Raw genomic sequence first — 67369 nt, forward strand, 5'->3', positions numbered from 1 at the left:
GTAATGTGTAGAATCAACTCCATTTGCCTCTTCATATCTATGTTCACCTAAATCTATTATGAATTGACTCAGTGCCACAAGACTTTGCAAAAAAACCAAAAAAAAAAAAACCTGTACCTTGTTTATAATAGTTAATTGAGCTCAATGTTGAAGAAAATATTTTGATTGTGATGTAACATATACCTTTGGTGTGACATTCACTTTCTCTTCTACTCTAAACTCCTCTTTTCATTTGGCAGATGTGTTTTGATTGTGTAGAATCTGAGTCAGTTAATGTCTTTTCTATTATCATTTTTGTTGAATATATTACTGAAATTAAAGCTAATATGTGTTTTTACCAAGTTTATTAACTAAATTGGAATACTTGAAGAGAGTGAGAATTACACAACATATGTGATAGAGGACCAAAGTAGTTGACTCAGGTAGGTTCAAAACATTGTCGCTTCAATTCTATTCCATCCATGTTTGTTTGAGAATGATTTTGTTTTTAGTTTTTGAAATTTATGTTTGTTTTCTTACAATTTCTTGACTATGATTTTGTCTTTCTCAAGAAACATTTGAATTCTTAGTCAAATTTTTTTAAAAAAATATGAACGTCTAAGATCTTGTTTGATAACCATTTGATTTTTGGTTTTTGAAAATTAAACTGTGGTTTCTCTATTTTATTGTCTACGTTTTAGAGTATTTTTAAAATCCAACCTAAATTTTGAAAACTGTATATATATAACTTTGGAAGTTAGATATGAAGTGATAAAATGTTTTCTTGGAAAAGATGGAAACCATACTAAAGAAATTGTGAGCAGATAGGTATAACTTTAAAAAACTAGATAGTTATCAAATGGAGTTTAAAAATTATCGTGTTCAATTCTCAAAGTTTTTCTTGCATTTTGAAAATAGTTTAAGTAGATAAGAAAACAAAGATATAAGGAGAAATAGTATTGATTATAAGCTTAATTTTAAAAAATGAAAACAAAAAAAAAAAAAAATGAAGCCCCATTTGAAAACCATTTGATTTTGAGTAAATTATAATAGGTAACAATTTTAAGCCTAATAATTAAGCATATAGCAATATTTTAAAAGAACTGCAAATAATCTAGACTCTATCGCTTATAGACTTTTATTAGTGATAAACTCTATCGTTGATCCTATTAGCAACATGGTTTATCACGGATAGATTATGAGAGTTTGATCTAAATTTTTGTTATATTTGCAAATTTTTTTACATAATGTTATATCTGTTAATACTTTGAGTCAAATTATTTGCAATTATCCATTTGATTTTTGGTTTTTGGTTTTTGAAAATTAAGCATATTTCTTCCTAATTTCTTAGCTTGATTTTCATTTTCTTAAGTAAAATGTTAGATAGTTGAATTTTTAGCCAAATTCTAAAAGAAAAAATAGGGTTTTAAAAACTAAGACCCGTTTGATAACCATTTAGTTTTTTTTAAAAAAATTAAGCCTATAGACACTACTTCCACTTCCAAATTTCTTCCTTTATCTACTTCTTACCAATGATTTAAAAAAAGAAGCCAAATTTTGAAAACTAAAAAAATAGCTTTTAAAAACTTGTTTTTTGTTTTTGGAATTTGGCTAAAAATTCAATTATTGTACTTAGATGCAAACTATTGTAAGAAACGAGGATGATAGGCTTAATATTAAAAAACTAAAAACTAAAAACAAAATGGTTACCAATGAGGATCTTAGTTAATTACATCCTAAGCCTAGCTAGGAAAGCTAGAGACCCAACATTTTCTCTCAATTTCCAAATTAGAAGAGACAAAAGAATCAAAAGAGAAAACCAGCAAATCGAGCTATGTAGCGAGCAATAAGATTTCTAAGACGAGAAAGAGACTAAACCGAAACTCTTTACCAAGAAGACAATCTCTTCAACTGCACTCTTCATCTCAGTAAAGTTAGAAGGGTAATTGTTATCCAAATTAATCACCTTCCAAGAATCATATATCCAACTATAAAGACATTAGAGAGGGGAACGAAAAGAAGAGGTAATGGTCAAACCCTCAATAATGGATTGAGCTTTCAATAGAATGACCAATCATTCTTGGGTGTTCATCTGATATCTATCATAGATAGGAGATCCAAAGGAACCACGAATCACCTACCCCACATGCCACACTTCTTCACAGACAAATTTATCCAACACCAAAAATTTACATAGTGACATGAACCGTCCAAGGCATCAAATAATTATTTATATTTTATTTAATAATTTTGATGTAATTTAAGTATTTTTTTAGTTTAATCATTTTTTTATGAACTTCTAAGGGCATTTTTGTAATTTTGTCATAAACTATGATGTATCATTAGAGTTTTCTTTAGGAGGTTATTAACATCTTGCCTTTAGGTTGTTTTAAACATTTTTTTAGTTTTTTATTTTTAGGAACGATGATTTCTCTTTTGTGTTGATGAAAAATCATCACCAACCTTTTGCAATTCTTGATCTAAGATCGCATATTTTGAACATTCAAGTAAGATTGATCAACTTGCTAGTGAAGTGTTCAAACCTTGAGTAGATGACTAGTTCTCCTTATCTCTTGGTTTTTAATCAGAAGACAATCAAAATCTAATCATTCCTTTTGGATTGACGTCTGATTTGAGGGTTTTAGAATTTGATATTAGGGATTCAACTAAAGAGTTCCTAAATTTTAAATTGCTAGGATTTTCGTATCACATGAACTCTACACATGGGAGTATGTTGATATTGTTGATTAAATAAATACTCGTATTGTGGAGTCCTATGGATTGACAAAAAAAAAAAAGTACAATATATCTTTATGCATCTCACACTAATCACACAAATGAATAGACTAGTGTTGTCTCAAGGAAGATTCTCCCTTATTTTTGCAAATGAATAGAATTTTCCAATCAATCTACCAATCTTCTACACTATGATTTTCATCTATTATGGACCCCTCAAAATTGCAATACAAAAAGCCTCTTGACTTTTATTTCTTTGTTACCATGAAAAACGCGTGCGTCAATATATATATATACACATTTTCAGACAGTTTTTTATTTCCTAACAAACAAAAATAAAAAATAAAAAATAATAAGAGGAAATAACAAGTCTGTGTGATAATTATTTGGTATTTTTTTTATTTTTAAAAATTAATTCTATAATAATCACATTTCTTATGTTCTTTCTTAAATACAATGGTTGAATTCTTAGTCAAATTTAAAAAACAAAAATAATTTAAGTTACTTTTTTTAGTTCTCAAATTTTGGTTTGATTTTTTAAACCATCGATGAAAAGTAGATAACAAAGAAAGAAATTTAGAGGTGGAATACTCCAAGAAATTCAAACTTTTCCAACGAAAATTTTCCCAATGCTAAAAAAGTATCGGAAAAAAACATTTTCAGGAAAAAGAGGCTCTCTCGACGACGTTTTCAATATCGTCGGGAGAAATAAGTATTGCCAACATCGTTTCCTTGACCGTTGGCCCTAAAAAAAGTTTTTAAGGAAAAGAACTGTAGATCTCTCCCGATGCTATTGTTGGGTCGTTGCGAAAAAGCGCTTATCTTGACGCTATGAGTGGAGGCTGCCTCTGTCCGATCTGTTGTGCCGCTGCTGCTCGACCTCAACCGGAGCCGACGCCGCCAACTCCTGTAGAAGCTTCCTGCTGCGCGAAACCACCCCCAACCACCTGCTGCACTAAACCCACCCCCAGCCATTGTCAGCGATTTTTCTAAGTTAACAGTGCTTTTGGCTGGGGAGGTATTTCACTTTCACTTTCTATTTTCTAGGGATTTTTGTAAGTAATCAGTGTTTTTTGTTTATGCCCAGCTTGTTTTATTTTTCTAAGTAATCAGTGTTTTGGGTGTAACCACCTGTTGCGCTAGTTTTAGCTTTGGTTTGTGATCAGCTAGTTTTTGGTTTGTGCTCATCTATAGTATATTTAGTATTTTGAATAGATGACCATGGAGTAGTTGATTTGTGGCTTACAAAATATTTGTATTTGATAATTTGATGCTTTGTCTTGGGTGAGTGTGAGTAACTTTAAGTTTCATACACCCAAATAAATGTAGTTTACTCCAACCGGAGCCGACGTCGACAACCACCATTGTCATCCAATCTTCTCTCTTTCTCGAATCGGTTTGAGGTATATCTTGTTCTATGATTTTTTGTTTGTTTTTTATTTTGTGTTTCTCAACTTAGTTCCAACTATGGATACGATTTTGTGTTGCGTTGAACCGTGCTCTACTTGTTTAGATTGTTTATTTTAGAAATGTAAAATGATTTGGATGGGTTTAAATGTTATTATTTTGAATTTGAAGTGGTTTGCTTAGTAATTTTAGGGATTTGTTTTTGGTTGATGAATGAAGAACAAAGTAGCTTGAGATTAGTTCAAGTTTCATCTTCTTTAGTTCTTAGTATCAAGTTGAAATTTGAGACAAGTATTAAAATTAAATTTCACATTTATAAGCTTGAAACCAATTATAGATAAATGTTAGATTTAAATGTTATTATTTTGAATTTCATATTTAGATTAAATTGGTTTATTATGTATGTTGATTGAGTCGGTTTAATTTATTTTGTATGTTGAGTTAATTAGTTTGTTTTGGATGTTGAGTTAAATTGTAATGCTATTTGGATGTTAATTATGGAAGAAAATTAATTGAATGTTCAAGATTTTAATTTATTTGACTACATTTTTAAGATTTAAATAGGTTTGATATAAAGTAAATTATAAAAATTTAATTTGAAAAAAAAAAACCTCTACTGACACCAAATTTTAAGTCGTCGGGAAAAACAATATCAACATTTTTTTTGAGACTTTTCCCGACGCTATGCCCATAGATCGTCGGGAAAGATAACCACTCCTGATGACCAAATATGTTAGTGTCGGGGAATGTAGCATCTCCCGACGAAAATGTAAAGATTTTAGCATCAGGATGAATATTATCTACAAAATTCTGGTTTCTCTCGATGCCCATCATTTGACGTTGGAAGAGGCCATTTCTCCCGACCCCAAAAACCAAATTTTTGGCGTTGGGAGAAGACATTTCTCCCGACGTTGCCATATGCGCATCGGGAGAAGTCACTTTTCCTGATGCTAGAAATTCTCACCCGACACCAAATGATGGGCATTAGGAGAAAGCCTCTCCAATTTTTTTGTCGCGAAATATTTTCTACCCGACAAACTAGCTTTTTTTTTGTCGGGATAAGGCTTTTCTGACGACCTTGTCGATGGTGAAAAAGGCGTCGAGAAAGTCTTTCTCAATGTTTTTTTTTTTTTTTTGACAATTTTTGCCATCGGGAAAGGGCATATTTCGTGTAGTGGAAGTAGTGTCTATAGACTTGATTTTTCTAAAAAAAAAAAAAAAAAACAAAAACAAAAAATAGAATGGTTACCAAATGGGACTTAAGTATTTTGAGTTCGTAGATAGGTTAAATCGCATGGTTAGTTCCTAGAATTTTAAGTTTATGTCTAACATTGTCCCTAAACTTTAACAATTGTATAATAGTCCCTTGTTAGATAATATATAATTAAATCTATCATCACTAATTAACTTTAAATTTTTGGGGCAAGTTATTTAAAATCCTTAATATATTAAAAAAATAATAATAATAAATGATCTAATACATTAAATCTAAAATTTAGTTTTATGTTTCTTATAAATCTAAAATTTCAATATAGAGTCAAGTAGGTTAATGAAATTTTAAAAATATATTAAATAAGTCTAGGATCTATTAGAGATAAAACTGAAAATTTAGGCACCTATTGGATTAAAAACTGAAAGTATAAGAATTTAAACACATGTTTAAAATATCAAATGTCAATGGATACGTCGAGATTTCAATTCAATAAAAATGTCAATGGATATTTTTAAAACAAAAAATTAAAAAAAATTAAATTGATAAATAAATATTTTAAGCTTCTTTTCTTTAGAATACATGTTATGCATTTTTAAACATGTTGACATGTTTATTATTTATATTTACATTAGTGACCTTTCGATGTTTATTTTTAGGTTAAAATTAACTTTTAGTTCCCAAACTTTCGTAAGAGTAACAATTTAATCCTTGAACTTTGGTTTGTAAAAATTTAATCCCTGAACTTTCAATTTTGTAACAATTTAGTTCCTAAACTTCACTATGTAACAATTTAGTCTTTATACTTTTAAATTTGTAATAATTTAGTTCCTATTATAGAAACTAATGTTAAAATTTAATGAGACTTCATGCGTAAATAAACTGATAAACTAATTAGAGATTCAATATTTTTTTATTAAAAAAAAATGTTTACATCAGAAAATAATAAAATTTGACATCAAATTTTGATAAATTTTTTTACATTATGGACTAAATTATTACAAATTCAAAAGTACGAGGATTAAATTATTAATACTAAAGTTCAGGGACTAAATTGTTACATAATTGAAAGTATAGAGACTAAATCGTTACCAGTTAAAGTTTAGGGACTAAATTATTACTTTCATGAAAGTTTATGAACTAAAAGAATTTTTTAACCTTACTTTTAATATTTCATGGATTTTTTAATGATATAATAAAAATATCAATGTATCTCTCATGTCGACATGAAATCTAAAAAATGTGCAAATATCACTATGACGTCAGAAATTTAATTTCACATTTATTTTAATTTAGTAACACTAAGATTAGGAATAATACGGGTAATTCAATGAGATCCAATAAAGAATAATCAGGTATATAGCCATAATTATACTATCATTTAGAAAAATAGCAAAAAGCGAAGTACTTTTGAATTATAACAAAACGCATAGGACCATACGAGTCCAACTTTTTGAAATTCTAAAATGTCCTTATTGTCTCTTTTAATTGTAGTGTAATTAATTCAACATTAATTACCCAACTATATATCCAATATACTTTCAAGGCCAACTAACATTATTTTTTCAAATGGATAATTTTTCATAAATATCGCGGTTTAATTATTGTTTTGATTTTTTGTATCAAATTTAATAGTTAGTTTAAATATTTGAATCTTCTACCATAACTCATTTTCAAATCTTGGTTTGAAATTTAAAACATCATATCATCTTATTTTTAAATGGTTTCTATTATTATCTTGTTTTGGATTTAGTGATAATTAAATCATGCATTTTTAAATTGTTTTTATGATTATCTTTATTATGAATTTGTTTAAAACGTAGAATATAAAAAAATATCTTATTTTTATTAATTAGTCTTTTTTTATATATAATCTTGAATCATATTATTTTTTGTTTTAAAGATTCCATTAGGAAGAAAAGCAAAACAGAAATTTCATCAAATTTATAGCAAATACACTCTCACACATGTTCCCATTTTCTTTAGTCCTAAGATACCGTTACATTAACCAATTCTGCCATTTGCAAATTTTTTAGCATGAATCTTAATTTTCTCCAAAATTATCTCCCTACACTTTCGAATTTAAAAAATGAAATGCAAATCTTTTTTTTAAAAAAAATCAAATATATATATTTTTTTCAATTATCATATTTGATCTTATCTTCAATTTCAAATTTTATTTTATCTAATTTTTCAATTTTCATATTTTTCTTGTTGATTTTATTTTTTTGTTCTCAATCGACGACAAGTCTACTTTGAAGACTTAATCGATCACAACTAATAGTTCAAGTCACAGAGTCTCTTCTTTTGAAAGGGATTCATTGTGGAAAGGTAGGCTAAGCATGTAGACAATGTTGGTATTAACCCATTTGCCTTGGGTCTTATACTCCACCCTGGCTCGATCAAGAAAGGTTGAAGGAATTGCCAAATATTGTTTGTTTCTCTTCTCTTAAAAAAATCTCTACGGTTGACATCAACACCACATCACATAATTGATTAACAATTTCAATTGATGATTTTTAATTGAGATTTTCATGCTTCAATCTAAATCGGTCTCTTTCTTCATGACTGCAATCATTTAGATAAAGTTAAATCGGTCTCTTTCTTCATGACTGCAATCATTTAGATAAAGTTTTTATCAGTCCAACTCTCACTTTCTAAACTAATATTTTGGTCTAGAACTGAGAAAAATTATTGTTACAGAATTTTGTGTAAGTTCAAAATCGATCTAGATGATTTTATTAAGTGGTTTTCAATTGTAGTATACTTGTTTTTAAGTTTAGTTTATTTGTTGGGCGTGGATTTGTAGGTCACATAAAAATTCCATTAGAAGTATCTAAAAAACTTTCAAAAGATCTTTGATGACTACAAAACCCTCATCTAAATTAGAGTATAATTAATTTTTCTTTAACCCTAAAATGCCCCCACGTGGATTTTTAGTTACGTTGCAACCAATTCAAATCAGTAATCTTTTTAAAAACTCAAATATAATTTTTTTTTTCAAATATTATATTTGATCTTATCTTCAATTTCAAGATTTTATTTTTTGTTCTCAATCAACGACAACTTACTTTTGAGGTTTGACTTAATCAATCAAATCCATTGGTGCATAGATGAAATGCTCGACTTAATCAACATTGACCAAGAGTTCAAATCGCAAAGTCTCCTTCTTTTCAAAGTGATTCCTATCAAGCCATTGTGAAAAGGTAGACCAAGCATATGGAAAGTGTTGACATTAACCAATTTGTTGCACCATTGTTGGTGGAGGAGCCCATTTTGGAGAGGAAAACGACGGCAACTTGGTTAGAGAAGAGGTCGGTGCAGTGTTTAGTGTCTGGCCAATCAATAGTCTCTAAATATTTGTTTTAATTACAATGTAATTACGAATATTTCTTAATAAATTAATTGCAATCCCATTTGTATAGTTGGGGTAGTTTAGACTTTTATAAATTCGTTTATTTTTATTTTTAATTTGTTTTGTCATTTTTAAGAATGAAATTTATGATTTGCTATTTTTAAAAATGAAAAAAAAGTTAAAATCCACTATTTTTCTGGTTAGCCCATCAAATAATAGAAATGGACCCAATAACCCGGCCCAAATCTTAGGCCCATGTAAATATACCACCAGAAAGAATCCCACGTCTGTGAAATCGCAACCACACGCCTTTTAAAAGAAATTAAAAGAAAAAGGAAAAATAGGAACCGCATATTTATGTGCTTACATGGCATTATCAGCCCCAACAAGTAATCAGACAGACCAATAATTACAAGCCACGTGTCAAATCATTCAACAAAATCTTCAATTTCATTGGATGGATTATATTACATCACCATCCTCATATTTATATATCAGAGCTTATATTTCACTCTCTACTGAACTTCCTCTGTGTTTATCCCATCCGCCATTGCAGCACCTCCAAAGAAGCTCCCTCCATCCATGGCCGCCGCCGCCGAGATGGCTCTCGTGAAGCCTATGTCGAAGTTCTGCAGCAGAACTCCTGAATTCGGAAGCCCTAGAACGAGAGCAATTCCATTCTCTTACTCCAAATTCACCGCCATTAAAATGTCTGCGACTTCCTCTCAATCACCTCCTAAGTCTTCGAAGAACGCTAGCAAGGCTGCGATTAAGGAGACGCTTCTGACTCCGAGGTTCTACACGACTGATTTTGATGAGATGGAGACGCTTTTCAACACCGAAATCAACAAGAATTTGAACCAAGCTGAGTTTGAGGCTTTGCTCCAGGAGTTCAAGACTGATTATAATCAGACGCATTTTGTGAGGAATAAGGAGTTTAAGGAAGCTGCTGACAAAATGGAAGGAGCTCTCAGACAGATTTTTGTGGAGTTTCTGGAGAGGTCTTGTACTGCTGAGTTCTCTGGGTTTCTTCTCTACAAGGAGCTGGGAAGGAGGCTTAAGGTATTGCTTATGAATTTCAGAATGAATTGTTTCTGTGGAGAATTGTTTGGAAATCCTGTTTATAGCTGTATTGTTTGTTTTGACAGGATGGTCTGTGATTCTGAATTGTTTTTTTTTCCATAGTACTTTATACTTGAAATCTCACCAAAATGTCTTTGAAAAGAGTTTTGAGAACAAATGCAGAGATTAGAGAACTATTGATTACACAATTGTTTAAGAAGTGATGACTAAATATAGTTTGTGGATTTTGTAAGGATAATTTTAGGAAGTAAGAAACCATAAATCTAGAGACAGAAATGAAGTCTGACTTCAAGTTACACCAACATTGTTCTGTAGTAACCAAATTTAGTTTTCATTCAAGAGAATTGATGGTATTGTCCTCTGTTCTATTGTTCTATTATACTGCAGAATTGCTTCTGAGGTTCCAAATCATGATCTGATTTGTCACTTTGAAATCGCATTTTATCCCTTATATGTAATTTCAGCAATATGGATGGTATTTTTCTATCTCACTTTGCCAATTGTTTTGATGTGTTTCAGAAAACAAATCCAGTGGTGGCTGAGATTTTCTCTCTGATGTCCAGGGATGAAGCCAGGCATGCTGGGTATGTACTGATTTTATAACCTCAAAAGCATCACATAAGCTTCCTTTATTGTTATTAAATTTAATATGATACTTGAACTTTCATATTTATTTTCAACTTTGCATAAATATTTATTTTAGCCTTTTAATACTAATATTTCAAGTATCTAGCGTAAAGATTTGAATGCATTTGAAACCCAAATATTTACATCCAGCTAGTTTTTGATAATTGTGCTTGTTTCCACCATTCTTTATCATGATTTTCATCTTTAAGGATTATTTTTTATTATTTTTAACTTTTTTTATAAGAAGAAAACATTTGAATTCATAGCCAAATTCCTAAAATAAAAACAAGTTTTTTAAAACTACATCTTTTGAGGTTACAAAACTTGGCTTGAAGTTTGAAAGCAGTCCTAAAAAGTAAATATCATAACAAAGAAACCAATATGGAGAGGTAGTGTTTATTTATTAGCTTAATTTTCATAAACAAAATAACCAAATGGTTATTTAGCGTAGCTTTAGTTAGTATAGTACATGTACCAGCATTTCTCAGGAACAAAGTATTTTGATGATGTACCAAAATGTAACAAACGTCCAAGTTTACGAACTGAAATAAATTCAAAATATTATATGAAGTGAATGTACAAATCCAAATGATTTGAAAGTTTAATCATAGATTAAGAATAAGTAACAAAAATGTCTTTAAATTTGTTACCGTCTTATATCTTTTGATACTAACGTACCATTCATTGCAGGTTTTTGAACAAGGGTCTATCCGATTTCAACTTGGCATTGGACTTGGGATTCTTGACAAAGGCTAGAAAATACACATTTTTCAAGCCCAAGTTCATCTTCTATGCAACATACTTGTCTGAGAAAATTGGTTACTGGAGATACATAACCATTTACAGACATCTCAAAGCCAACCCTGAGTTCCAATGCTATCCCATTTTCAAGTACTTTGAGAACTGGTGCCAGGATGAGAACAGGCACGGTGATTTCTTCTCTGCATTGCTCAAGGCACAGCCTCAGTTCCTCAATGACTGGAAGGCTAAGTTGTGGTCTCGATTCTTCTGCTTATCGGTAATTCACGGATACTCGTTCTTACTGAAATTCGAGTAGAGTTCTACATTTAACAACAAACAACGGAAAGAAGAATGTTTCTGTTTTTGGTAATCTGTTTTTGAATACCATGCTTATTTACTAACATTTTTCTTTGTTTTTAGTCTAACTTTGAAAATGTTTTTGTCTTCATAGTCAAAGTTTTTTCAGAAAAAACCTATTTTAATAAAACACGAAACGAAAAACAAAATTGTTATCAAATATGGATCTGGTGTACTGAAGTTGACTTAAATGTTTGCCTTTTTTGTCTTGATGAAATATTTTGCAGGTGTATGTGACAATGTATCTCAATGATTGCCAAAGAACAGCATTCTATGAAGGAATTGGACTTAACACTAAAGAATTTGACATGCATGTAATCATTGAGGTAAGTTTGTTATCTACACATTTCATTCATTAGCCATGTGCATCTTCTAAGGGATAATTTGGGATTGTTTCAAACAGAAAATTCAAAGAAACTGTTCCTTCAAATTTAGGTCTATTTTAAACCATGTTCTAGCGGTCAACAATATATATCTGCCTAGTTAGAAGAACAAAAAAACTGAACTGTTTCATGACTAAACGTTCAACCAATTCATTTTACTTCTATTAATGCAGACTAACCGAACAACGGCAAGAATTTTCCCGGCTGTACCAGATGTCGAGAATCCCGAATTCAAGAGGAAACTGGACAGGATGGTGGAGATCAACGAGAAGCTGATTGCTGTAGGAGAAAGCAATGAACTTCCATTGGTGAAGAACTTGAAGAGGATCCCACTTGCTGCAGCATTAGTATCTGAGGTTTTGGCTGCGTATTTGATGCCTCCAATTGAATCTGGATCTGTTGATTTTGCAGAATTTGAGCCTCAACTTGTGTACTAAATTTTTGTACTTAGCTTATCTCCACTCATCTTTTTAGTATGTCAAGTTTGAATGAGTGTAATCTGTTATGTAATGTTTGTAAAAAAATCTCATCACAAACATTGAGTAATGAATTGGTCTTAGTTAATGAGCCTCCTTTTCTGCTGCAGCTTATTTTGATCTTTCAACTTCTAAATGTCCTATGTAATCAGGCTTTCAATTCTATTATTCTATTGAGAAATCGACTAAATATAACAAAATATTTCTAATATAAAAGACTCTTTTTAAATAAAGAAAAATGAGCAAACTTATTTATAAATATAACAAAATGTCACTATCTATTAGTGATAAATCGCGATAGACTTATAGAAGTTTATCGTGATCTATCAATCTATCAAATTTTCCTATAATTGAAAATATTTTTAGTAGTTTTACCATTTAAAACAATTATCCTAATATAAACGTAATATTAGCAATAGTGAATTTAAACTTATTTGAAAATCTATCAATATTGATATTTTATTGATATTTGTATTGATTGTATTTCCTTAAAATTAAGATGTCAACCTTTTCTTTTCCCTTGTAATTGAAAACCTTGATTGTAGTCCTAAATTTTGCATATATAAACAATTCCAATCTTTATCCATCTCTAGAGCTAATTTTAGAGTGAGGATGTAAGCATTTTTTTTAAGGATCGATAAATTTATAGTTAGAATTTAAGTATATTTTTTCCGTTGAGTTGGGTTGATTAATAAGTTCTTTTAAAATTTTCTTGAATTTAACTGCCGTTTCGAGTGATTAAAAAAAATATATTTTTCAAGACTTCATTTTCATTTAAATTGATAAAAACTCCTTAAAATAAATGCACACCTATATTTGCCGACTTTTTCTAAAAAAATATTTTTATATATAAGTTTGTTTTGTTTGTTATGTAATAGAAATGTTTTGGCAACGGTGGTGGTTGGAGATGGTGGCTGGAGGCGGTCACTGGAGATGGTGGGCAGAGGTGGTCATTGGAGGTGTGGTTGGAGTTTTTCATACAAATTAGAGAGAGATTAATCATTAAATACTCAAACTTTATTTTCCTAAAAGTTGGTTTCGATTGTCTATCCTAAACCAACTTATTTTGTAAAACTCATTTTTTTTCAAAATCCATTTTGAATGGTTGCCAAACACATAAACTTTTTTTTCGAAATAGTCTTTTTTTTTAAAAAAAAAATTAATCACTTGAGAAAGCATTCCAAACACCCTCTAAATCAATTTATAAACAGTATTTTAACCTAAGTTTTATTTTTTTTAGAGTATAAATTTTATCATTTTTTTTAGAGTATTAAGTTTTATCATTTTTTTTATTTGAGTTGAAAATAAATTTTCAATTCCAATAGGTAGTTGGATGAGGTTGCTCCGTCCATTGGGCTTGAATTTGAGGACGTTGGCAAATCCAAATGGGCTAGGGCATTTTGTTGGAGGAAAAGATATTCCTTGATGACAACCAATATATCTGAATGCATGAATTCAACTTTAAAGGAAGCACGCAAATTACTCGTTATTAGCCTCCTTAAATCTATCCGCAGTTTGGTTCAAAAATGGTTTTACAAACATCGTAGTCATTGGAGTTTCCAGCATTTTGAATTGTCATCGTATGCAGAGAACATTATTTGATCAGCCTTAAGTGACAGTTGGTCAATGGATGTAAGTGTTCTTTTATTTACACAATATTTGTATTCAATTGAGCCTATTGTTAATAGTAAACATTGTAAGTTTATCGACTTTTTTTTTTTTTTTTTTTTTTTGCAGTTATATCCCATTAACCAGTATGAAGTTGAAGTGCATGATCGCTCAAACTAATTTGTTGTTAACATTCTGAATTGTACTTGCTCACGTCGGCGTTGGGACCTAGACATGATCCCGTGCTCTCATGCATGCATTGCATTGTCTCGTAGGAACCTTCAACTGTAGTCATCCGCACATGATTTCTATCGTGTTTCCAATCCACGTTTGTTTTACAGAAAGGAAACGCGGCCTATTGGCAATGTTCAATAACTCACTGCAATTCATGCAGTTGGCAATGATCCAGTTCTTCCTCCTAATGTGAATCATCCAGTTGGGAGGCCTAAGAAAAAAAGAATCACGTCTTGTTTAGAAGACAAAGCTACAGTCCTCTGTAGTCCGTGCGGTAAGAGGGGTCTTAATCGTAGGTCTTGCAAGGATCCATACATCATTGAATGCACTTATAGTGTTATATTTTTTAGTATTGTTTTTCTTTACTTCGCAGTTTGTTTCCCTCTTCAAACAGTTCTTTAATGTTCAAACTTAATGGCATTTATGAAAGGAATTTGTTATTTGCATTGATATTGCGGTTTGTTATCTTACTTTTATGTTGGCAGTTCAGTCATTTATAAAACCTAAACCTAATTTATGTTGGTAGTTTAGTCATTTGTATTATTCAGAATGAGCATAATTGAGCTGGACGTTTTAGAATTACAGTATGTTTATGAAATAAATCCAAAATATTCACATTGTATACCAAAATGGTAATGATATAATCTTTTTTTCAAAATCTATTTTGAATGATTGCCAAACACTTAAACTTTTTTTTCGAAATAATCTTTTTTTAAATTAATCACTTGAGAGAGCATTCCAAACACACTCTAAATCAATTCATAAATAGTATTTTAACCTAAGTTTTATCTATTTTGTTTTTAGAGTATAAGTTTTATCATTTTTCATTTGAGTTGAAAATAAATTTACAATGGCAATAATTAAATTAGATTTCATAAAAAGAACTCTCTTTTTAACTTAATTCAATCCACGCACTTAAACACCTGTGCCATGTTGACAGCCAAGTCCCACATTGAAAACTTGGGGTAGAAAACTACGGTATTTAAATAGAAAGAGGAAGTTAATGGAGCACGACCTTACTTGAACAGGATCTGTTCTATAGGTTGTACAACTGTGTCCTTGAGTTCTAAGGAGACAAGAACCAAAGTCTGGTGGATGAATTGCTCCCTTGTGACTAGAGCGTGATTAATAACCTATGGGCCTCGGTCCGGTGGCTGTAGAGGATCGTTCTCAGCAGGCTCCAACCTGCTGGGATGGTTGCAAGGTTGTCTGACAGACTTCCTAACTTTTTTGCTCCTCATATAAGTTTTTTTCTTTTTTTTTCTCTAAAACAAATTTGGGTGCTTCCGTTTTCTGTGTTGCTTGGATGGGGGATTTGAATTTATGCTACTGTTATGTGGTTTGGTGTGAAAAGATTAGAAAGATGGGGGAGTTTTACTTGGATGGTGGACATTTGGTTTATGCTTGTAAGGTGTTTGATGAAATGTCTCCAATATCAGAGGCTAATTCATAAGGTGTTTCTGTTCTAATTTTATGTGTTCCTTGAATGGGGGCTCGATTTTCTGCTACTGCTATATGGTGTTGTGTGAAGAGAAGAAGGATGGGGGGTGTTTACTTATTTGGTTTATGCTCGTAAGGTGTTTGTTGAAATGTTTTTTCTTCTTTTCCATTCTTCCGTCGTCTTTGCATTTGTCTGGTGTTGTGAGTTATGTAGTCAGTTACTTCATTTATCTAAATTTGGTTGTACTTATATCAGAGTTTGTTTTATGGTTATGTAGATTTTGTTAATTAGTTGTGAGTTATTTCATCTTTGCACTTGTCTGTTCCTTTATCACTATGATGTGAAGAAGCTTGTTGTGGTTATCACATTCCATGTTGGTCAAGTGATGCGTTTATGGTGTTTCTAGTACCCATAATGTAGAAGGCAGTAGTTTTCAATGAGGGTTGGTATGTAGAATTACACCAAAGCTCAACCCTAGAGTAGCCATGACACCATTGCTTAGGTTTTTCGCACTTGAAACACCCTAGATTATCTATGATTGACACGTTTCATACTTTTATTGATATCTCAAATTGATTGTTGGTTTTTGGATGGTATGTAAATTATTTTTTTCATTCATTAACTATAGATCACTCCATTATAGATTCAGAGTTAGACTCTTATGCATTATAAGGGAAAAGTTGTATCGTGGATATAATCACGAAATGCAATTTAATCTTTCACGAGTTGTCCATAATTATGTTAGATCAAGTGCAAGTAAATCCTTCACGAGTTTTCCATAATCATCTATATTTGAATATTTCATTATGATTCCATATGAAAGAAAATAGCACCAATGAGTTTCTAATCACAATTGCGCTTGTTTGTAGTAAACCCTATGAAGGAAATCTCCTTGTTTTTGTGATTTATTGAATTATGATTGGACCAAAATTTCAATATGGGTGCGTAAACACGGCTGTATTTCAAATATCTTTCACTTCTTAATTTCTTTAAAATTTTTATTCAATAAAATAAAACATTTAGGGTCTATATTGCTTGATAAACAAAGTAAAAACAAAAATTTGAAAACAAAGAATTCAATGAAAACAAGGTTGTATCAAGTGATTCAATGAAAATAAAGTTGTATTTTTTGTTTTAGATATGTGTTTAGAAGCAGATTCAAAAATTGAATTTTAATTTAAATCGTTGTTTTAAATGAGTTTGATACTATATTTTATAAACCATAAAACTAATTGTGCCATGGACTAAATTTTAAATTGACTATAAATTAATTTATGAAAATGTTTTATGTTTAAAAAAATTATGTTGTTATTTTGTAAAATTATATAATTTATAATACATTACACCATAGGAGTTTTTTAAAAAAATAGAAAAATAAGAAAAACTAATAGAAATCATAATTGTGATATCTTATGTAATATTCACATAGGATATCACAATTTTAATCTTCTTTGATACAGGCTAGTAGAAATCTATCATGGTCGATCAATGATAGAAACTAATAGAAATATACCATTGATCAATGCTATAGATGTTTATCTGTATCTATTAGTGTTTTTTTTGCTATTTCTATAACTAGTTTGACATTTTTTTTTATCAATAAAAAATTTCCTCACACAATACTTATTTTAATTTTGATACTACACTTATAAATTATATATGTTTAATTTATAATAACATTATTAATAAATATAATTATGTATTTTAAAATTTAAAATTCAAAATCTAGTTATATTATAAATATAAAAATGTTATTTTTGGAATTTACACTATTTGAGTTACAGAATCTGTAAATAATTTTCTGAAATAGAATTGAGATTATTTTAAATATATATTTGTTGAATTTAATGAATCTGAAAACATAAAATAGAATTTGATTTGTCAACCATATAAACCCTTGTTAGGGTGTAATTATTCATAAACGTATAAATTAGGATTTGATCCACAATCCATGTTTAGAAATTAGTACAAAGATGCTTAAATAACCTTTTCTCTGGGTACTAATTTTAAACTAATATAGAGTATCTTCAACCACCAAACTCAAATATTTCATAAGTTATATATTAGTTAATTGTTGTACTAAAAGTATTAGGGGGCATTTGGGCCCCCTATTTATGGTTGGGTGGGTAGTCTATAATAGCCCACCCAATGTTTGGGGCTCAACTAAAATAGTTGGAGCCCAAACGCTCCTTTAAGTGCTTGATTATTTTGGTCTGTTTCCTTACTTTCCCTCGTTTTCCTTACTCCTATACGCTCGATTATTTTACTCCGATTACTCTATCCTCAATGGCTCATCACATGTTCCTCGATGCACGATCACTCAATACCTAGTTTCATGGTCACTCGATACAGCTGCAATTGGCACGTGTATACTCGATCATATCGACGTCATACTCGATGCTCAATTACTTTATACTCAATTATTTTGAATTCAAAACATGGTTAAAGGTCACTCAATACCCAACTTCATGGTCACTCGATACGCTTGCTGTAACGACCAGATTCTTACATAATAAGGTCTGACCATTACGACATGCATACTTAGATTTTCTATTATGGGATGCATTTTGGTAAAAATTTCAAAAAAAACACATCTAAAATTTTATGAATTAAGTATCAAAACTATATAAAAGTTTATTTTAAAAAAACACCAGGATCCTTAAACATTAGCGTAGTGGAACAAAATGCCTATATGAAGAAAATAGTGAGTTTGATGGTTGGCCACTTGAGCGACGTCTAGTCATGCCACCTACGTTGTGTCCTTACCTACAAAGTCTGTAAAATAGGATGAGTATATAATATACCCAGTAAGTAGTTCTCACTTAAGGTAGTGACCAAATTCACAGTTACATGCAACATATCATGAAAACACATGATTGGGACCCAAAATAAACTTATAACAGCATGAGGTGGTCGGTTATGCTTCCAACGTAAGTTCCTCCGCCCTGGTTGGAAGATATGAGGACTTAAACGAAAACTAACTCATCTTATGATTAGTGGGTTATGCAATCAGTAGGGTTAGAGTCGCATCTAACATTAACCAATAGCATAAACGTAAGGTTGGACTAGAGGGGTGCAACCATACATACATTGCTAGTCCCTAGCATAAACATAACGTAAGATTGGGCCTAGAGGGGTGCAACCATACATGCTCTGTCAGCTCTGGAAGCATAACCTATACCTAATTAAAACTTGATCTTAACATAATCGTAAACAAACATAATGCATGTGGTCCCTTGTAGAGAAACGTGTTTTAAACATGTAATGCAACATAACAATAAGAACATAATAAAGCAACATATCAAAGGTACACTACTATAAAACACTTAAAGAGAAGGTGAGATAAACTACTTACCTTGATTTGGTATGGTTTAATATATTTGATAAAAATGCAAACAAAATTTTTTATTGATAAATTATTAGTAAAGTGAATGAACTTAACGATATTCTAAAACTGCAAACTTGATAGAAGGCCGAAAGAGTAGCGTGCAATAGGGGTTAAGCTACGTGCCAAGGTTGTGAATGAACTTAACGATATTCCGGAATTGCAAATCCGACAGAAAGTGAAGCTTATGAATATCATATTCCGCAGTGTGTATAATACAAAGTGTTTTTTGTCTGTTCCAGTGGATATGAAATTGGAGTATTGCGAGCTGCTTCTTCTAGACAACGCCTGGCCAACTATTTTCATCACCTGCTTTTCCATGTTTAATTTGGACATATCTATGACCTGTACTTTATAATATTTTTTTATGTTTGACTCCGTACTATTTGATGAACATGAATGTGATTTGGTTTTCTTTTTTTGTTGTTTGTGAAATTTCTCTATCTCTACATACATTTATGTGTTGGGTAATGATTAATATCCTTTGAAGATAATGGAATTGTATTTGTTGCATGCTCACGAAATTTGATACGTCAAACAAGGTTAAAATTGGTGGAATGGACAATACAACATTCAACACATTTTATACAAATTGGTGGAACAAACAAGTTTATTTAGGTTCGTGAAAATATGATATTTTTTCATTTAACATTTTTTCCTTTGATATATAGAAAAGTAGAATCAATTGTGATATATGCTAAGATAACATGCATTTAGTTTATATATTGTTATAACCAGCTATTATAATAATCTGCATCTCAAACACAAATTATTATAACCCAGACTATAATAACCTGCACAACAAACATAGACTATTATACTACAGACTATAATAACCTGTATACCAAATCAGACTACTATAACACAGACTATAATAACCTGCACTCCAAACACAGACTATTATAACACAGACTAAAATAATCTGCATCCCAAACACAGACTATTATATCTCACAGACTATTATAACTCATAGACTATAATAGCCACGGACTATTATAACCCACTCAGTACCCCAAACGCCCTCATAGAGTTAAATCAATTTATAACTCAAATAATTTAATTAGATTTCCTAAATTGAAAATTTGGTCTATATTATTGAAATGGAAGAGTTTTTTTTTTCTTCTTCTTTTTTTTTTTTTTTAAAGTTCAATTGGGGTGGGGAATTTGAATACACTCATATGCCAATTGAGCTATGCTCAATTTGACGTAAAAAATTAGAATTTAGTCCTTATAATTTATATTATATTTAAAATTTAATCTCTAGCGACTACTATGACGATTTTATTAAATCATAAAAACTATTTATGAAGTTTTATCAAACCATAAATACCAAATTCTAACTTTTAAATAATGTGGACTAAATTCTAATATTTTCCAAAATTATAGGGATTAAATTTGAAATTTAACTTAAAAGAATTATCTTTTGACCTATTTCAATCCAACCCATATCCAATTAAATATAAATACCTATACCAGTAATATTGATATTAATAACATGAATCTAATATTAATGATTGTGAATTTAAACTTATTCGAAAATTTATCAACATCAACATTTTTTCGGTATTTTCATATAATTAAGATGTCAACATTCTTTCACATTGTAATTGAAAGCTTTGATTGTAGCCAGTGGTGGAGTAAAAAATTTTATATAGGGGACGTTATATGTACAAGTCTAATAAAAAAAAAAAAAAATCTATAAATGAATGTAAAAAAAAAAATATTCATACTTCAAATATTAATTAATTTATTACATTACAATTACCCTCTACAAGTTTTCTTGTTTTGAAATTGATTTAACTCTTCACTTACTTCTGGTTTGAATAGATAGTAACATAAACATCATTTGAAATACTATATTCTAACTAATTAGAATATTCACTTAACCAAGCTATATTACATTGTCTTGACTTCTTACCAAAAATTTTAAGTGAAAAAGTATGATTTCGAAGTTGACAAGGACCATTTAGTAAATATGCTACGAACTTGATCTCGAATATTATAATTATAATAATAAATTTTGGTTCTTAGACCAGGATATGCAACTAGTTTTTCTAGATTGATTTTTGTATAAGATCAATCAGAATAAAAAACATTTTTCTTCTTTGAAGATGATACCTCTATCGTCTTTATTGTTGTTTTTCTTTTATAATATCTCTCCATAATTTTAAATTAAATCTATAAAAGTATTAATAATAAGAATATTACATTCCATTATATAGATTTAAAGGCATAAATACTTAAAATCTAAGAAGATTTTAAAACTTACTTGTCAAGTTTGTATATCTATACGAATGACAGTAAATAATCCTTTGCTTGAACTCTGAAATTAATTTTAAAAACCTATAAGAGTAGATGTGAATGTAAAAATAATATGTAAACAAACAAAAATATATAAAGTGTAATGTGAATATAAAAATTATGTGCAGAAAATGAACGATATCTTTTTAATCGAATATTCTGAGATGAAAAGTGAATTTTGAAAAGAATGTAAAAAGTGTATAAACTGTCCAATCTTGTTACTTATAAAAAAAAAAATATTGTTTGATTATTTATTAAAAAAAATGGTAAGTTATTATAGTCTAAAGAGGAATTGGAGCGTATGATAGAATTTAAGGTTGCATTCTGAAAAATGGCAAAATTGCGCAGGAATAAGAATTATAACTTACGTGACATGCACATCCACAAATTTCTAAATCCCTAATTTGCCCTTGCCTTGTTCGTAGGTGTTGTTATTGATGAAACTACAAATACTAGATAATTCTAGAATAGAATATAGGGTTAAGGTATATATATAGGGTAATTGTTGATATTTGTCAAGGACAACTGCCCTCCTAATTTTGCGTTAACATAATCTCTATATTTTATTATTATTTTAGATTCTGTTTAACCAATTTTCGAATTAATATCACCTTAATTAAATATCCAGATTTTTCTACCAAATTTATATTTGAAATATCCATATGTTATTATAATTTATTTTATCCATATATTTTATTCAAATCTTTTGAATGGTTTATACGTATTCAATTTTATTTAGATCTTTATATTGTTTCTCATAATTTTATATATATATTCTTAATAAATTAGTTGTATATTTTTCACATTCTTAATAAATTAGTTGTATATACTATTTTTGCTATTATTTTAACGATTTGGGAAAAAGAAATATCACTTCCTAAAAAATAGTTGATTGCACAAGAATCGGTTGAATTGTTACTCCGTATATTGCCATAACTTTTATTGCTCACACAAAGTGTTCATCGATTTAGGTTTTCTTTTGGTTTCTTTAACAAGCTGGCTTTACAATGGATTGATGAAAAGGCACCAGCACGCAGCGGAAGTGACGAGGATCGATAAGCATTCTAATTCATTAATTTTGGCAAAAATGAAAACATGCTTAAACCGAGTTTAATGGGTTTCAAGAATATATCTTTGAAGAACCGTTGAAATCTCTATTTCCAGCTGCTAAATCATCAAAATCTTTGTGCAGACCACCACAAGATCTTCCCTACTATTCTCTTGGTGCTCTAGATTGAGTTGTGGGACTCAAAATAAGCTGGAATCAATGGGAATTTGGAGAAAGCTCACTACAACAACCCATATGAAGAACATTTTCTTCTACCTGAAAAAAATTCAATCAGTTACCTCACTTCAACTTCACTCCAATCTCTTCAATATATTACAGACTATCATGCAAAGAATTTGTTGCATGAGATGCAGCTCATGTTTAGAGTAAATGAAGGTTGAAGAAGTGGGTTCTTTGTGAGCTAGTTTGGAGATGAAGTTGAAAAATCTAATTTTTCATTTTCTTGTGTTTTTCTATTTTCAAAATCCAAAATTGATTTTAAAACCATATTTTATTTCTAAAACCAAAATTATTAATTTTACAAATTAATTTTATAATAAAATTAATAAATAATTATTTAAATAATTTAAATAATTCTAATTAATTTAATATCCAATATTAAATTAATTTTTACATAAATCCATCTTCATATATTTAATATACATTCTCCAATTCCATTTGATTCTAATTTGAATATTTCAAATTAACTTATCACGCTACTCTAGAGCTAATTAATTTCTGAGCTAGTAGGGGACCTCGTGGACCTACAGATCATGGGCTCCAATGATCCGACTAAACACATTAGACTAATCTAACCCCCATTCGTTAACTAATGGGTCACTCCACTAAAGCCCATAGTTGAACTCCCCTGTAGATATTTTATGTCCACTCGATATAACCATGATTAGTAAGTCAACCCTTCACAGGTTATTCGTAATAATGGCTGGGTCAAATCTCTGTTTTACCTGAAATTACCTCTTGTTCCTTAAGTCTCCACTGATCCCTAATGAACAATTGTTTTGTGATCCAATCAACAAAACTGAGTCCCTCTCAGGCCAGTGAGAGGGCGGGGCCCCTTGTTCAAGATCCAAAATTAGCACTTAAGGGAACAACCTCTCTACTATACCTAAAGTAGGTAGGAGTGAATTACGTCTTGCACCCTATGTCCCTAGCTATCTATCCAGTCTTAACCCTAAAATGGGAGGTTTATTGAGCCGGTGCTGTTGAGCCAACCATCACCTATGCAAATCTAAGGATAATTCCAAATAAACAGGAGTTCATAGTTAGCTCAAGATTAAGGTCAAGTTACCTAGTCATCGCTTTGAAATAGTCAGTCTTAAACAATAAACAGTGTTATAAAGTAAGAGTGACTAATTTTGTGGTCCGATCTTGTACAAACTCTTTTGCACATGGACACCCTCATTCCTCATGTCAAACGTGAACGAATTAGGATCACTTCCTTTGTAGCACTTTATAACTTCTTGTAACAACTACAGAGCAGGCCACATCCAATAGTGTTACCAGAATAAGGTACCTAACCTTACCCAACCTTATTCATATACTATAGTTCATTTTGACTATTTACTCGAACATGATCCACCGTTATGTCTCCAAATAAAGTTCAAGTACTCACCCAATAGTCAAGGGATTTTTAGGTTTATTAGATTTCTATCAAGCAATACATCTGTTCAATAACACCTTTATTGAATTTTTAGAATTAGTTCCATTGTTTACAAACCACGAGTTTTAGGACATAAAACCCAACATGGATTAGACTCCTCGTTAATGGTCGATGGGATGAGAATTCTCAATACCATCATTTTCAAAATTTTGAGGCACATATTTCATCAAATTCATCGTTCCAACAATTTGTGGAATATATCCAAGGTAAACTTTTTCCCTCTGGTGAGTTAAGTATATCTCGTTTGATAATATACCGGATTGGTTCTGCCAATTCGAATCTTGTTAGCATTATCGAAGATAAAGATATTTTGTGGTTGATATCAGTGTTATCAAATTCCCCAAAATTAATTTATGTGTAGTGGTTGACCATGTGTCATCTGTTGCCCCAAACACTTGAAATACATTGTATTTGAATAATAAATTAGCAAACATTGATCATTCTTCCCAACCAAACGAGGGCAACATTGAAATCGTTGATTTTCAAGACTTCGATTCCTTTCAATCTGGTATTTCCATTAGAGTAGGTTTACTTTTTAGCAACAAGTCTGTATTGAAGAAAGCAATTTATTTGTTTGCTCTTAAAAACAGTTTTGAACTTACTATTACTAGCTAAAAAAACTTCATTTGAAATTTGTTGCAAGGATATGTCTTGTGGGTGGTATCTACGTGAATCTGTATATAGAGGGGGTGGTGTGTGGATGGTTTGGAAATACATCGATATCCATCAATGTTCTATTGACATTGATAAAGATGGTCATCGACAAGCAACATCTTAGATTGTTGCTGAGTGTACAAAGTCATTTTTTAAAATGAATGACAAAGTCCCATGCCGACCTCGTGATGTTGTAAGCTATATGAGATTACAACATGGTGTAAATATAAGTTATGATACAGCTTGGAGAGGTCGTGAGATTGCCCTTAATTCCCTCAGGGGGACTCCTGAGTCCTCACATGCCATTTTGTCACCATTTTAGCTACATTGGTTGAAAACAATCATAGTATTTTTCTTGTCTATATTTAGTTTAAGCAATTACATACAGTCTATTTTGTCTTGTATAATCAATCTAAACGTTTATTCCTTATAGGAACATATACAACACAAGAATTTGATGATAAAGGTAGGTTTAAGTATTACTTTATGGCCCTTGCTGCTTCCATAGATGCATGAAAATTTTGTTTTCCTATTATGTCAGTTGATAGTGCTAGTCTAAAGAACAAATTTTTGAGACATTATTGTCTGCTTACACACTTGATGGCAATTCATAGATTGTACCTCTTGCATTTGCCATTGTCGATTCTGAGAGTGATGCATCATGGTCTTAGTTTTTTCGTAATCTTAAAGCTGTTTTTGGGGATTCTAACGACCATGTTATTGTGTCGGATGGTCATAAAAGTATAGTCAATGGTGTTAGCTCTGTTTATGATTTTTCTGAACACGGGTTGTGTGCATTTCATTTGTATAAGAACCTTGTTAAGAACCATAAGTCATGTCCAATTGAAGACACTTTCCATATGTGTGCAAGAGCATATACAATTGGTGAATTTGAGTATTACATGAGGCAGTTGGATCAGGTTGCTCCGTCCATTAGGCTTGAATTTGAGGATGTTGGCAAATCCAAATGGGCTAGGGCATTTGTTGGAGGAAAAGATATTCCTTGATGACAACCAATATATCTGAATGCATGAATTTAGCTTTAAAGGAAGCACGCAAATTACTCGTTATTAGCCTCCTTGAATCTATCCGCAGTTTGGTTCAAAAATGGTTTTACAAACATCGTAGTCATTGGAGTTTCCAGCATTTTGAATTGTCATCGTATGCAGAGAACATTATTTGATCAGCCTTAAGTGACAGTTGGTCAATGGATGTAAGTGTTCTTTTATTTACACAATATTTGTATTCAATTGAGCCTATTGTTAATAGTAAACATTGTAAGTTTATCGACTTTTTTTTTTTTTTTTTTTTTTGCAGTTATATCCCATTAACCAGTATGAAGTTGAAGTGCATGATCGCTCAAACTAATTTGTTGTTAACATTCTGAATTGTACTTGCTCACGTCGGCGTTGGGACCTAGACATGATCCCGTGCTCTCATGCATGCATTGCATTGTCTCGTAGGAACCTTCAACTGTAGTCATCCGCACATGATTTCTATCGTGTTTCCAATCCACGTTTGTTTTACAGAAAGGAAACGCGGCCTATTGGCAATGTTCAATAACTCACTGCAATTCATGCAGTTGGCAATGATCCAGTTCTTCCTCCTAATGTGAATCATCCAGTTGGGAGGCCTAAGAAAAAAAGAATCACGTCTTGTTTAGAAGACAAAGCTACAGTCCTCTGTAGTCCGTGCGGTAAGAGGGGTCTTAATCGTAGGTCTTGCAAGGATCCATACATCATTGAATGCACTTATAGTGTTATATTTTTTAGTATTGTTTTTCTTTACTTCGCAGTTTGTTTCCCTCTTCAAACAGTTCTTTAATGTTCAAACTTAATGGCATTTATGAAAGGAATTTGTTATTTGCATTGATATTGCGGTTTGTTATCTTACTTTTATGTTGGCAGTTCAGTCATTTATAAAACCTAAACCTAATTTATGTTGGTAGTTTAGTCATTTGTATTATTCAGAATGAGCATAATTGAGCTGGACGTTTTAGAATTACAGTATGTTTATGAAATAAATCCAAAATATTCACATTGTATACCAAAATGGTAATGATATAATCTTTTTTTCAAAATCTATTTTGAATGATTGCCAAACACTTAAACTTTTTTTTCGAAATAATCTTTTTTTAAATTAATCACTTGAGAGAGCATTCCAAACACACTCTAAATCAATTCATAAATAGTATTTTAACCTAAGTTTTATCTATTTTGTTTTTAGAGTATAAGTTTTATCATTTTTCATTTGAGTTGAAAATAAATTTACAATGGCAATAATTAAATTAGATTTCATAAAAAGAACTCTCTTTTTAACTTAATTCAATCCACGCACTTAAACACCTGTGCCATGTTGACAGCCAAGTCCCACATTGAAAACTTGGGGTAGAAAACTACGGTATTTAAATAGAAAGAGGAAGTTAATGGAGCACGACCTTACTTGAACAGGATCTGTTCTATAGGTTGTACAACTGTGTCCTTGAGTTCTAAGGAGACAAGAACCAAAGTCTGGTGGATGAATTGCTCCCTTGTGACTAGAGCGTGATTAATAACCTATGGGCCTCGGTCCGGTGGCTGTAGAGGATCGTTCTCAGCAGGCTCCAACCTGCTGGGATGGTTGCAAGGTTGTCTGACAGACTTCCTAACTTTTTTGCTCCTCATATAAGTTTTTTTCTTTTTTTTTCTCTAAAACAAATTTGGGTGCTTCCGTTTTCTGTGTTGCTTGGATGGGGGATTTGAATTTATGCTACTGTTATGTGGTTTGGTGTGAAAAGATTAGAAAGATGGGGGAGTTTTACTTGGATGGTGGACATTTGGTTTATGCTTGTAAGGTGTTTGATGAAATGTCTCCAATATCAGAGGCTAATTCATAAGGTGTTTCTGTTCTAATTTTATGTGTTCCTTGAATGGGGGCTCGATTTTCTGCTACTGCTATATGGTGTTGTGTGAAGAGAAGAAGGATGGGGGGTGTTTACTTATTTGGTTTATGCTCGTAAGGTGTTTGTTGAAATGTTTTTTCTTCTTTTCCATTCTTCCGTCGTCTTTGCATTTGTCTGGTGTTGTGAGTTATGTAGTCAGTTACTTCATTTATCTAAATTTGGTTGTACTTATATCAGAGTTTGTTTTATGGTTATGTAGATTTTGTTAATTAGTTGTGAGTTATTTCATCTTTGCACTTGTCTGTTCCTTTATCACTATGATGTGAAGAAGCTTGTTGTGGTTATCACATTCCATGTTGGTCAAGTGATGCGTTTATGGTGTTTCTAGTACCCATAATGTAGAAGGCAGTAGTTTTCAATGAGGGTTGGTATGTAGAATTACACCAAAGCTCAACCCTAGAGTAGCCATGACACCATTGCTTAGGTTTTTCGCACTTGAAACACCCTAGATTATCTATGATTGACACGTTTCATACTTTTATTGATATCTCAAATTGATTGTTGGTTTTTGGATGGTATGTAAATTATTTTTTTCATTCATTAACTATAGATCACTCCATTATAGATTCAGAGTTAGACTCTTATGCATTATAAGGGAAAAGTTGTATCGTGGATATAATCACGAAATGCAATTTAATCTTTCACGAGTTGTCCATAATTATGTTAGATCAAGTGCAAGTAAATCCTTCACGAGTTTTCCATAATCATCTATATTTGAATATTTCATTATGATTCCATATGAAAGAAAATAGCACCAATGAGTTTCTAATCACAATTGCGCTTGTTTGTAGTAAACCCTATGAAGGAAATCTCCTTGTTTTTGTGATTTATTGAATTATGATTGGACCAAAATTTCAATATGGGTGCGTAAACACGGCTGTATTTCAAATATCTTTCACTTCTTAATTTCTTTAAAATTTTTATTCAATAAAATAAAACATTTAGGGTCTATATTGCTTGATAAACAAAGTAAAAACAAAAATTTGAAAACAAAGAATTCAATGAAAACAAGGTTGTATCAAGTGATTCAATGAAAATAAAGTTGTATTTTTTGTTTTAGATATGTGTTTAGAAGCAGATTCAAAAATTGAATTTTAATTTAAATCGTTGTTTTAAATGAGTTTGATACTATATTTTATAAACCATAAAACTAATTGTGCCATGGACTAAATTTTAAATTGACTATAAATTAATTTATGAAAATGTTTTATGTTTAAAAAAATTATGTTGTTATTTTGTAAAATTATATAATTTATAATACATTACACCATAGGAGTTTTTTAAAAAAATAGAAAAATAAGAAAAACTAATAGAAATCATAATTGTGATATCTTATGTAATATTCACATAGGATATCACAATTTTAATCTTCTTTGATACAGGCTAGTAGAAATCTATCATGGTCGATCAATGATAGAAACTAATAGAAATATACCATTGATCAATGCTATAGATGTTTATCTGTATCTATTAGTGTTTTTTTTGCTATTTCTATAACTAGTTTGACATTTTTTTTTATCAATAAAAAATTTCCTCACACAATACTTATTTTAATTTTGATACTACACTTATAAATTATATATGTTTAATTTATAATAACATTATTAATAAATATAATTATGTATTTTAAAATTTAAAATTCAAAATCTAGTTATATTATAAATATAAAAATGTTATTTTTGGAATTTACACTATTTGAGTTACAGAATCTGTAAATAATTTTCTGAAATAGAATTGAGATTATTTTAAATATATATTTGTTGAATTTAATGAATCTGAAAACATAAAATAGAATTTGATTTGTCAACCATATAAACCCTTGTTAGGGTGTAATTATTCATAAACGTATAAATTAGGATTTGATCCACAATCCATGTTTAGAAATTAGTACAAAGATGCTTAAATAACCTTTTCTCTGGGTACTAATTTTAAACTAATATAGAGTATCTTCAACCACCAAACTCAAATATTTCATAAGTTATATATTAGTTAATTGTTGTACTAAAAGTATTAGGGGGCATTTGGGCCCCCTATTTATGGTTGGGTGGGTAGTCTATAATAGCCCACCCAATGTTTGGGGCTCAACTAAAATAGTTGGAGCCCAAACGCTCCTTTAAGTGCTTGATTATTTTGGTCTGTTTCCTTACTTTCCCTCGTTTTCCTTACTCCTATACGCTCGATTATTTTACTCCGATTACTCTATCCTCAATGGCTCATCACATGTTCCTCGATGCACGATCACTCAATACCTAGTTTCATGGTCACTCGATACAGCTGCAATTGGCACGTGTATACTCGATCATATCGACGTCATACTCGATGCTCAATTACTTTATACTCAATTATTTTGAATTCAAAACATGGTTAAAGGTCACTCAATACCCAACTTCATGGTCACTCGATACGCTTGCTGTAACGACCAGATTCTTACATAATAAGGTCTGACCATTACGACATGCATACTTAGATTTTCTATTATGGGATGCATTTTGGTAAAAATTTCAAAAAAAACACATCTAAAATTTTATGAATTAAGTATCAAAACTATATAAAAGTTTATTTTAAAAAAACACCAGGATCCTTAAACATTAGCGTAGTGGAACAAAATGCCTATATGAAGAAAATAGTGAGTTTGATGGTTGGCCACTTGAGCGACGTCTAGTCATGCCACCTACGTTGTGTCCTTACCTACAAAGTCTGTAAAATAGGATGAGTATATAATATACCCAGTAAGTAGTTCTCACTTAAGGTAGTGACCAAATTCACAGTTACATGCAACATATCATGAAAACACATGATTGGGACCCAAAATAAACTTATAACAGCATGAGGTGGTCGGTTATGCTTCCAACGTAAGTTCCTCCGCCCTGGTTGGAAGATATGAGGACTTAAACGAAAACTAACTCATCTTATGATTAGTGGGTTATGCAATCAGTAGGGTTAGAGTCGCATCTAACATTAACCAATAGCATAAACGTAAGGTTGGACTAGAGGGGTGCAACCATACATACATTGCTAGTCCCTAGCATAAACATAACGTAAGATTGGGCCTAGAGGGGTGCAACCATACATGCTCTGTCAGCTCTGGAAGCATAACCTATACCTAATTAAAACTTGATCTTAACATAATCGTAAACAAACATAATGCATGTGGTCCCTTGTAGAGAAACGTGTTTTAAACATGTAATGCAACATAACAATAAGAACATAATAAAGCAACATATCAAAGGTACACTACTATAAAACACTTAAAGAGAAGGTGAGATAAACTACTTACCTTGATTTGGTATGGTTTAATATATTTGATAAAAATGCAAACAAAATTTTTTATTGATAAATTATTAGTAAAGTGAATGAACTTAACGATATTCTAAAACTGCAAACTTGATAGAAGGCCGAAAGAGTAGCGTGCAATAGGGGTTAAGCTACGTGCCAAGGTTGTGAATGAACTTAACGATATTCCGGAATTGCAAATCCGACAGAAAGTGAAGCTTATGAATATCATATTCCGCAGTGTGTATAATACAAAGTGTTTTTTGTCTGTTCCAGTGGATATGAAATTGGAGTATTGCGAGCTGCTTCTTCTAGACAACGCCTGGCCAACTATTTTCATCACCTGCTTTTCCATGTTTAATTTGGACATATCTATGACCTGTACTTTATAATATTTTTTTATGTTTGACTCCGTACTATTTGATGAACATGAATGTGATTTGGTTTTCTTTTTTTGTTGTTTGTGAAATTTCTCTATCTCTACATACATTTATGTGTTGGGTAATGATTAATATCCTTTGAAGATAATGGAATTGTATTTGTTGCATGCTCACGAAATTTGATACGTCAAACAAGGTTAAAATTGGTGGAATGGACAATACAACATTCAACACATTTTATACAAATTGGTGGAACAAACAAGTTTATTTAGGTTCGTGAAAATATGATATTTTTTCATTTAACATTTTTTCCTTTGATATATAGAAAAGTAGAATCAATTGTGATATATGCTAAGATAACATGCATTTAGTTTATATATTGTTATAACCAGCTATTATAATAATCTGCATCTCAAACACAAATTATTATAACCCAGACTATAATAACCTGCACAACAAACATAGACTATTATACTACAGACTATAATAACCTGTATACCAAATCAGACTACTATAACACAGACTATAATAACCTGCACTCCAAACACAGACTATTATAACACAGACTAAAATAATCTGCATCCCAAACACAGACTATTATATCTCACAGACTATTATAACTCATAGACTATAATAGCCACGGACTATTATAACCCACTCAGTACCCCAAACGCCCTCATAGAGTTAAATCAATTTATAACTCAAATAATTTAATTAGATTTCCTAAATTGAAAATTTGGTCTATATTATTGAAATGGAAGAGTTTTTTTTTTCTTCTTCTTTTTTTTTTTTTTTAAAGTTCAATTGGGGTGGGGAATTTGAATACACTCATATGCCAATTGAGCTATGCTCAATTTGACGTAAAAAATTAGAATTTAGTCCTTATAATTTATATTATATTTAAAATTTAATCTCTAGCGACTACTATGACGATTTTATTAAATCATAAAAACTATTTATGAAGTTTTATCAAACCATAAATACCAAATTCTAACTTTTAAATAATGTGGACTAAATTCTAATATTTTCCAAAATTATAGGGATTAAATTTGAAATTTAACTTAAAAGAATTATCTTTTGACCTATTTCAATCCAACCCATATCCAATTAAATATAAATACCTATACCAGTAATATTGATATTAATAACATGAATCTAATATTAATGATTGTGAATTTAAACTTATTCGAAAATTTATCAACATCAACATTTTTTCGGTATTTTCATATAATTAAGATGTCAACATTCTTTCACATTGTAATTGAAAGCTTTGATTGTAGCCAGTGGTGGAGTAAAAAATTTTATATAGGGGACGTTATATGTACAAGTCTAATAAAAAAAAAAAAAAATCTATAAATGAATGTAAAAAAAAAATATTCATACTTCAAATATTAATTAATTTATTACATTACAATTACCCTCTACAAGTTTTCTTGTTTTGAAATTGATTTAACTCTTCACTTACTTCTGGTTTGAATAGATAGTAACATAAACATCATTTGAAATACTATATTCTAACTAATTAGAATATTCACTTAACCAAGCTATATTACATTGTCTTGACTTCTTACCAAAAATTTTAAGTGAAAAAGTATGATTTCGAAGTTGACAAGGACCATTTAGTAAATATGCTACGAACTTGATCTCGAATATTATAATTATAATAATAAATTTTGGTTCTTAGACCAGGATATGCAACTAGTTTTTCTAGATTGATTTTTGTATAAGATCAATCAGAATAAAAAACATTTTTCTTCTTTGAAGATGATACCTCTATCGTCTTTATTGTTGTTTTTCTTTTATAATATCTCTCCATAATTTTAAATTAAATCTATAAAAGTATTAATAATAAGAATATTACATTCCATTATATAGATTTAAAGGCATAAATACTTAAAATCTAAGAAGATTTTAAAACTTACTTGTCAAGTTTGTATATCTATACGAATGACAGTAAATAATCCTTTGCTTGAACTCTGAAATTAATTTTAAAAACCTATAAGAGTAGATGTGAATGTAAAAATAATATGTAAACAAACAAAAATATATAAAGTGTAATGTGAATATAAAAATTATGTGCAGAAAATGAACGATATCTTTTTAATCGAATATTCTGAGATGAAAAGTGAATTTTGAAAAGAATGTAAAAAGTGTATAAACTGTCCAATCTTGTTACTTATAAAAAAAAAAATATTGTTTGATTATTTATTAAAAAAAATGGTAAGTTATTATAGTCTAAAGAGGAATTGGAGCGTATGATAGAATTTAAGGTTGCATTCTGAAAAATGGCAAAATTGCGCAGGAATAAGAATTATAACTTACGTGACATGCACATCCACAAATTTCTAAATCCCTAATTTGCCCTTGCCTTGTTCGTAGGTGTTGTTATTGATGAAACTACAAATACTAGATAATTCTAGAATAGAATATAGGGTTAAGGTATATATATAGGGTAATTGTTGATATTTGTCAAGGACAACTGCCCTCCTAATTTTGCGTTAACATAATCTCTATATTTTATTATTATTTTAGATTCTGTTTAACCAATTTTCGAATTAATATCACCTTAATTAAATATCCAGATTTTTCTACCAAATTTATATTTGAAATATCCATATGTTATTATAATTTATTTTATCCATATATTTTATTCAAATCTTTTGAATGGTTTATACGTATTCAATTTTATTTAGATCTTTATATTGTTTCTCATAATTTTATATATATATTCTTAATAAATTAGTTGTATATTTTTCACATTCTTAATAAATTAGTTGTATATACTATTTTTGCTATTATTTTAACGATTTGGGAAAAAGAAATATCACTTCCTAAAAAATAGTTGATTGCACAAGAATCGGTTGAATTGTTACTCCGTATATTGCCATAACTTTTATTGCTCACACAAAGTGTTCATCGATTTAGGTTTTCTTTTGGTTTCTTTAACAAGCTGGCTTTACAATGGATTGATGAAAAGGCACCAGCACGCAGCGGAAGTGACGAGGATCGATAAGCATTCTAATTCATTAATTTTGGCAAAAATGAAAACATGCTTAAACCGAGTTTAATGGGTTTCAAGAATATATCTTTGAAGAACCGTTGAAATCTCTATTTCCAGCTGCTAAATCATCAAAATCTTTGTGCAGACCACCACAAGATCTTCCCTACTATTCTCTTGGTGCTCTAGATTGAGTTGTGGGACTCAAAATAAGCTGGAATCAATGGGAATTTGGAGAAAGCTCACTACAACAACCCATATGAAGAACATTTTCTTCTACCTGAAAAAAATTCAATCAGTTACCTCACTTCAACTTCACTCCAATCTCTTCAATATATTACAGACTATCATGCAAAGAATTTGTTGCATGAGATGCAGCTCATGTTTAGAGTAAATGAAGGTTGAAGAAGTGGGTTCTTTGTGAGCTAGTTTGGAGATGAAGTTGAAAAATCTAATTTTTCATTTTCTTGTGTTTTTCTATTTTCAAAATCCAAAATTGATTTTAAAACCATATTTTATTTCTAAAACCAAAATTATTAATTTTACAAATTAATTTTATAATAAAATTAATAAATAATTATTTAAATAATTTAAATAATTCTAATTAATTTAATATCCAATATTAAATTAATTTTTACATAAATCCATCTTCATATATTTAATATACATTCTCCAATTCCATTTGATTCTAATTTGAATATTTCAAATTAACTTATCACGCTACTCTAGAGCTAATTAATTTCTGAGCTAGTAGGGGACCTCGTGGACCTACAGATCATGGGCTCCAATGATCCGACTAAACACATTAGACTAATCTAACCCCCATTCGTTAACTAATGGGTCACTCCACTAAAGCCCATAGTTGAACTCCCCTGTAGATATTTTATGTCCACTCGATATAACCATGATTAGTAAGTCAACCCTTCACAGGTTATTCGTAATAATGGCTGGGTCAAATCTCTGTTTTACCTGAAATTACCTCTTGTTCCTTAAGTCTCCACTGATCCCTAATGAACAATTGTTTTGTGATCCAATCAACAAAACTGAGTCCCTCTCAGGCCAGTGAGAGGGCGGGGCCCCTTGTTCAAGATCCAAAATTAGCACTTAAGGGAACAACCTCTCTACTATACCTAAAGTAGGTAGGAGTGAATTACGTCTTGCACCCTATGTCCCTAGCTATCTATCCAGTCTTAACCCTAAAATGGGAGGTTTATTGAGCCGGTGCTGTTGAGCCAACCATCACCTATGCAAATCTAAGGATAATTCCAAATAAACAGGAGTTCATAGTTAGCTCAAGATTAAGGTCAAGTTACCTAGTCATCGCTTTGAAATAGTCAGTCTTAAACAATAAACAGTGTTATAAAGTAAGAGTGACTAATTTTGTGGTCCGATCTTGTACAAACTCTTTTGCACATGGACACCCTCATTCCTCATGTCAAACGTGAACGAATTAGGATCACTTCCTTTGTAGCACTTTATAACTTCTTGTAACAACTACAGAGCAGGCCACATCCAATAGTGTTACCAGAATAAGGTACCTAACCTTACCCAACCTTATTCATATACTATAGTTCATTTTGACTATTTACTCGAACATGATCCACCGTTATGTCTCCAAATAAAGTTCAAGTACTCACCCAATAGTCAAGGGATTTTTAGGTTTATTAGATTTCTATCAAGCAATACATCTGTTCAATAACACCTTTATTGAATTTTTAGAATTAGTTCCATTGTTTACAAACCACGAGTTTTAGGACATAAAACCCAACATGGATTAGACTCCTCGTTAATGGTCGATGGGATGAGAATTCTCAATACCATCATTTTCAAAATTTTGAGGCACATATTTCATCAAATTCATCGTTCCAACAATTTGTGGAATATATCCAAGGTAAACTTTTTCCCTCTGGTGAGTTAAGTATATCTCGTTTGATAATATACCGGATTGGTTCTGCCAATTCGAATCTTGTTAGCATTATCGAAGATAAAGATATTTTGTGGTTGATATCAGTGTTATCAAATTCCCCAAAATTAATTTATGTGTAGTGGTTGACCATGTGTCATCTGTTGCCCCAAACACTTGAAATACATTGTATTTGAATAATAAATTAGCAAACATTGATCATTCTTCCCAACCAAACGAGGGCAACATTGAAATCGTTGATTTTCAAGACTTCGATTCCTTTCAATCTGGTATTTCCATTAGAGTAGGTTTACTTTTTAGCAACAAGTCTGTATTGAAGAAAGCAATTTATTTGTTTGCTCTTAAAAACAGTTTTGAACTTACTATTACTAGCTAAAAAAACTTCATTTGAAATTTGTTGCAAGGATATGTCTTGTGGGTGGTATCTACGTGAATCTGTATATAGAGGGGGTGGTGTGTGGATGGTTTGGAAATACATCGATATCCATCAATGTTCTATTGACATTGATAAAGATGGTCATCGACAAGCAACATCTTAGATTGTTGCTGAGTGTACAAAGTCATTTTTTAAAATGAATGACAAAGTCCCATGCCGACCTCGTGATGTTGTAAGCTATATGAGATTACAACATGGTGTAAATATAAGTTATGATACAGCTTGGAGAGGTCGTGAGATTGCCCTTAATTCCCTCAGGGGGACTCCTGAGTCCTCACATGCCATTTTGTCACCATTTTAGCTACATTGGTTGAAAACAATCATAGTATTTTTCTTGTCTATATTTAGTTTAAGCAATTACATACAGTCTATTTTGTCTTGTATAATCAATCTAAACGTTTATTCCTTATAGGAACATATACAACACAAGAATTTGATGATAAAGGTAGGTTTAAGTATTACTTTATGGCCCTTGCTGCTTCCATAGATGCATGAAAATTTTGTTTTCCTATTATGTCAGTTGATAGTGCTAGTCTAAAGAACAAATTTTTGAGACATTATTGTCTGCTTACACACTTGATGGCAATTCATAGATTGTACCTCTTGCATTTGCCATTGTCGATTCTGAGAGTGATGCATCATGGTCTTAGTTTTTTCGTAATCTTAAAGCTGTTTTTGGGGATTCTAACGACCATGTTATTGTGTCGGATGGTCATAAAAGTATAGTCAATGGTGTTAGCTCTGTTTATGATTTTTCTGAACACGGGTTGTGTGCATTTCATTTGTATAAGAACCTTGTTAAGAACCATAAGTCATGTCCAATTGAAGACACTTTCCATATGTGTGCAAGAGCATATACAATTGGTGAATTTGAGTATTACATGAGGCAGTTGGATCAGGTTGCTCCGTCCATTAGGCTTGAATTTGAGGATGTTGGCAAATCCAAATGGGCTAGGGCATTTGTTGGAGGAAAAGATATTCCTTGATGACAACCAATATATCTGAATGCATGAATTTAGCTTTAAAGGAAGCACGCAAATTACTCGTTATTAGCCTCCTTGAATCTATCCGCAGTTTGGTTCAAAAATGGTTTTACAAACATCGTAGTCATTGGAGTTTCCAGCATTTTGAATTGTCATCGTATGCAGAGAACATTATTTGATCAGCCTTAAGTGACAGTTGGTCAATGGATGTAAGTGTTCTTTTATTTACACAATATTTGTATTCAATTGAGCCTATTGTTAATAGTAAACATTGTAAGTTTATCGACTTTTTTTTTTTTTTTTTTTTTTTGCAGTTATATCCCATTAACCAGTATGAAGTTGAAGTGCATGATCGCTCAAACTAATTTGTTGTTAACATTCTGAATTGTACTTGCTCACGTCGGCGTTGGGACCTAGACATGATCCCGTGCTCTCATGCATGCATTGCATTGTCTCGTAGGAACCTTCAACTGTAGTCATCCGCACATGATTTCTATCGTGTTTCCAATCCACGTTTGTTTTACAGAAAGGAAACGCGGCCTATTGGCAATGTTCAATAACTCACTGCAATTCATGCAGTTGGCAATGATCCAGTTCTTCCTCCTAATGTGAATCATCCAGTTGGGAGGCCTAAGAAAAAAAGAATCACGTCTTGTTTAGAAGACAAAGCTACAGTCCTCTGTAGTCCGTGCGGTAAGAGGGGTCTTAATCGTAGGTCTTGCAAGGATCCATACATCATTGAATGCACTTATAGTGTTATATTTTTTAGTATTGTTTTTCTTTACTTCGCAGTTTGTTTCCCTCTTCAAACAGTTCTTTAATGTTCAAACTTAATGGCATTTATGAAAGGAATTGTTATTTGCATTGATATTGCGGTTTGTTATCTTACTTTTATGTTGGCAGTTCAGTCATTTGTAAAACCTTAAACCTAATTTATGTTGGTAGTTTAGTCATTTGTATTATTCAGAATGAGCATAATTGAGCTGGACGTTTTAGAATTACAGTATGTTTATGAAATAAATCCAAAATATTCACATTGTATACCAAAATGGTAATGATATAATCTTTTTTTCAAAATCTATTTTGAATGATTGCCAAACACTTAAACTTTTTTTTCGAAATAATCTTTTTTTAAATTAATCACTTGAGAGAGCATTCCAAACACACTCTAAATCAATTCATAAATAGTATTTTAACCTAAGTTTTATCTATTTTGTTTTTAGAGTATAAGTTTTATCATTTTTCATTTGAGTTGAAAATAAATTTACAATGGCAATAATTAAATTAGATTTCATAAAAAGAACTCTCTTTTTAACTTAATTCAATCCACGCACTTAAACACCTGTGCCATGTTGACAGCCAAGTCCCACATGGAAAACATAGGGTAGAAAACTACAGTATTTAAATAGAAAGAAGAAGTTGATGGAGTACGACCTTACTTGAACAGGATCTATTCTATAGGTTGTACAACTGTGTCCTTGAGTTCTAAGGAGACAAGAACCAAAGTCTGGTGGATGAATTGCTCCCTTGTGACTAGAGCGTGATTAATAACCTATGGGCCTCGGTCCGGTGGCTGTAGAGGATCGTTCTCAGCAGGCTCCAACCTGCTGGGATGGTTGCAAGGTTGTCTGACAGACTTCCTAACTTTTTTGCTCCTCATATAAGTTTTTTTCTTTTTTTTTCTCTAAAACAAATTTGGGTGCTTCCGTTTTCTGTGTTGCTTGGATGGGGGATTTGAATTTATGCTACTGTTATGTGGTTTGGTGTGAAAAGATTAGAAAGATGGGGGAGTTTTACTTGGATGGTGGACATTTGGTTTATGCTTGTAAGGTGTTTGATGAAATGTCTCCAATATCAGAGGCTAATTCATAAGGTGTTTCTGTTCTAATTTTATGTGTTCCTTGAATGGGGGCTCGATTTTCTGCTACTGCTATATGGTGTTGTGTGAAGAGAAGAAGGATGGGGGGTGTTTACTTATTTGGTTTATGCTCGTAAGGTGTTTGTTGAAATGTTTTTTCTTCTTTTCCATTCTTCCGTCGTCTTTGCATTTGTCTGGTGTTGTGAGTTATGTAGTCAGTTACTTCATTTATCTAAATTTGGTTGTACTTATATCAGAGTTTGTTTTATGGTTATGTAGATTTTGTTAATTAGTTGTGAGTTATTTCATCTTTGCACTTGTCTGTTCCTTTATCACTATGATGTGAAGAAGCTTGTTGTGGTTATCACATTCCATGTTGGTCAAGTGATGCGTTTATGGTGTTTCTAGTACCCATAATGTAGAAGGCAGTAGTTTTCAATGAGGGTTGGTATGTAGAATTACACCAAAGCTCAACCCTAGAGTAGCCATGACACCATTGCTTAGGTTTTTCGCACTTGAAACACCCTAGATTATCTATGATTGACACGTTTCATACTTTTATTGATATCTCAAATTGATTGTTGGTTTTTGGATGGTATGTAAATTATTTTTTTCATTCATTAACTATAGATCACTCCATTATAGATTCAGAGTTAGACTCTTATGCATTATAAGGGAAAAGTTGTATCGTGGATATAATCACGAAATGCAATTTAATCTTTCACGAGTTGTCCATAATTATGTTAGATCAAGTGCAAGTAAATCCTTCACGAGTTTTCCATAATCATCTATATTTGAATATTTCATTATGATTCCATATGAAAGAAAATAGCACCAATGAGTTTCTAATCACAATTGCGCTTGTTTGTAGTAAACCCTATGAAGGAAATCTCATTGTTTTTGTGATTTATTGAATTATGATTGATTTCCATTATGATTGGGCCAAATTTTCACTATGGGTGCTAAACACGACCGTATTTCAATTATCTTTCATTTCTTAATTTCTTTCAAATTTTTATTCAATAAAATAAAACATTTAGGGTCTATATAGCTTGATAGACAATCTAAAAACAAAAATTTGAAAACAAAGAATTCAATGAAAACATGGTTGTATCAACTGATTCAATGAAAATAAAGTTGTATTTTATGTTTTAGATGTGTTTAGAAGTAGATTTAGAAATTGAATTTTAATTTAAACTGTTGTTTTAAATGTGTTTGATATTATATTTTATAAACCATAAAACTAATTGTGCCATGGACTAAATTTTAAATTGACTATAAATTAATTTATGAAAATGTTTTATGTTTAAAAATTATGTTATTATTATTTTGTAATATTATATAATTTATAATACATTACACAATAGGAGTTTTTTTAAAAATAGAAAAATAACGGAAACTATTCACACAAGATATCATAATTTTAATCTTCTTTGATACAGTAGAAATCTATCAGGGTCTATCAGTGATAGAAACTAAGTAGAAATATACCACTAATCAATGCTAAAAGAAGTTTATCTGTATCTATTAGTGTGTGTTTGTTATTTCTATAACTAGTTTGACATTTTTTTTTATCGATAAAAAATTTCCTCACACAATACTTATTTTAATTTTGATACTACACTTATAAATTATATATGTTTAATTTATAATAACATTATTAATAAATATAATTATGCATTTTAAAATTTAAAATTCAAAATCTAGTTATATTAGAAATATAAAAATGTTATTTTTGGAATTTATACTATTTAATTTACAGAATCTGTAAACAATTTTCTGAAATAGAATTGAGATTATTTTAAATATATATTTGTTGAATTTAATGAATTTGAAAACATATAAAACCTTGTTAGGGTGTAATTATTGATAAATTAGGATTTGATCCACAATCCATGTTTAGAAATTAGTACAAAGATGCTTAAATAACCTTTTCTGTACTAATTTTAAACTAATAATTAGAGTATCTTCAACGACCAAACTCAAATATTTCATTTATATATTAGTTAATCATTGTACTAATAATTAGAGTATTTGCACCCCAAACACAGATTATTATAACCCAGACTATAATAACCTGTACAACAAACACAGACTATTATATTACATACTATAATAACCTGCACACCAAACACAAACTATTATACCATAAACTATAATAACCTGCACTCCAAATACAGAATATTATAATACAGACTAAAATAATCTGCACCCCAAACACAGACCATTATAATCCTCAAACTATTATAACTCACATGCTATTATTACCCATAGACTATAATAAACACTGACTATTACAACCCACTCAGCGCCCTAAACGCCCCCTTAGAGTTAAATTAATTTATGACTCAAATAATTCAATTAGATTTCCTAAATTGCAAATTTGGTCTATATTATTGAATTGGAAGTTTTTTTTTTTTTTTTTTCGAGTTCAACTGGGGTGGGGGACTTGATACACTCACATGCCAATTGAGCTATGCTCGATTTGACGAAAAAAATTTAGAATTTAGTCTTTATAATTTATATTATATTTAAAATTAAAACTCTAGCGACTATTATGATGATTTTATTAAACCATAGAAACTATTTATGAAGTTTTATTAAACTATAAATACCAAATTTTAACTTTTAAATAATGTAGACTAAATTCTAACATTTTCCAAATTATAGGAATTAAATTTGAAACTTACCTTAAAAGAATTCTCTTTTGACCTAATTCAATCCAACCCATATCCAATTATAAATACCTATACCAGTAATATTGATATTAATAACATGAGTCTAATATTAATGATTGTGAATTTAAACTTATTTGAAAATTTATCAACATCGACATTTTTTTGGCATTTTCATATAATTAAGATGTCAACATTCTCTAACAACAAAATCTATAAATGAATGTAAAAAAAAAAAAAAAGTATTCATATTTCATATATTAATTAATTTATTAAATTACAATTATCCTCTATGAGTTTTCATGTTTTGAAATCGATCCTAACTCTTTACTTATTTCTGGTTTGAATAGATAGCAACATAAACATCCTCTAAACTGTTATATTCTAACTAATTAGAATATTCACTTAACCAAGCTATATTACATCGTGTTGAATTTTTACCAAAATTTTTAAGTGGAAAAGTATGATTTCGAGGTTTACAATGATCTTTTAGTAAATATGTTATACGAACTTGATCTCAAATATTATAATTATAATAATAAATTTTGGTTCTTAGACCAGGATATGCAAGTAGTTTTTCTAGATTGATTTTATCGATTAGAATAAAAAATATTTCCCATTCTTTGAAGATGGTACCTCTACAATTTCTATTGTTGCTTTTCTTTTTTAATATCTCTCCATATTAATTTTGAATTAACTCTATAAAAGTATTAATAATAAGAATATTACATTCCATTATATAGATTTAAAGGCTTAAAAACTTAAAATCTAAGAAGATTTTAAAACTTACTTGTCAAGTTTGTGTATCTATATGAGTGACAACAAATAATCCTCTTACTTGAACTTTGAAATTAATTTTTAAAACCTATATGAGTAGATATGAATATAAAAATAATATGGAAACAAACAAAAATATATAATGTCACACCCCGCCCCGAGCTCGCACTCCTGAACCCGAGGAGAGGCGTGAGGGACCGTAGATACCACCCTTTTGTGATATCTACTACCCATCTGAACCTCTTTACTACACTCAGTAAACTTTAAGTCAAGGAGATAAATAACAACTGATTAAGTAGGCCATTTTATACAACAATGTAAAGTTTATACAACTCCAAGACTTAACTACAAATTTTACAACAACCACTCTTAAAACCCTCTGGAAGTGCAATTGTGGCATGTGGCAGACCTTGACCTTAGCAGCACCCTAGAACTCCTCACCTTTCGCTACCTGAGAAGAAAAACATGAAAGAAAAGAATGAGCTTCACAAAGCTCAATGAGTGGTAAGTAACTTCTAAAGTCTATCTCAACTCATAAATAACAAGCATATCACAACTACAAGATTACATTCAAACCTCAACTTTGAATGAGTCTGTTCTCAACTCTATCTACACGCACGGTAGATAGCTAAACTGATAACTATTTAGAATGAGTCTAATCTCTACCTACACATACGGTAGATAGTTAACTGTTATTAAATACAATGCTTACTCTTTTCATTTCCTTTGTCTTCTATGTGCACATAGCTCCCTGCTCATGGGCTCAGAAGCTAGGCCCGTCGGCCTTCTAACCAGCCCATACGAGGATCCTCCCACAGGCTCAGGAACTAGACCTCTCGGTCCCCTGACCATCCCATGAGATTTTGCTTTCGGGCTCAGGAACTAGGTCTATTGATCCCCTGACCATCCCGATCACATAATCTCATTCTCATTCTAGGTACTCATTCATAACATAAGCATACACAATTTACTCTAAAATATATACTTTAAGACTTAAAGGAAAGTACCACTTACCTTGGTAAGGATAGGAATCTTTCTCTCAGAAGTTCCTTGATCCTCCCGGGCTCGTCTTTTGAACCCTAAATTCCAGATTCAATTTAAAGCTCAGATTACTCATAGTTCTAGACTTTATCTCGAGCTACTTCCTTCTACAAATATGCTCTAAAATGTCTCAAAAAGCTTACCTAAAAATCTTAGCTCATAACTCTTCGTGGTTTGTCCAGAATCATCAAAACATCAAGGCTGACCCAAGCTTACCCGACAACTCGACCCTTTTGTCTTGTCCTCATTCTCCAGCCCAATTCCTTGGAGTTTCTTCTCTGGATTTGGAATCACTCCAAACGCACAAGTATTCTGGGAGAACTCTTCGTCCCAAGTTGATGCTACTTCCAGACCTTCCTATCCGACAACATCTTCTCCTCTTGGAACTTCATGACCGACGCATGGTTTCTGCAACAAATGCATGCGTTCTTCCATCAATGCATAGTCTTCTCCCAATCAGCCTTCATTCACTCTTCTTAGTGTCCTTTGAAGATAATTTGAGTTATGGTCTGAAGTCCTTGGCCCTATTTATAGGCGTCCAAAATCTCCTAAGGCCGACACCTCCTACTTGGTCGCATGTCCAAGTGTTCTTTCCTTACACTATTAATGCAACCTTACACCATCGCAATCCAAGGTGTCTTCCTCTTCCTTTAGCCAACACATAGACCTCACATTTGCATGTCTTCTTGTGCATCCACCTCGTTTGCTTAAGGTCTAAGGTTTCATCCCAACAAGCCACATGTCCGGATGACGACCTTGAATGCGTCCATCCAACTTCATATGTGTTCATCTCTCATATGCGTCCATCTAATTTCATATGTGTTCATCCAACCTTACCTTGTGCCCTTACGGTGTCTTTAAATCTCAACATAACACCCTTCAAGCCATTGTCGCCTAGCACCTTTCCCCGTATGCGACCTACTAACCTCGATTGTGCCATTTCCAATTAACGCAACCTTACCTTGTGCATCCTATTGACGCAACTTTGTCGTATATGCTGGATGCTCACAAGGCTCCTCCTTGGCCACATGCCTTCTACCGCATGGCTTACCTTTGCCCTATGCGCTCAACTAGGATTATGACCAACCCTCTTCCACCGCATACTATTTGCTCAACCCTTGTCCACATGCCTCGGATGTTCTCGGCACATAGCACATCACCAATGCATAACAACCTTTGGGTCAACCTAGTTCTCAACTCAACACCTCATGGTATAGCTTACCATCGCCTAGGCTCTTGCTAGCGCATCCCTTATGACCAACGCATACATGTCCTTGTTGCTTGTCAACATCTTTAGTCTCTACTTCAAGACCAACGCAACCAACCTCATAAACCTTATTACCGCAAGCTTTAGCAACGCAAAGACAATTCACCATGTGTCCACCATAGCTTGTTTCATCGCCTAGCTCATCCTTTAGCAAGGCCGCCGCATAGCACCATCACATAGTGTTGTCGTATACCATCGTGTAGCATCGCCGCATATCGTCGTCTAGCATCGCCGCATACACAATCAATGCGGGCGCATACCATCGCGTAGCATCGCCACATTCATCACGTAGCATTGCCGCATCAGCATCGCCGCATACCCTCGCGTAGCACTGCTTCTTTTACTACAGGATCAACTAGCACGCGCAACTCTTACGCCTAACGCCCTTGTCCGCGCAACTTAAGGCTACCACATGCGTTTTTCTAACCTCTCAAGACATTGGCTGTCGCATGTGTTTCTCTTGGCCACACTTTGGCTTTCTTCAATGCCCAAATAACCTTTAAATGAGCAAGGCTAATGCATGGAACAACACTTAGTCAATTTTCTAGCTTCCAACTCATGGGTTATATTTAGCCAATTTTCTACTAGTTAAGGCTTCTCCTAAAATCTTATTTAAACACTTAGAAATTTCCTTCACTTCAACATTGGATTTAACTTTCAATTAGTTAATCCCTTTTATTTCCTGCTTAAGTAGGAAAAATAAAAATCTGGGTTTCACATATAAGGTGTAATGTGAATATAAAATTATGTGCAGAAAATGAACGACATCTTTTTAATCGAATATTCTTGAGATTGAAAAGTGAATTTTGAAAAGAATGTAAAAAGTGTATAAACTGTCCAATCATGTTACTTATAAAAAATAATCTTGTTTGATTATTTATTAAAAAATGGTAAGTTATTATATTTTAATTGGATCGTTGGCAGAATTTAAGGTTTCATTCTGAAAAATGACAAAACTGCCCAAAAATAAGAATTATGGCAACTCACGTGACATGCAAATGGCCACAAATTTCTAAATCCATGATTTGTCCTTGCCTTGTTCGTAGGTGATGTTGTTGATGAAACTTTAAATACTAAATAGAAAACAGGGTTGAGGTATATGTCAACGACAACTGCCCTCCTAATTTTGCTCATGTAATTAACATATCTCTATATTTTATTATTATTTTAGATTCTGTTTAACCACTTTTCGAATTTATCTCACCTTAATTAAATATCCAGATTTTTCTACTAAATTTATATTTGAAATATCCATATATTATTATAATTTATTTTATCCATATATTTTATTCAAATCTTTGAATGGTTTATACGTATTCAATTTTATTCAGATCTTTATATTGTTTCTCATATTTTTATATATACATTCTTAATAAATTAGTTGTATGTTTCTCACATTCTTAATAAATTAGTTGTATATACTATTTTTGTTATTATTTTAACGATTTGGGAAAAAGAAATATCACTTCCTAAAAAAATGGTCATGCATTGATTGTACAAGAATCAGTTGGATTGTTGCTCCGTATATTGCTATAACTTTTATTACTCACACTAAGTGTTCATCGATTTAGGTTTTCTTGTGATTTCTTTAATAAGCTACTGTTTTTGCTATGGCATTACAAAGTATTAGACTCCTCTTTGATGGTTGATGGGATGAGAATTCTCACTACCATAATTTTCAAAATTTTAAGGCACATATTCCATCAAATTCATCGTTCCAACAATTTGTGGAATATATCCATGGTAAACTTTTTTCCTCCAGTGAGTTAACTATATCTTGTTTGACAATGTACCAGATTGGTTCTGCCAATTCGAATTTTGTTAGTATTGTCGAAGATAAAGATATTTTGTGGTTGATGTTAGTGTTATCAGACTCCCCCAAAATTTATTTATGTGTGGTGGTTGACCATGTCTCATCTGTTGCCCCAAACACTTGAAATACATTGTATTTGAATAATGAATTAGCAAACATTGATAATTCTTCCCAACCTCCCGAGGGAAACATTGAAATCATTGGTTTTCAAGACTTCGATTCCTTTCAATCTGGTATTTCCATTAGAGTAGGTTTACTTTTTAGCAACAAGTTTGTATTGAAGAAAGCAATTTATTTGTTTGCTCTTAAAAACAGTTTTGAACTTACTATTACTAGGTAAAAAAAACTTCATTTGAAATTTGTTGCAAGGATATGTCTTGTGGGTGGTATCTACGTGAATCTGTATATAGAGGGGGTGGTGTGTGGATGGTTCGGAAATACATCGATATCCATCAATGTTCTATTGACATTGTTAAAGATGGTCATCGACAAACAACATCTTAGATTGCTGCTGAGTGTATAAAGTCATTTTTTAAAATGAATGACAAAGTCCCATGCCGACCTTGTGATGTTGTAAGCTATATGAGAATACAACATGATGTAAATATACGTTATGATAAAGCTTGGAGAGGTCATGAGATTGCCCTTAATTCCCTCAGGGGGACTCCTGAGTCCTCACATGCCATTTTGTCACCATTTTAGCTACATTGGTTGAAAACAATCATGGTATTTTTCTTGTTTATATTTAGTTTAAGCAATTATATACAGCCTATTTTGTTTTGTATATGCACCCTAGTTTATTCCTTACAGGAACATATACAACACAAGAATATGATGATGAAAGTAAGTTTAAGTATTACTTTATGGCCCTTACTGCTCCCATAGATGCATGAAATTTTTGTTTTCCTATTATGTTAGTTGATGGTTCTAGTCTAAAGAAAAAAATTTTGGGATATTATTGTTTGCTAACACATTTGATGGCAATTCGTAGATTGTACGTCTTGCATTTTCCATTGTCGATTATGAGAATGATACATCATGGTCTTGGTTTTTTCATAATCTTAAAGCTGTTTTTGGGGATTCTTACGACCATGTTATTGTGTCGGATGGTCATAAAAGTATAGTCAAGGGTGTTAGTTCTATTTATAATTTTCTGAACAACGGTTGTGTGCATTTCATTTGTATAAGAACCATAAATCACGTTTAATTGAAGATAATTTCCATACATGTGCAAGAGCATATACAATTGGTGAATTTGAGTATTACATAAGGAAGTTGGATGAGGTTGCTTCGTCCATTAGGCTTGAATTAGAGGATGTTGGAAAATCTAAATAGGCTAGGGAATTTTGTTGGAGGAAAAGATATTCCTTGATGACAATCAATATATCTGAATGCATGAATTCGGCTTTAAAAGAAGCACACGAATTACCTATTGGTCTCCTTGAATCCATCCATAGTTTGGTTCAAAAATGGTTTTATAAACGTTGTAGTCATTGAAGTTTCCAGCATTCTGCATTGTCATCGTATGCAGAGAACACTATTCGATCAGCTTTAAGTGACAATAGGTCAATGGATGCAAGTGTTCTTTTATTTACACAATATTTGTATTCAATTAAACCTATTGTTAATAGTAAACATTATAAGTTTATTAATCTTTTTTTTTTTTTTGTAGTTATACCCCATTGACTAGTATGAATTTGAAGTGCATGATCGCTCAAACTAATTTGTTGTTAACATTCTGAATCGTACTTGCTCGTGTCGGCGTTGGGACCTAGACATGATCCCGTGCTATCATGCATGCATTGCATTGTCTCGTAGGAACCTTCAACTGCAGTCATACACACATGATTTCTATCGTGTTTCCAATCTACATTTGTTATATAGAAAGAAAACGCGACCTATTTTTAATGTTCAACAACTCACTTCAATTCATGCAGTTGGCAGTGATCCAATTCTCCCTCCTAATGTCAAACGTCTGGTTGGGATTGTTAGATTAAGGAAGCAAGCAGCAGAAGCAAAACAGGATCATTAAGCATTCTAATTCGTTAATTTGGCTTTAAACTCACGTGCTCATAAACTAAAAACAGAGTTTCAACACTAACCTTTTAAGTACCTTTGAATCACGAACTTCAACTTCAATCCTTCCTTCTATTGGATGTGAACCACCACAAGGTCTTCCTCACTATTCTCTTAGTGCCTTAGATTGAGTTGTGGGACTCAAAACAAGCTTGAATTAGGGAAAATGGAGGAGAAAGGTTTTCTGGTTTCACTATGAAGAATAGTTTTCTTCAACCTTTAATTTCTCATAATTCAGCAACAATTGTATGCCCATTCCATTCAAAATTCTAGCTTTATATTACATGATTTTCATGCAACTAAATTTCCTACATGAATCACAGCTCATGCTTAAGAAATTTGAGTGGAAAGTATTGAGGTATGAGTAAGGTGCTTGAAGAAGTGAGTGGAAAAATCCAACTCTTTTTGGATTTTCCAAATTTCCAATTCCTTTTATTTCAATTTTTCTTTTCAAAATCAAAATTCTTTTCAGTTTTAATTCTAATAATTAAGATTGAAATTTTATTAATTTTTCTAATAAAATTAATAATTAATAATTAACTAAACAATTTAATTAATTCTAATTAATTTAATATCCAATATTAAATTAATTTAACACCTTTTCACTCTCATGAATTCTTATTCATGAATTTAATATTTAAATCATATTTAAATATTAATTGATTCTCCAATTTCGTTTAATTTCAAAATTAAACATATAATTATATCACATATAATTACTAATTCTCTTAATTCTAATTTGAACGTTTCAAATCAACTTATCACGCTACTCTAAGGCTAATCTATTTATGAGCTAGTAGGGGGACCTAGTGGACCTACAGATCATGGGCTCCAACGATCCGAGATTAATCGGCTAAACTCTTTACACCGAATTAACCCCCATTTGTTAACTAATGGGACACTCCACTATAGCCCATAGTTGAACTCTCCTCACTGTTGTCTACTTAATAACCATAATCAGTAAGTCAATTCTTCACAGGTTGTTCGTAATAACGGCTGGGTCAAAAGGTTGTTTTGCCCTCGAAATTACCTCTTGTTCCTTAAGTCCCACTGATCCTCTAATGAACAGTTGGTTTGTGATTCGATCATCAAATCGAGTCCCTCTCGGGTCAATGAAAGGGTAGGGCCCCTTGTTCAAGACCCTAAGTCAGCACTTAAAGGAATAACCTCTCTACTATCCCTGAAAGCGGGTAGTAATGAATTCCATCCTGCACCATATGTCCCCAGCTATCTACCCGGTCTTACCCCTGCAATGGAAGCCTTATTAAGTTGGCATGTTGAGCTAACCTCCACCTATGAAAATCTAAGGATAATCTCGAATAAACAAGAGTTCATAGTTAGCTCAAGATTAAGGTCAAGTTACCTAGGTCGTCGTTGTGAAATAGTCAGTCTTAAACAGTAAACAAGTTATAAAGTAAGAGTGACTTATGTCGTGGTCCAATCTTGTGCAAACTCATTGCACAGGACACCCCCACTCCTCATGTCATCATATATATGAATTAGGATCACTTCATCTGTAGCACTTTACAACTCTTTGTAACAACTTCAGAATAGACCGCATCTGATAGTGTTACCAGAATAAGGCACCCAACCTTATTCATATACTATGGATCATTTTGACTATTTACTCGAACTTGATTTACTTTTATGTCTCCACATAAAGTTCAAGTACTCATGTAATAGTCAGGGATCTTTTAGTTTATTGGATTTATTTCTAAAACGAAATAAGCAATTTATATATTAAATATAACTTTATTGAATCAAATTTCAATAACAAATTTATTGATTTACAGAATAAGTTTATTGTTTACAAACCACGAGTTTTAGGATATAAACCCAACAGGGGACCTAAGAAAAAAAGAATCATGTCTTGTTTAGAAAACAAAGCTACAGTCTGTTGTAGTCCGTTGGGTAAGAGGGGTCATAACTGTATGTCTTGCAAGGATCCTATACGTTATTGAATGCACTTATAGTGTTATATTTTGTAGTATTATTTTTCTTTACTTTGCAGTTTGTTTCCCTTTTCAAACAGCTCTTTAATATTCAAACTTAATGGAATTTATGAAAGGAATTGTTATTTATATTGATATTGCGTTTTGTTATCTTACTTTTATGTTGGTAGTTCAGTCATTTTTAAAACTTAAACCTAATTTATGTTGGTAGTTCAGTCATTTGTATTATCCAGAATGGGCATAATTAAGCTGAACGTTTTAGAATTACAGTATGTTTGTGAAATAAATCCAAAATATTCACATTGTATACCAAAATAGTAATGATATAACAATGATTGTACATGGAATTGGAAGTTAAATATTACTAATTAATTATGGTTGTTCAGTCATTTGTATTAGGGTAATTGCAATTGGTAACATCATTTAAAAAAAATTGCAAATATAGACAAATTTATCAACGATAGACTTCTATCGTTGATAGACTCTTTCCAGTGGTATAGTCTATCACTAATAGACTTCTACCAATAATATGGTCTATCACTGATAGACTATTTAAATTTGGTCATATTTGCAATTTTTTTTACATTATGTTATATTTGCTAATACTTTGGGTCTAATGTCTATATTTACAATTGTCCCTTTGTATTATTCATAATAGGAAATTGAGCTAAACATTTTAGAATTACAGTGTGTTTGTGAAATCAATCCAAAATATTTAAATTGTATACCAAAACAGTATAGATATAACAAGTCCAAATCACTTGATACATTCGTTGTTCATTTATGTTATTGAGGATTGGAAATTGAGTTGCATGCTTTATAATTACAGTGTGTTTGTTGTTATTAAACTTTATGTATGTGCAATGTGAAAAGTTCAATTCACCTAAAATTACAAATAATTTATGTATATGTCCTTTGGACGATTAAGACTTTAACAAGCCCATTTTATCGAGGTTATTCAGTACCGGATTGGCCAGAAAAACTCGTACACAATAACTGCTCCAAATCCAAATCTATTATATTTTCAAAATCCAAAATAGTTATACTGTATACCAAAATAGAAAGTATATCAACATATCCAAGTCATTCCCTTCATTGAATGTAGGAACCAATTCTACTAAAAAGTTCTAAAGTTTAAAACATATACCAAAACAAGATTATAAAATTTGCCCAAATAGCTGCACAAAATCTAAATGTATTCTACTTTCAAAATCTAAAACAAGAATGACATAAAAAGTCAAAATCACTTGGTTCATTCATCAAAAGTTCAGGCTTGGCTTAAGTGCAAGTCAAATGATGGGCCATCTGAGGGGTATTTTCATCCGTGATTTGAAGTTTTCGTATTATCCATCTTGTTGCATCTATGCATATGTCTGTCATTGGTGGATTCACATCATTCACTTTTGGCAGTTTTCTTTTTAGTTCTCCTTGCCTTGATCTTCTTTCCTCCTTTTGGTTAGTCATCATGATCAACTCTTGCTTAGTTACGTTTAACTAGCAACATTTAGTGACCAATTAGTTGTTGTTAGGACTCCTTGTAATAGGGTTATTTTCATCAATGTTGTATAGCTTATCAATCATATCCAACTTTCTTTTGACCTTTTATTAGTTATTCAAGAAACAACATTTGTTATAGATATGTATAAATACACATTATATGTTCAAGATCCACATTAGTTGTAGTATTATACCTCTTGCTTTTTTGGTTATAGGTGTTGACCTATGCACCACAATGGCCATACCTTTTCAAGAATCTTAGTTGTTGAAGTTTTAGGAGTGTGATTCTATTAACACATTAAAAAATCCAAATAATTTATTTAATATGGAGTTAAAAAATAATAATTAAATTTTGTACAGTTTTAAAGAAACATACCAATATTATTGTCTTTCACTTGTTTGACATCTCCAACTTCTTATAAATATCTTGTTCATCAATTGATCAAATCACTTCGCTGATTTCTTGATCAACATCTTGATTGTCCTATCTCAATCAATTTTGCTAGTCAATTTCCATGTATTGTAAAAGATATAATCTGTAACATGCTTATATCAACTCACCTTGACCTTTGGTTCTTTACTTCTTTTTTCTTCAGACTCCTTGTTTTAATCTCCATGGCATGCTTCTTTGTGTACTGCTAATAGTATTTTCAATCTATGATCCTTGTTTCCTTGGCCTTCTTCGTCCTCATCGTCATCTTTTCTTCGAATTATTGTAGGAGTATCAAAAGCATCAACCAACCCCTTATCTTCTTCTTTTTCTTCTTGTTCTTTCTCAATACCATCTAGTTCCTTTTCAAATTTGGATGCAAGCGACTTCCATATAATTCATAGTAGGTTTGTACTATGAAATACACTAAATACAGTGTAGTTAGTTTACATACCATAAATAGATTGCTTGTTGATGCGTGTGATTGAACAGTCTGTGTAGTCTTCATGTAGTCAATCATTTTGTTTAACGATTCCACCGTCATCTATCTTCTTCGTCAAGATTTGCTGACTAATCTTCATGGCATCAAAGTTTTCATCTGTTCTTGTGTTCATTAATTGTTGTATTCTCTCTATTCCTTCAAATCTTTGTTTCATTTCAAATTTGTCAGATGATAAACCAAGTCTTCTATTCAAGGATAGTTCAACCACTCTCTCTCTTGGCCTATATCTTCTCATTTCTCCTTCGACCTCTTGCAGCACCCTTTTTTCCTCCTCAATGAATGGAGCAAAATATAGCATAGTCATTTCTCGTGGGGTTGCAAGTAATGGACAAATTTCAAGTTGTCCAGTAAACAAGGAAATAAGATGTTAGTTTATAGTTTAGAATTTAAGACTGTATGTCTATTTTGTTTGTATAGATATTTATACCTCTTTTGAATCAAATACTCTTCTCTTGAGATCCTTCCATTTGGGTTGGCTGTCTGCAACTCAATTTACTATCCTTTGAACATTATTAGAAACCTTCCTGGAAAATAAATTTTGTGACGAGCTCAAGGTGGGTATGACCTCGTATGCCCATGCTAAGATTGGGAATATAAATTCCCCCATTGATCTTCTTGATTTACCTTTGCTGTGTATTGCTCTATGCATAACATCAACAAGTAAATTAAAAGTAACCTTTCCCCATGGGTAGTTATCAAAGAGATCATCGTCATCGACCATTAGGATGTGGTCTATATTCACATTCACTGAATCTTATTTTGTGAGAAGAAAACTTTCCAAGAAAAACAACTTCGCCATTTTTATCCTGTCACTTTCACATCCTGCCTTGCTAACTTTAAAAGCTATGTTAAGGAAATACCTAGTCACAACTTTCGTATCCTCGAAGTATATTTTTCTTATATTACCTCCTCATTTTATCCCACTTTTATCAATTATTGGCAATTCACCACAATTTATACCAATTATCAATGCAAATTCTCTCAAACCAAATTTCAGTACTCGACCCCTATGAAGAAATTAAACTGGGATGATGACTTTGGTTTACACTATCTTTGTACTAGGTGTAACAACAGCTAGGAAGATTGATTTGTAATGGAAAAATCAGGAAAATGTCCAAAAATAGTTTCTCTAAATCTCTGTTGTAACTCCTTATTTAAATTCTCCTTGAGTTTATCAATTACTGCAAGTTTATTTTCAGTGGTTCATTTCTCTTTGCACTATCCATCAAATACAAACAATCCTAACACATTTGAAATAAACCATAAACACAAGCTTAATCATAAGCTAATAGTAAATACAATTACAGAATATTTAAGTAAAAATATCTCACGTGTATCTATCATTTCGATTGTTTTTCCCTTTTGACATGTTGTTACTTTGCCTTTTCCTTTATCTGACCTAGTTATTACCTAATATTTACAACTATCAATAAATACTTAAGTAAAAATACCTCACATATATCCATTCCATAGATGATTACCTTTTTTCATTTCTTTGTTTCCATCCTCTTGTCTGACTGTCCACTAGATGATCTTTTTTCTAATAGTGTTGTTTCCCCATAACTTTGTGACTTCTCTTCTTTATTGTCTTTGCTTTCATCTTGCATGTTTTCATATGTCCCTTCAAGGTTCTCTTCTTCCTCTTCAAACTCATTACTATATTGTTCATCCCGTTTCATTATTTATTAATTATATTATGTAAATACTTTAATAAATACACTGCAATTAATAGATGATTTCATAAAATCTACATTATCATACCTTTCCCTCATATAGTTCCTGTTGCTCTTCTTCTTCTATTACGTCCTTTCTCCCTTTCTTGCTTGGTTCTATCGTTTTTTTTTCATAGCCTACATTGCAATTTAGATCTATAAGATCTTCAACCCTTAACATTTCTTGTTAAATCAAATAATCCTGACATTGCTCTTTATCCTTGGTTTGTTTGCTTGAACTTTGACCTCTAGTGTAGAAGCATTCCATTTTCGTTTGTTGCTAGTTATTGGAGTTGCACGTTTTATGTCTGATCCCTTGTCATTATCTCCCTTTTTTCCTGTTTTACATACATGATCAAAATTTGATATTCACAACTACTTGAAAATAAAAATAAGAACATACCTCGTCGTCACTGTTGAAAACTATTGGCCCTTTGGTTGTTTGTTTTTTTCCACTAATTATTCCAATTGCTCTTAATCTTTCACTGGCTCTGCTTATTCCTTCGACTTTCTCTTTTTTCATGACTTGAAATGTTTGATTAATCGTAGGCTTATCAGTTTTATACAAATAACCAAAGGACGAGATTTTATATCATTTTCATTAATCGTTTCTGTTTACAAGTCCTAAAAAAACGACTTTATTTTATATCCCAAAAGATTTGAATCTAAATATTTAACAATAAAACCACGTTCTGATATCTAAAAAACCAATATTAAATCTTTGTTTATTTTTGAAAAAATAATGGAATATTTATATATTATATATAAACAGTTACGTTCAAAAAAAATTTCATCTCTTCAACGTGCAAACAAGAGTTAGACCAGATTGCAATACATGGATTAGAAGAAAGTTTGGGAATCGCAATGCTATATGAAATTAGAAAATTTAAGCAGATTCCAGGCTTGACCTTCCTTCCTCAATCGAATCAGTAAAGAAGGGGTTTCAATGTAGAAAGTGTGGGAATCACTAAAGGAGGGGCTTAAAAGGACTTGAAGCAAGTGTTAAGATTCAATACCTGTGGAGAAATATTTGATACCGCACAAAAGTCCCTTGAAGCTGTCGCTTGAAGCTGTCGAGAAGGAGCTTCAATGTCGAAGGTCAAGCACTTGAAGCTGTCGAGAAGGTATTTCTTCTCTTGAACGATTTTTGAAGTGAAGGTCTTTCTTTCGTCGAACGATTTTTGAAGTTGTCAAGAACCCTCACACCTACTTCTTGCGTTGGAACGATTTTTAGGGAACAAATTTTTTGTTAGGGTTTTGGTTTAAATTCATTGATTGTCGTGTGAGATGTGATGGTGGATTAAACACTTTGTCATAATGCATTATGTAGTGTGTGATAGTTGTAGGTAGAGTGTATTTGTTGTTTTCAAACGGTTGAAACCCTCAACCCTTTAGAATTCCATTGGGAGTAGTTTTGACAATTGTTAATCATTATTTTTTAATTTTATATTCCATTTGCTATTTTTACAATTTTAAAAAGTTTTTGCTATTTATCCAAATGAAAACTTAAATTTTGCTATTTATCTAATCAACCCTATTCTAAATGTCATATTCTTTGACCTACGTTCCTTTATTAACTTTGGGCTAACGAGAAGAATAACAGATTTTAACTTTTCATTTGTAAAAATAGCAAATCATAATTTCATTCATAAAAATAGCAAAAAAATTTAAAAATAAAATATAAACAAATTTATAAAAGTCTAAATTACCCTCAGCTATACAAATGAGATTGCAAATGACTTATTAAGAAATATTCATAATTATATTGTAATTCAAACAAACATCTACAGACAATCGATTGGCCAGACTCTGCCGACCACTTTTCCAACCAAGTTGTAGCCATTTTCCTCTCCAAAATTGACTCCTTCGCCAACAATGGTGCGGTCATGAATAGAATCCCTCGAAACAAACAAGTTAAAGCCAACACCTTCCATATGCTTGTCATACCTTTTCATAATGGCTCATGCTTGCCATACCTTTTCATAATGGCTCGATATGAATCACTTTGGAAATAAAAAATTTTGCGACTTTAACTCTTGGTCGATGGTCAATTAAGTCGAGTTTTTCATCTATGCACCAATGGATTTGTTTGACTAAGTCAACCCTCCAAAGTAAACTTGTCGTCTATTGAGGACAAAAAAAAAATCATTAAGAAATAGATGAAAATTGAAAAATTAGATAAAATAAATTTTGAAATTGAAGATAAGATCAAACATGATATTTGAGGAAAAAAATTATATTCGATTTTTAAAATTCGAAAGTGTAGGGAGAATTTATGAGAAAATCAGGGTTTATGCTAAAAATTATGCCATTGCAGCGTAACTGAAAATCTAGAGGGGTATTTTAGGGTTAAAGTAAAATTAATTACACTGTAATTATGACGAGAGTTTTGTAGTCATCAAAGATCTTTTGAAAGTTTTTTACGATACTTATAATGAGATATTTATGTGACCTACAAATACAATGTAATTAGTTTACAAACTACATCCAACAAATACAATCAACTTAAAAACAAATACACCGCAATTGAAAATCACTCAAGCAAACCATCTACATCGCTTTTGAACTTACCCAAAATTCTATAATAATATTTTTTCTTGGTTCTAGACCAAAATATTAGTTTAGAAAGTGAGGGTTGGATTGATAAAAACTTTATCTAAATAATTGCATTCATGAAGAAAGAAACCGATTTAGATTGGAGTATGGAAATCCAATTAAAAACCAGAGTATGGAAATCCAATTAAAAACCATCAATTGAAATTACTAACCAATCATGATGTGGTGTTTATATCAATTGTGGAGATCTCATGAATAAAAAAGAAAGAAACAATGTTTGACGATGATACATCCTTCCAAGGTGGTATAAGATCCCCAAGGCAAACAGGTTAATACCAACACTGTCTATATGCTTGGCCTACCTTTTCACAATGGCTCGATAGAAATCACTTTGGAAAGAAGAGACTCTGTGACTTGAACTATATTGGTAGTGGTTGATTAAGTCGAGCCTTTCTTCCTGTACCTGTGGATTTGATCGATTAAGTCGAGCCTCCAAAGTAGACTTATCGTCGATTGAGAACAAAAAATAAAATCAATAAGAAAAAGATAAAAATTGAAAAATTAGATAAAATAAAATTTGAAATTGAAGATAAAATCAAATATGATAATTGAAAAAAATTACATTTAATTTTTAAAATTCGAAAAATGTAGAGTGATAATGTAGGAAAAAATCAAGATTTATGCTAAAAATTCTGCAAATGGCAGAATTAGTTGCAGTGTAACTGAAAATCCAAATCATTTTAGGGTTAAAGAAAAATGGGAACACATGTGAGACTATATTTGCTATAAATTTGATGAAATTTTTGTTTTGCTATTCTTTCCAATGGAATTTTTAAAACAAACAATAATATGATTAAAAAAATAATTAATAAAAATGAGATGTTTTTTTTATTCCATGTTTAAAATAGATTTATAATAAAGATAATCATAAAAATAATTTAAAAAATATATGATTTAATTATGATTAATAGAAAATCTACTATAAATATAAAAAGTTAGTTACGAAAACTAATATAGTATAAGATTTAAAAATCCAAAATAAGATAATCATAAAAATAATTTTAAAAAAATAATATGATCTTTTAAATTTCAAGCCAAAATTTGAAAAGGTTATAGAAGATTGAAATATTCAAACTAACTATTAAATTTGATACAGAAATTCAAAACAACGATTAAATCGCGAGATTTATAGAAAAATATCTACTTAAAATAATGATGTTAGTTGGCGTTGAAAGTTTATTAGGATATATAGTTGAACAATTAATTACAGTCTCATTAATACAAATGTCGAAAAGACTCATGTGATATCATGTGTTTTGCTATAATTCAAAAGTATGTAGAGATGAAAAATTCAGGTCAGAATTCGTATAAAAATATGAAATAAAATGTTACAAGCACCAAGAATCAAACTCCTATGGCTAACCAAACAACATTACATGCCCATAAGCCAACACCATTTTTGTCACACGACTCTTATTTATATACTAATATATATTACTTTATAATTTATATTAAATATATAAAAGACGATAAATTGAGGGGCACCTGCCCTCTGGCTCTACATGACCCACCATGATTGTAGCCCTTGATTTTTGCATATAAACCACAGCAATCTTTATGGTTAGGATTTAAGTGGAGGTGGTTTTTTTTTTTTTTAATACTCCTTAAGTTGTGTAAATTGAGATGGGTTGATTAATAATTTCTTCCAAAAATTGTTTGGATTTAATTAAATTAATTCAAGTTTATGCTTCTAATAAAATTAGATTATAAACATTTTCAATTATATTTCGCTCCACAATTTTTTTTTTCCAATTTTATGCCATAAATACATATTGTTGACCAATGATTTGACTCAAAGCATATCTTATTATTTAAATGTTGAAGTTGTGAATTGGTTTCATAGCTAAAATTTGTGTTGATCCTATTATTGATAAAAACCCAAAAATTTGTACAACTTTAACTCTCCGTATTGTAAGCCCACTTATTGAAATTTGTGCATCAGATCTCTCTTTTATTGTAATTAAAGTGTAAGTGGGAGAATCGGAGGTCGATAGTACAAACACTATGTCAATTGAATTACGATTATGTTGGCTACATCAGATATCTCTCCTCTTTCTTCTGCCTCCATTACATCAATTCGTGGGAGATGTAGACATTGAAGCTAATACAAGATTGTTCATCTTGCACAGTTGATGTACCTTATCGATCGAACCCCTATGAATTTTTGTGTTCTTCTCTCTATTCTCTTCTACTCGGATTTATTTTATGAAATGATATACATATGTGTATAACACTGGTTCTTGGTTTACTGTTTTACCTATAAACTGTGTGTTTTGTGAGATTTTTCACTTCAAATGGTATCAGAGTTGTGGTTGATAAATTATTGCTAATGTTTTCATCTCAGAATTTGTGAGTTTCAGTTTGTGTTCAGCGGCTCTGTTTTTCAATTCTTCGACTCTGTTTTTCAGTTTTTTTTATCTATGGACTAAAATATTTTTGATTGGCTGATTTTAGCCTTTGGAAAAAGAAGCTTAAAAGCTCTTTTAGTACTGAGTAAAGTTTTTGATAAACCAGAAACATGGCTTGCAGATCTAACCAAATAAAAACAAGTTGAGATAGAAGAAACAGCTTATAGCACGATGATCCTTTACTTAACTGATAATAGTTAATGATATTGAATATCCAAAAGAATTATTAACTAAGTTGGAATCACTTTATTTAAGTAAATCTTTGTGTGGATCTATCAAATACAGGACTAAAACTAGATAACGAAGATCAGGCTGTTATTCTCCTAAATTCATTACCTTAAAGCTACAAATAAATTAAGGCTACAATAAAGTATAGCAGAGATTTATTGACTTTAGAAATTGTCTTAAATGCTTTGAGATTTAAAGACTTTGAAATAAAAAATGAAAAAAAAAAAAAAAAAGATGTTGAAGCTTTAGCGATTAGAGGAAGATCTGAGTCTAATGGAAAATCACAAGTGAAAAGCACTAAACATAGATTTAAATCTAAGGGTAAAGAGAAGAAAAAAATGTTACTATTGCCATAATGAAGGGCATTTGATGAAAAATTGCTTCAAATTAAAGAAAAAAAAGGAAGATGAGAAAAATGAAGAAATGTGCATGAGTGGTATGATTTAGCAGGAGTATTAACTGGGTCTGAGAATGTAGTTAGGGATGAGTGGATACTTGATTATGGATGTTTGAGAAACTTGAAGTTGGGAAAGTTTTGTTGGGGCAATAATCAATATTTTCAAGATCCATCAGGTTAAAACTCTTTGATGGAATGGACAAGTTCCTGTCTGATGTTCGATATGTTCCTGATTTAAAGAGAAATTTGATTTCTCTTGGACAACTTGATAAAGAAGGAATTAATGGCAAGTTGAAGGGGGGTATACTTAAGATTTATAAAGGTTTGCTTTTAGAAATGAAGGGTACACTTAGAAACGGCTTGTACATTTTGAATGGAACCTCAGTTGAAGCTCATTGTGAAAATGTTGTTTTAGGACAAGGTGATAAAGAAACTGTCATTTGGCACAAGAGATTAGCCCATGTCTCTCGAAGAGGTTTGAGTGAATTACACAAAAAAGGTTTGTTTGGTAAATTCAAGCCTTCAGAATTACCTTTGCACAGAGTTATCTGAAGGGATACTAGATCATGTTCATTCGGACTCGTGGGAACCTGCAAAGGTTACTACCATTAGAGGAGCAAAAATACTTTATGAGTATTGTGGATGATTTCTCAAGGAAGTTGTAGGTGTTTACTTTGAAGAACAAGAGTGATGCGTTTGAAACCTTTAGATATTGGAAAATCCTAATTGAAAATCAAATTAGAAGAAGAATTAAGGTTTTGAGAACAAAATTAAGGTTTTGAGAACAGATAACGGTCTGGAGTATGTGAATGTCAGTTTCATAAATTTATGTAAATAGTATGGCATTAAGTGTCATCACACAGTTCCTTACACATCACAATAGAACGGTCTTGCAGAACATTTCAATAGGACTCTACTTGAGAGGTTGAGATGTATGTTTGTAAATGCAAAGCTTCCTAAAATGTTTTGAGACGAAGCTGTTTCGACAACAACATATCTCATAAATAGGAGTCCTTCAATTGCTTTGAATATGAGAACTCCACAAGAAGTTTGATCAGGAAAGCCTCCAAATCTCAGTCATTTGAAGGTGTTTGGTTATGCAGCATATGCACATATTAAATAAGACAAGCTAGAGCCACATGCAAGGAAATGTATCTTCCTTGGTTATCCGTTTGATGTAAAAGGTTAGAGATTATGGCTTCTAGAATTAGGTGAGGGACGATGTATTATAAGCAGAGATGTAAATTTTGATGAATTGGATATGCCTTGGGAGTTGTCAGGTAGTGTGAATTTTTAAGAAATCTGTCGACAGTATGTTTTCCAACTATTTTGAGATTGAGTTGGAAAACACACACACTGTTGGATCTTTAGGAGAGCAATCTATTTCCAATCATGACGCTACAGGGATTGATGATCAATTGCCTGATGAACTATCTTTTGAACAACCTGAGTCTATGAGTACTGAAAGCGATTAATCGGAATCTAGTTTGTCTGACTACCAGTTAGCCAGAGATAGATAGAGAAGGGTTGTTAGAACACTAGTGAGATATGATGAAGTAAGTTGTGCAATAGAACATGAGAATGAACTGGCTCAAGCCTTAAATTGTGATGAAATCTCGTTAAATCATGAACCTTCTAATTTTGATGAAGCCATGCAGTCTAAAGACAGTGATAAATGGTTAGTTTCTTTAAATGAAGAAATAGCCTTATTGATGAAAAATGAGACTTGGGTACTAACAAAAAAAACCATCAGATCATAAACTTGTTGATTGCAAATGACTGTATAAAGTAAAACCTAATATTAGTGGTGAAAGTAAACTTAGATTTAAAGCTAGGTTGGTTGCAAGGGATTTTACTCAAGAATATAGAGTTGATTATAATGAGGTTTATTCTCTTGTTGTAAGACATTCTTCAATTCGTGTTTTGTTGTCTTTAGTTGCTCATTTCAATCTTGAGTTAGAGCAAATAGATGTGATAACTGCATTTTTGCATGGAGAATTGGAAAAAGAAATCTATGTCTTAACCACTTTGTTTCATTGAAAAAGGAAAAGAAAATTTGGTTTGTAGATTGAAAAAGTCACTTTATGGACTTAAACAATCTCCAAGACAATGGTATAAAATGTTTGACACTTTTATTGTTAAATGTGGATTTAGTAGAAATAATTATGAATGTTTATGTTAAACATGTTTCAAAAGATGTATATGTGTTTCTGTTATTATATCGGGATGATATGCTTTTGGTTTCTCATGTATATTCTGAAATTGTTGAATTGAAGGTTGAGTTATGCAAAGAATTTGATATGAAAGACATAAGTCCAACTAGAAAAATTCTAGGTATGGAAATTGTTAAGGATAGAGTGGCTAACAAACTCATAATTACATAGTAGGATTATCTTGACAGTGTGATTAAGAGGTTTAATCTTGATGTTGCAAAGCCAATGACTCGTTCGTTAGCCTTTCATTTTAAATTGTCAAAGCTTCAATCTCTAAAAATAGGTACATAACTTTCAGTTATGGCAATGGTACCTTACTCTAATGCAGTTGGATGTTTGATGTATGGAATGACGTACTCAACCTGACTTGTCTTATGCAATGAGTGTTATTAACCATTTTATGAGTTGTCTAGGTAAAATCCATTTGGAAGCTGTAAAATGGGTGGGTAATCAGGTATGTAAAAGGTACTAAGAACTATGGTTTAATTTACACAACTGGTGATTATGATGTTCCATGTTTAGAAGGTTTTGTTGATGTTGACTTTGCTTCAGATTTAGATAAAAGAAGATCTACAGTTGGTTTTATGTTTAAAGTGTTTGATAATACAATTAGTTGGAGATCATCTCTATCCAATCTGTGGTGCCTTTATCTACTACAGAGTCAGAATATATTGCTTTATGTGAATATGTAAAAGTAGAAATTTGGTTGAAGGGGTTAATATATGACATGTTGGGAGAGATAGCAGCACCTACTATTCATTGTGATAGTCAGAGTGCTCTTGCACTTTTAAAAATATTTTATACCATGATTAAACCAAACATGTTGATGTGAAGTTTCATTTCCTGAGAGATGAAGTAAATAAGAAGGCAGTGAAACTTGAAAAGATTGCATCTGAAAATAATATTGCTGATATGTTTACAAAGTCCTTGTCAGGCGTGAAATTTAAATTTTTTCCATCACCTACTTAAGGTAGGTGTAGGCTAATGTTGCTTGTTTGTGATTAAAGTGCAGGATGAATTGAAGCTTGTTTGTGATTAAAGTGCAGGGTGAATTGAAGCTTGTTTGTGATTAAAGTGCAGGGTGAATTGAAGATTGTATTTGCTTCTTTATGTGAAAGATATATTTGGTTCCAGAGGGTGATTTTTTTACCAATAAACTATTTGTACATTACAATTACAAATTACAGGACCCATTAAGATTTAGGGCATCAACCTCAACAGTCTCCCACTTGTCCTTAAGCTAGTGGGGTATACATCATAAAAGGAAAAGTAATATAAAAATACACAAAAACAAGAAACTAGGTCATACAATACGCGCCTAGTACAAATTCTCCTACTTGCCGTAGACTAAATGTGGCATGTTCCGTAGACCTATACTCTGCAGGTTATCACCAAACACCGTAGCTGTGAGAGCCTTCGTAAATGGATCAACAACGTTGTGTGCCAAAACTATATGCGTGACAATCATGTCCCCTCGATAGATAGTCTTTCGTATCAGATGATACTTTTGCTCGATGTGTTTTCCACACTTGTGACTCCTAGGCTCCCTTGGAGTTAGCCACAACACAATCACAATAAAGGGTGATGAGCTTTTACATGTATGGAACTACTTTTAGATCAGTCAAAAACTTTCTAAGCTAGACAACCTCATTGGCAGCTTCACAAGCTGCCAGAAGAGGTTTCAAAGTTAAGAAAGGACGCCAAAGCAGACTCCAGAGCGGGAAGCGCGCAAAAACTTTCTAAGCTAGACAACCTCATTGGCAGCTTCACAAGCTACTATATACTCTAGCCTCCATTGTGGAGTTGGCAATGCATCTTTGTTTGGTGCTTCTCAAGACTACAGCCCATTCGTTAAGAGTAAACACTTATCTTGAAGTGGATTTCCTGGAATCCCTATCAATCTAAAAATTGAGTCATCCTATAAGGATCAAATCCCTAGACTCATACACAAGCATGTAGTCCCTCGTTCTCCCAAGATACTTAAGGATAATTTTAACGGTAGTCTAGTGATCTAATCCTAGATTCGACTGATATCTACAGACCATCCCCACTACATAACATATGTTAGGTCTAGTACATTGAAGGAACTCTTATACAAAAGTACCAATGAGCGGAAACAGATCTTTCCAATTCATTGTGACAGAATTTCCACATATACATTTAAACATACAAATATGCATTCATAACACTAAATTACTGGCATGCTTGGCATGCTAAAGGATAAATAAACAAAAGTCTGAGAGAACATACTAGTTGAAGACTTTTCTTCACTTAATAACTCACTCTCTCCACGAACGACCTCTCGATTTGGTTAATCCAGCAAGTAATCGTCTAGCAACACCCCGATTGTCTACACGAATAGCTTTGCACGAACAACAGGCAATGGCGACGACACCATCACTCGGAGCCCTCAGCATTCTCGGAGTGAGAATCAAAAGGGTGAGCTTTGATGGAATTGGTAGAGGTGAGGAGGAAAGGCTATCATGTACTAAGATCAAACAAGTGGGAGAATGGAAAGACTATCGTATAGTCAGATGCTTGATCGTTTAGTGCGCGGTACATGGTTGGGTAGTAAAAGATGGGCGATTTTCTATATGATCGTTTAGTTATGCTCAGGTGCTAACGATCATCTATGAAATGATACACAATCGTTTAGGAAAATACAGGCATAGGTGTGCGATCGTTTAGTGAACAGTAGGCTATCGTATAGGCTCTCAAACACTATGCGATCAAATGCTTAACACACCGTGAGCAATTGTGCGTATCTCTTGCAAAAAACGAAAACTATTTTCATTTTATTCTTTAGTTATTAGAACTGAATTGAACTTCCTACTAACGCACTAATTCAGAGAAAATGTCGGCCAGTTATCTCATAACCATCCAATTCATAAATTAATAAATATAATCATATATATTATATTCATAACCTATAGTTTGATATCATATATGAACCATAATGTTTTCTCCTCTACTTGATATAAATCATATTTATATCCAATTTCCTCCAAAATAATGTATCTCATACATTTAGTCAATCATATCATATATAATTAACCAGTTCAATTATTTCATATATAATTGAACACTCTCTTGTCAATTTGAACATTTTAAACTGACCCAAAAACTTATTCTTAACTTGTATCCAAGCTACCAAGGGGACCTTATGGACCTATGGCTCGAAGTTCCAACAGTACGTGGATAGCTTACTAAACTCTTTAGCCACAAGATCCACCATCCGTTAACTGCCAGGCATTCCACTAAAGACCGACAGTTGAACTCTTCTTACCACATATATATTTTTGTGTCCATTGGATATAACCAATCATGAGTACGATAACCCTTCACAGATGCTCGTAAGTACAGCTAGACCAATTTACCATTTTGCCCCTATAGTTACATCTCACTTCTTAAGTACCACTGATCCCTCTAATGAACAATACAATATAGTCCAACTATGTGTGAACACCTCTCGGGCCATGAGAAGGTGTGTGGTGCCACATCGTTCAAGCCTTGGGATCAACCCTTAAGGGAGCTATCTATCTACTTACCTGTATTTCGGGGAATGAGTGAATTTCATCTTATGTAGCTGAGTTCCTAGCTCCCAAATCAGACGAATCCTCAAAGTGGTAGGTTTGAGTCAGCGGCCTAGTCACTCACACCCATGCAAATTAAAGAACTGCCCTCAATGGTAGGAGTTCCCAACTCACTCAGGATTGAGGTCATGTTACCTATGGTCATCCTAGTGAAGTGAAGTCTCTGTCATGAACGTTGTTATATAACGAGACGTTAACACTTCGTGGTCAGATCTTATACAAACTCTTTGTATAGGACGCCCCCGCTCGCATGTCCCCCACACGAATGATCAGGATCAGACCATTTATGACAAGTCATAACACTTGTAACCATTCCACAAAGCGGGCCGCATCCGTAGTGTTACCAGGATAAGGTTTTCCTCCTATATTCATATACTACAGACAATTTTGGTTATCACTTAAAACATGATCCACTTGTATGTCACCACATACATGCTTAAATTACATAAAGACAACCAATGATTTTAGTTTATTGGTTTGTGGTAAAGCAAATAAAACATCCAAATAAGCAAAATCAAGAAGTGAAGTAAATATCATATATTATACATCACAAGCGTTCGTACAAACTGTTTACAAACTACAGGACACGAGACTTTAGGGCATCATCTTCTCAATATCTTAAGGTGTCTTAGGACACTGTTCCTTAGACAGAGCAACTCCATGCTTGAAAGGT

General features: G+C 31.7%; 1 protein-coding gene, 3 non-coding genes and 3 pseudogenes across 4 annotated transcripts; all 7 read left to right on the plus strand.

Annotated features, from left to right (window-relative positions):
• The first annotated feature begins 9151 nt into the window (after positions 1-9151).
• Positions 9152-12442, plus strand: LOC150030602 (magnesium-protoporphyrin IX monomethyl ester [oxidative] cyclase, chloroplastic). Its single transcript, XM_090309487.1, has 5 exons — positions 9152-9749; positions 10290-10354; positions 11088-11415; positions 11723-11821; positions 12052-12442. Exons 1-5 carry the CDS (start codon positions 9270-9272, stop codon positions 12313-12315), a joined length of 1236 nt encoding a protein of 411 aa, XP_090165613.1. The 5' UTR covers positions 9152-9269; the 3' UTR covers positions 12316-12442.
• A 2764-nt stretch (positions 12443-15206) lies between these two features.
• Positions 15207-15415, plus strand: LOC120074832 (small nucleolar RNA U3). The gene has a single exon (XR_005481111.2). It is a non-coding gene; the product is annotated as a small nucleolar RNA U3 (small nucleolar RNA).
• A 9493-nt stretch (positions 15416-24908) lies between these two features.
• LOC150030603 (uncharacterized) lies at positions 24909-26530 on the plus strand (annotated as a pseudogene).
• A 608-nt stretch (positions 26531-27138) lies between these two features.
• LOC150030604 (small nucleolar RNA U3) lies at positions 27139-27347 on the plus strand. The gene has a single exon (XR_016526692.1). It is a non-coding gene; the product is annotated as a small nucleolar RNA U3 (small nucleolar RNA).
• A 9492-nt stretch (positions 27348-36839) lies between these two features.
• On the plus strand, positions 36840-38462 carry LOC150030605 (uncharacterized; annotated as a pseudogene).
• Positions 38463-39070: 608 nt separating this feature from the next.
• Positions 39071-39279, plus strand: LOC120074830 (small nucleolar RNA U3). Its single transcript, XR_005481109.2, has one exon. It is a non-coding gene; the product is annotated as a small nucleolar RNA U3 (small nucleolar RNA).
• An 8375-nt stretch (positions 39280-47654) lies between these two features.
• LOC150030606 (uncharacterized) lies at positions 47655-51109 on the plus strand (annotated as a pseudogene).
• The last annotated feature ends 16260 nt before the right edge of the window (positions 51110-67369 follow it).

This window comes from Benincasa hispida, unplaced genomic scaffold (genome assembly GCF_027475165.1).
Source record: "Benincasa hispida cultivar pf3 unplaced genomic scaffold, pf3_genome.v1.1 HicScf18, whole genome shotgun sequence".
Lineage (NCBI taxonomy): Eukaryota > Viridiplantae > Streptophyta > Magnoliopsida > Cucurbitales > Cucurbitaceae > Benincasa > Benincasa hispida.

Bases quoted from the DNA above. Each gene is read 5' to 3' on its own strand.
- LOC150030602 (XM_090309487.1), top strand. From the start codon at position 9,270: ATGGCCGCCGCCGCCGAGATGGCTCTCGTGAAGCCTATGTCGAAGTTC. The intron at 9,750-10,289 runs GTATTGCTTATG...GATGTGTTTCAG, and splicing joins AGCTGGGAAGGAGGCTTAAG to AAAACAAATCCAGTGGTGGC. The intron at 10,355-11,087 runs GTATGTACTGAT...CATTCATTGCAG, and splicing joins GATGAAGCCAGGCATGCTGG to GTTTTTGAACAAGGGTCTAT.